The sequence below is a fragment of the Lupinus angustifolius genome, chromosome LG08 (assembly GCF_001865875.1).
Source record: "Lupinus angustifolius cultivar Tanjil chromosome LG08, LupAngTanjil_v1.0, whole genome shotgun sequence".
In the NCBI taxonomy this organism is placed as follows: Eukaryota; Viridiplantae; Streptophyta; class Magnoliopsida; order Fabales; family Fabaceae; genus Lupinus; species Lupinus angustifolius.
The window spans coordinates 10369314-10441402 of NC_032016.1; the positions used below are offsets into that span (position 1 = coordinate 10369314).

At 31.2% G+C, this 72089-nt stretch overlaps 8 protein-coding genes and 1 long non-coding RNA gene across 12 annotated transcripts in view; 5 read left to right on the forward strand and 4 right to left on the reverse strand.

Moving 5' to 3' along the window:
• LOC109354987 lies at positions 1163-4502 on the forward strand. The gene is made up of 6 exons (XM_019597855.1): positions 1163-1343; positions 2583-2886; positions 3044-3150; positions 3255-3387; positions 3489-3683; positions 4004-4502. Exons 1-6 carry the CDS (start codon positions 1195-1197, stop codon positions 4283-4285), a joined length of 1170 nt encoding a protein of 389 aa, XP_019453400.1. The 5' UTR covers positions 1163-1194; the 3' UTR covers positions 4286-4502.
• On the forward strand, positions 5827-7095 carry LOC109353575 (RING-H2 finger protein ATL74-like). The gene has a single exon (XM_019595911.1). The coding sequence runs from the start codon at positions 6348-6350 to the stop codon at positions 7011-7013; it is 666 nt and encodes a 221-aa protein (XP_019451456.1). The 5' UTR covers positions 5827-6347; the 3' UTR covers positions 7014-7095.
• On the forward strand, positions 12941-19997 carry LOC109354683 (potassium transporter 8). The gene is made up of 8 exons (XM_019597347.1): positions 12941-13393; positions 13478-13970; positions 14423-14476; positions 16528-16788; positions 16882-16934; positions 17615-17738; positions 18015-18269; positions 18666-19997. The coding sequence occupies exons 1-8, from the start codon at positions 13355-13357 to the stop codon at positions 19745-19747; spliced, it is 2361 nt and encodes a 786-aa protein (XP_019452892.1). The 5' UTR covers positions 12941-13354; the 3' UTR covers positions 19748-19997.
• LOC109353434 lies at positions 21890-26311 on the forward strand. Of its 2 annotated transcripts, XM_019595712.1 has the most exons (8): positions 21892-22208; positions 22295-22375; positions 22690-22866; positions 23963-24133; positions 24584-24799; positions 24894-24982; positions 25060-25829; positions 25864-26308. In XM_019595712.1, coding segments are annotated over exons 1-8 (1590 nt in total). In that variant the 5' UTR covers positions 21892-22123; the 3' UTR covers positions 25865-26308. The 2 variants fall into 2 exon arrangements, with proteins under 2 accessions (XP_019451258.1, XP_019451257.1); XM_019595713.1 differs by having other exon boundaries at positions 21890-22208; positions 24584-24643; positions 25060-26311.
• On the reverse strand, positions 24272-24666 carry LOC109353435. The gene is made up of 2 exons (XR_002108458.1): positions 24560-24666; positions 24272-24303 (listed from the first exon to the last, which is right to left on the reverse strand). It is a non-coding gene; the product is annotated as an uncharacterized LOC109353435 (long non-coding RNA).
• Positions 32866-34872, reverse strand: LOC109354946 (RING-H2 finger protein ATL46-like). 2 transcript variants are annotated; one of them, XM_019597788.1, is made up of 2 exons: positions 33102-34872; positions 32866-32985 (listed from the first exon to the last, which is right to left on the reverse strand). In XM_019597788.1, the coding sequence occupies exons 1-2, from the start codon at positions 34206-34208 to the stop codon at positions 32977-32979; spliced, it is 1116 nt and encodes a 371-aa protein (XP_019453333.1). In that variant the 5' UTR covers positions 34209-34872; the 3' UTR covers positions 32866-32976. The 2 variants fall into 2 exon arrangements, with proteins under 2 accessions (XP_019453333.1, XP_019453332.1); XM_019597787.1 differs by having other exon boundaries at positions 32866-32979; positions 33072-34872.
• Positions 37723-41766, reverse strand: LOC109353740 (protein ALTERED XYLOGLUCAN 4-like). The gene is made up of 3 exons (XM_019596104.1): positions 41432-41766; positions 40951-41240; positions 37723-38518 (listed from the first exon to the last, which is right to left on the reverse strand). Exons 1-3 carry the CDS (start codon positions 41703-41705, stop codon positions 37736-37738), a joined length of 1347 nt encoding a protein of 448 aa, XP_019451649.1. The 5' UTR covers positions 41706-41766; the 3' UTR covers positions 37723-37735.
• On the reverse strand, positions 47032-53511 carry LOC109354685. 2 transcript variants are annotated; one of them, XM_019597349.1, is made up of 3 exons: positions 53123-53511; positions 51692-52063; positions 47032-51599 (listed from the first exon to the last, which is right to left on the reverse strand). In XM_019597349.1, the coding sequence occupies exons 1-3, from the start codon at positions 53222-53224 to the stop codon at positions 47244-47246; spliced, it is 4830 nt and encodes a 1609-aa protein (XP_019452894.1). In that variant the 5' UTR covers positions 53225-53511; the 3' UTR covers positions 47032-47243. The 2 variants fall into 2 exon arrangements, with proteins under 2 accessions (XP_019452894.1, XP_019452893.1); XM_019597348.1 differs by having other exon boundaries at positions 47032-51608.
• LOC109354686 (xyloglucan glycosyltransferase 4-like) overlaps positions 70847-72089 on the forward strand; it is a 3722-nt gene continuing 2479 nt past the window's right edge. Inside the window, exon 1 of the mRNA XM_019597350.1 lies at positions 70847-71805. Coding sequence (XP_019452895.1) covers positions 71152-71805 — 654 coding nt within the window. The 5' untranslated portion in view covers positions 70847-71151. The remainder of the gene's footprint in view (positions 71806-72089) is intronic.

Consider the following 72089-nt stretch of genomic DNA (forward strand, 5'->3'; position numbering starts at 1 on the left):
GTTGTTTTAATATTTTGGTATATTTATCCTTTAACTTTCATTTTTTTTATTATGTGAAAAAACGTAAGATGTATCAACTTTATATATAATATAGAAATATAGATATAGATATATATATAGTCTTGTCTTATATTTGAATTGTTACGGGTGCAACATTATATGAATGAATGGTACATGACAGTTTATAATAATTATGAACATGATAGTTTTAAACCATTAAAAATTAATTGATAGAACGAGTTCGCATTGATGGAAAAAGAGTATAAGAGAATATATTCATGTGGAACAATAGAGTATATTGTATTGGTTTGTGATTGCCTAAACTGATATATGAACATTAGGTATATGGTTTTTTTTAGTAGTAATGACAAAGTAGTAGTATTGAAATTATGCTTATTCATTAATTATCTATGTTTTGTCTTTATATAATAGTTAGTATAAATATTCATTTATATTTTTTTATGATACATGACATACATTAAAGCATTATTTCACTACTTATTAGTTGTAATTAATAAGATTTTAATTTGATTATGGCATTTCATAAAATATTAACAGAATCTTACCATTAAAAGCAAAATATGATTAGTTATTTGGGGCAAAATTATTGGGGTGAATTGGAAATGAGGAAAAAAAATAATACCATGTTACTTGAGCATGTTGATAAGGTTGGATCCACCTTTTTACAGATATTATATTACTCATGATATGCATGAAAAAAATGTAATACCATGATATGCATGAAAAAATGTTTCCTTAAGAGATATTATATTACTTTAATAATACTCTTTCAATTTCTATGCAATGAAGGTTTGTTACCTATTATTTGCATAAGAAATTATTGGAAATCTCATACAATATTATAGAACACATTATCACTAATTGATCATCCAAACAATCCAATAAAACAACACCCTTATATATACATTTTTCTAGATTTGAGAAACAACATCCAAACAATCCATTAAATGATACAATAACAATATTTAAAACTCATATATTATCCTTATATAAATAAATTTTTCTAGATTTAATTTAGTTTTTGTAATAAATAAAAAATGGATGGTTGAAATTGAAGATGTGAGTGGAATAAATAAATTAGGTTAAATTGTTGTTGAGCTGATATGATGACATGCACATGCAAATACAGTGTTGAAATGTTGTCCGTTTTTGAGATTATACGACATCGTTTTTATGTATTTAATTTGGACCCACCCTTGTCTCTTTCTCACGCCGGTTACAAATACTAACTCGCTTTCTTCTTCATCTCAACACCGAGTTGACTCACTCTACCCAACTCGCTCTCTCTTCACTCACCTACTCTTCATTTCAACCCTTACACTGTAATCTCTCTCTCTCTCTCTCTCTCTCTCTCTCTCTCTTCATTTCTCGTTTTAATCGATTACGTGCTTTCATTTATCGTGATCCATACTCGCAACGCGATTACTGTGTCGTTTTGTTTTTCCATTCTTTGAATTGAATGCGATAGAGTTAGGGTTTTCAATTGGAATGTCAATGTTTGCTTCATGAAATTTCGACATTGTAGTCTAGTATAGAGCGAGATCTTGCTATTTTTTTTTTTTATGTTTATCGATTTTTTTTAGTTTTAACTTTGATTTATTTTGTGCAGCTTCAGTTTTCATTTAGGCTTTTATTTTGGAAGGAATATGAGTTTTTGTTGGTTTTATCACTGTATATGATTCACGGTTCCATTATGATCTCACTCTCAGTGTTAGTTTTTTTACTGTGAGTAGATTTTTGCATTTCAGCAGCAAAAAAAGTCATGTGTGATGCTTGAAATTATGCTATGTTATTTTCTTGATAAAATTGTGCTTGTAGTGATTCTGTGACTGTGTGCTCATTGAAGTTGAAGTTCAATGTTAAGAGTGGAATTAGGCTTTGCAATAGTGAAATTGATTTGAAATTGATCAATCCGGATATGAAGGAACAAAGAAAGGAGAACAAGTTTGGGAGAAATAGAAATTAGAGTGAATCAAATAAAGAAAAATTAAAATCGTTCAATTCTATGGAGTGAGACTTCATTTCTGAATATAACACTGGATCATGTTTTCACAACTTTTGATAAGTTCATTCTTACAACGATCTTTGTTTTGACAAATTAAATGGTGTTTTGACTAGATCTTGGTCTTGAATTTAATTGAGACATAGGCCTCTTTGCAAAGTCTTACTTTAGTGTAAGTTTGACGTGGAAGTTCAGTGTTAAGATTGGCATTGGGCTTAGCAAGAGTGAATTTTATTTGAAATTCGATCTTTTTTGGATAAAAGAGAACAAAATAAGTAGAGAAACTTCGTCAGGATACCAAATTTAAAATAAGGAGTGAATCAAAATTAGGAAAAAATAAAAATCATTCTGTTCTATGAAGTGGGGTTTGTAAATCATGCATTTGTGGTTATGACACTGGTCCCTGTTTCCATGATTTTTTTTCTTCAGATCTCGGCTTAAAAAGTTTGGTTTGTGTTGTGAAGTTCATTCTTATATTGATCTTTGTTTTGACAAATTCAAAGGGGTTATGAATAGTTCTTAGCATTGAATTGAATGAGATGTTTACTTTTTGTTCCAGACTAACAGTGATAGGGATGTCAGAGAACTCACTTCCGGATTTCAATACAATTCCTACAACTGAAAGGAAGAGTGAGAGCTCCAGTAAGGCATGTTTAACAAAGCCTTCTGTTGACATTGCTGGTGAGAAAATTGAAGAACAGCAAAATAAAAAGAATGGTTCCTTGTTGATTTCTCCACCTGTTAATGGAAATCAAACTGTGACCATCAGTTCTGGTATAGAGACTGGAAATGGAGTTGCAGAAGTAGAATACATTGAATCTGAAAACTTAAATGATCTAGAAGATATTGATACTTGTCTTAAGGTATTATTTTACTTGTTTTTGGATTTCAGAAAGGGAATTAGGGGATTAAAGTTGATAACCACGGGCATTGTTCTGGCTTAATACCATGGGTGTATTTGCTTTTTAATTATTTTCCTTTGCTTACTAACTTTGTATAAAAATTCTACTTTTGTTACAGAACCTCTTAGCTGGACTTGACTCAAAGGATTGGATTGTTGTTTGTGATGCACTCAATAATGTACGCCGTTTATCCTTATTTCATAAGGAAGCAATGCTGGACATGTTGTAAGTATCGAAATTGTGTATATTTTATGATTGACGTGTAGTTATCATATGCTATGGTTTTTGTTTGGATTTATTAATTTATTGATATGCTATCTGGTAAATAGGGGTGATGTGATCACACTTGTTGCTAAGTCCCTGAAAAATCCTAGAAGTGCTCTTTGCAAAACTGCGATCATGACGTCTGCAGACATTTTCAGTGCATATAATGATCTTATAATAGATTCCCTGGATCCCCTGGTAAGTCAATATTCCTCATGTGTACTGGTATGTTTCCCCTTCATCCTCATGAGTCATGACAGTATTACATATTTCGTCTAAAATGTATATGGTGGATGCAGCTCGTACAGCTTCTTCTTAAGGCTTCGCAGGACAAACGCTTTGTCTGTGAGGCAGCAGAAAAAGCCTTGGTAGCAATGACTACTTTGATTTCCCCTATGGCATTATTACCAAAATTGCAACCAATCCTGAAGCACCGAAATCCTCGTATTCGTGCAAAGGCATCAATGTGTTTTTCTCGAAGTGTTCCACGACTGGTATGTGTACGATTTAAGACATGCTCATATTAATGATTTTGCTCTCAATTGTAGCTATATTTGTCTTGATATTTGTATGAATGGTATTTTTTTTATTGTTAGTGTATATAGAGAGATCAGGTCTTGAACAAAATTCTGTTTAAAGATTATGTATTTCCAATAAAGTTTAAATGACTGCTGCATTTTAAAGTTGATTGCATCCCCTTTCTTCAATGGAAATTTTTAAGGGACCCTGGTGAACTATAAGGGTAGTGAATTTGGCCTCACATAACTCTGTGACGGGATGCAGAACATTAACGACATCCTTGTAATTTAAACAGGGTGCAGAAGGCATAAAGACATATGGGATTGACAGATTGATCCAAGTTGCTGCTTCCCAGTTGAGTGACCAGCTCCCTGAGTCGAGGGAAGCAGCTCGAATCCTACTAATCGAGCTTCAAAATGTATACGAGAAAGTTTACGATCCCACACCAGCTACTACTGTCTCTGAGCACCCAGAAATTGGATCTTGGGAGAGCTTCTGTCAGTCAAAACTTTCTCCTTTAAGTGCTCAAGCTGTACTTCGTGTGACCAGTATCGCTCGAGAGGGTCTTGTTTCATGACACACACATGAACTGAGAAGTTAGTGTACTTAAATGTTTTCCTGATTTGCTTGCCATTTTCTTCTGTAAATACAGTGCGACAATTGAGATGATTTGAGTTGCTGTTGAAGCACACCTATTGAACCAAAGATTTACGATGTATTTTTTCCCTAGCTCTGGTTACCTATGTCACCTTTTCATTGATATTTGATAAATATATAAGTTGCATTTCTTCCTCCTTATCTTTGGTAACTGATTTGCTTTTCTAAAGTTCACTCCTTCAATGTGGATGTCAGGGTTTGAGGACTCAATCTGTGTTTGAGTTATATATATGTAATGGCATAGCAAAAGAAGAATTATATATAGGTCATTGTTACCTTATACCAGCATTCATATTCTGCATAGCAGTGCTTGAAGCATTTTCTTGTTAGATAATTAGGGGGCGTATATGATTCGGTTCGGTTTGGAAATGGTCGAATCAGTGGAGTGATAATCAATAATAATTGCTGGTAATATCTATGCTGCAGAAGGGAAAATCATAATGGTAGTCTTGATTCTTGACCATCTTCCCCTTTAAAACTAACTAGACAAGCCATTGGTGTTTGATTTGTGTTTATGAGTATAGTTCATTAATACAGTTATGAAATTAGTTTATAACTTTCCTTTATTCATAATTTTAAAAACTTATTTAATAAACATTTAATTAAACTGTTCTGCAGACTTACTTTTTATAGGCAGATAAAATGTAGTTTGGTGACTAACATACCTGAACTGAGTGAAAACAGCACTTTTTTTGGAAGTTACAATAGAACATCTCAAATGTACAATGCCACTAAATCTTTATTATTTACGCCCTTACTTTTCAGGGTTGTGGATGTTTGATATTAACGTTCCCTCATGAAGTAGTTCACACATTCTCTAATTAAAGTTGCTTACTCTTTTATGGTTATTATAGAAGATATAAATAGAGGTATCATTAAGTGGCCTATCAATTTGTTCTCTTTTATAGATACAGATAAAGGTATCATAAAGTGGCCTATTAATTTGTTCTCTTATTCCATTCCTTTGCAAATATAGTTGAAGCTCAATTGGTAGATGAGATTATTTTGTAAGATAGATTCTGTAAAGGGAACATGGTAACCTGCATTACATTCAATATGAGCTGTAGTTTCCTGTAATCAGATGTTATGATGTTTACATAAATAATATGCTCAAAACATTTTCTTGTCTCATACCCATGCACATGGAACTAACATTTATTTTACTTATTCATTTCTTATAAATATAATTTCATTTTCATATAATAATGAAATAAAATAAATTTCATTATTGACTAAATCAACCTAACTATCTATGTGGATGTCTTATTTTAGGTGAGTATCTGTCTTCTTTTATCTGTATTAATGGTTGTACCCTTTAAATTTTCCAAGTACACAACACTAAATAGACATATAACTGTTTCTTTATGACAGATCCCATACTGATAAGACTTTAAGGAGAGGAAACAAAACAAATATATTTTTTTTTGTACATTTTCCTGCAATGTTAGGATCAAATTTCTCCTAATTGTTAATGTGAAAATGTGGTACATAGTGCCAAAAACCAAACACAGAAAAAAAAGGAAAAGTAAAGAGAAAAGGGAAAGAAGATAAAGAGAAAAAGGTTCAAATTGCAAGCTAACCGTGATTTTTATATCCACTTGTAAAAACTGCTTACTTTCCCCACCCACTCCATCTCATTCAATACCCACCTAATACACAAATGACCAAAAAAATATAAAATTTATTGAACTATCTGATTTATCATGTAATTATATGTTCTTATAAATCAACTTCTCAGGCTCATCAGTGTCTCTCATCTCTAAGAATCACACAAGAAAAACAGATTTTTGTACTTTTTCTTATTATTATATCTGTTTCTTGTGTTGCAATCCTACTTTGCACTTTCTGTCTAAGGAGCAGATTTTAGAACTTTCTTCTGGAGGTGCAAAAAAAGCTCAACAAGATGAAGCTTCACAAATGCATTATATAGAGAGGGGTTACCAGAATTTTCCAATGTTGTTTAACAACAAAAATATAACACCATGTTAACAAATGTTGTGATTTTTTCAGCACAGGTTTTGACAATGACACTTATTATATCTATGGTACTACTATTTGGAGGAGTTGTGCTCATGGTCCTACTTCATGTTTGCATCACTGGTAGAGCCTCTAGAAGAGAAAGCACAGGTTCAGTGGTTGAGAATGGAGCAAATGGAAGCAGAAGCATGTCCAAAGATGACTTGGAGAAGCTTCCATGCTATGATTACATTGCCAAAGACAATACAAGTAGTCCTGTGGATTGTGCAGTTTGCTTGGAGAACCTTATTGTTGGGGACAAGTGCAGGTTGTTGCCTATATGCAAACACAGTTTTCATGCTCAGTGTGTAGACACATGGCTTCTAAAGACACCTTTATGTCCAATCTGTAGATCCAGTGCTGATTCTTCACACAATGGAAACCAATTTGTAAGTAACAATGGATACTTTGTTGAACAAAACAGTGAGTCTAGGGAAATCCAAAGTAGCACAGAAAGTGGTACATCTCTTAATGTTTATGTTGGTATAGAATTGAGAGAAAATGTAATAATAGGAAGCACCAACTCTGGTCATAGAGTAGTTGAATCAAGAACACATCAAATAGGTACAACTGAAAATCACATGATATCTGCTACCACTTTGTCTCATGCTGTACAAGTTGCAGTTCTGTGAGAAATAACTGAAGATGTGTATCAATGACATATTTGAGTGATCAACAATGGGGTCTTTTAGCTTTCTTTTCATTGTCTGTTTTTAATCCTTGTAGCACAAAGCAACTCTTTGATTGTTGAGTAGATTAATGAGTTTGTTGTAGGATAGATCTAAATGGTGATGGCTAAGGTGATACATAATATAACATGGAAGATGTAATTGTTTTTCTTCCTTTGGTAGTAGTACAGTAATTTGAGACAAGTTACATGTCTATTTTTATAGAAAATGATAATCATGTTCATGATACTAAATTTCTACTCTTGGTTCATGCTGATACTGCATGTCTATTTTTATAGACAACAATCTGGGCCAGCTGGAATAAACCACATTGGCCCACTCTAAAATGGCCCAAACCCACATGGTTGCACACAAAAGCCCAAGCCCAAGCCCAAAATTACATGACTGAGCCCAATTAGGCAACCCATTTTGACAACTCTTCCATATTCTTTTTCCTTTATTTTTTGTTCCTCTTACAGTAGATAAAATGAAAAGGCATAACTTTCTCCAATGCATTGAAAGCATATGGTAAAGTGGAAATGAAAAACTTTGTAACAACATTAAGTATTTCCAAATAGGACATAATACTGAATGAAACTGCAATGTGTAAAATCAACTACAGTTAAAGACATGTGTGATACATGTAACTCCACTGCAATTATTGTGTTAAAAACTATACCAAACTTACCTTCCTACATACTATAGCCTATTGATGCAACTATGAAAAATTGAAAATTATGGTTTTCTTGTAAGCTTATTTTTATAAATTGTTCTCATAATCCAAACAAAAACTTGCCAAAATAAATGTGATTTACCCATAAAAGTTTTTATTAAACATTTAAATGCATGCTAGAAACCTTTCACAAATTCTTCACATGCATGCAGTTGACTATAATTTGTATAGTAATTTAGTTTTGCAGAATTGTTAATATTTTCTCTCTTGTGCACCAAAAATATGATGACAAATGTTTACTTTTATTACTTTATATATGATAATTAAAACTCTAGAGAAGTAAAAGGACATGGAACATTAAAGTAAAGAGATCACTATCTTCCTTTGATGTATACATAATAAGCACAATAGTTGCATGTTTAGTGCATTTTATAAATTAGTGGAGTCTGACTTTGAATATGTACATATACGTTAATTGAAATGACAAAATAAAAACGGATTTTAAGGGTTCTTCAATCTCAATGGGATCTTATAACATGAACAAAGTGATTTTCTTAGTCACCTTATCTCTGCTGATTGTATTTTCATATTATAACAGCATCTTATTTGCACCATTTCAAGATTCTCAATCAAGATTCTTAGTGTCATAATGACCAAATGCCCTCTCCAACTCTAATTTAGTGCCACCATGTACCCTTCTTGGGGGCTCTGTAGGACCCACACTTCTTACCAAAATAATCTCATTTAACTGCCTTTGGTTAATATTGTATACACCGACCGACTGTATAAGTGTTTTTACACTGTTAGCAACTCATTTATCGTTCATATATTAATCATTATTGACTCTCAAATAAAAGTATTATAAACAAATCAATGGCGTGTAATGTGCTGACAATGTAAAACACTTTACATTAACTGCGCATAAATTTTAAACTTTCTCATCAATTGATTTTTCTTTTAATTTCCTTCACCAATTCCTAACATTTCCATACATATAACTACTATGCTTGCATGAAAGGAATTCAAAAGATGAAAATGTTGGATCTATCAATTTTAGTTACGTACCAAAGTAACCAATGTCTAAACTTTTTTTGCACGTTTAGCTTTTTCCTCTTTTTTGCTTTTTTGTGCAAGACAAAATACACCATATAGCTTGCTCTACTTTTCTTCTTTATAATATAAATAATAATAAAAGTTAAAAAGATGTGGAAGAAAAAGTGATTATATTTTTTTGATAGAAAAAGCCAAATAATTTTCTTCTTTTTAAAGTTTGATTATAATTGGGATTTGATAGGAGATGGTAAGTGAGCCAAGTTGAGCACATATATTCCAAAAACTATAGTGGTCATAGCCATTCACAACATTAAAGGGGAAGTGGTCACCTACCTATAAAAGCAAGTCATGGAGGCCCCTTTTAATTACATATTGTACAAACCTCCTTCCCATTTTTCTAACTATTACCGAAAAAGAATCTTCTCCGATACTAGAGAGAAAAGTTTTTGTTTATACTTTTGGTTTTCTTTTTATGAGTAAAAATGTTATCTAATTATATTTAAAGTGTAAAATTTTTACATTATACTATTTTTTTCTTTTCCTTTTGATAAATTTTCCTCTAGGATCCTCACCCAACAATTAGCCCACATGTCCTTATTATTTCCCACACTCAAGAGTACACGTCCTTTTAATTTTCCGTAGGGTCACTTTCACTTATCTCGCACTTTATAATGCAACTCACAACCCCAACTTTTCTTATCTCATGTCTAAAGTCTCTTATAAATTATAATGGTCTTCCTTTCATTATGTAAATGTTTTTATTAGAGATCCTTAAGATCTTGATTAACTCGATTCAAATTGAAGGTCAATTAAGAAAATAAAATTATCTAATATAAAAGTTTTAATATTGTCACTCCAGTATTCATATTTTAATCATCATTAAATATTGAATAAAAGTAATACAATGATAAATAATAAGCTGATGATAATATCAAAACTTGTACATTATCGATGCATAAATATAAATAAATAAATAGTTGAAGCAAGAATTTGAGCATTTACAGTGTGAATGTCGGAAAGATATGAACAAAACATAGGAAGCAGTAAAGGAATGGTGGGAAGATATTTAATTGAAGTTGGTGGAAGAGTAGTGGTGGGGTTTTTCATTTCTTAATGCTTTTATAAATGTCATGATAGGTTCAGTGACGTGTTCAAAATACACAACAAAAATGTATTTATATAATTATATATATAAAGAGGATTCTATGGGACCTTGGAGTCAAGTATACATCAAAATTAATAATGAGGCAGTAGCTACTATAGCTAGCATAAGATAGAGACAAACAAATTAAAACCATAATTAATTATATAAGGGCTTCTAGCTTTTGTGGTTATATCACATCCACTCATAGCTTTTTTTTTTGTGGGATTTTGGGTGAAAGTGTGAAACATCTCGAAGCTACTTATAAATCAATGTGAAAAGTAGTTAGTGATATGTAATCACTTTTTACGTGTACAATTTAAATACTTTTTAGTTTTTTTGTACTACTAATTATATCTTTCTTTTTTGGGAAAGAATTAGTATGTAGTTGTCCTTTCAATATGTGTTATTCTCAAAAATCAAATCTTTGACCTTTTGGAATTTTAGAAATATAGTAAAACCTTACATTATTAGACAAATATCTTCCACAAACTTATTGTAAAAAAAAATCGAATCTAAGAAAGTTTAAAGTTGGAACACACCTTGGATGTTTGGCATATAAAAATCATATATGAATTCTTAACATCTTGATTTTAGTTCACGGGTTTATGCTTTCATATTGCAATATTATCAAATTTACCCACAAAAATAAAAACATTTGTAAAATATGTTGTTTCTTAAAACGGTTGTCTTCACATCGTTTCTTTTAATTTTATTCCAATTACTATTTGTTAAACTTTTTATTCTAAATGTTTAATTCACTTAAGTTTATTCTTTGATTGCAAAAAAGTGCTTTGTGTTAGTAAAATGTTGAAAATTCAACGACCTTATAAAGTTTGTGGTATTCCATAATTACGTAACTTAATGAAATGAAAAGTGCAACAAATTGTAGATGCAAATCTTGATGTTCTCCCTTTTGCTTAATTCCACTTCAAGATAAAAGAAACTAATCTGAGTTGAAAATTACATGTAGTTAAAAGCGGCAAGAATATTTTATGAAATTTGTGTCAGATATTGAGGAATATATGAGGTTAAAGGTATATTATATTATCTACTTTATACCACAATAATACATTCCATAGAGGAATGAGGTGCAATCTAACTTTTTTTTATCATTATAGTATAAGTGATTGTGTGAAATATAAATATTAATAGCTAGTTTGTGCGAGTTAAACACAAATGAATCCGATTCTGATTTTGCATATATCTTTTAAGATTATAATATATTATCAAGTTTTTGTTTGGAATAATACTAGAGAAAAAATACATGCATCAATATTATATGAGTTTTCACATTATTATTGAATAATGTTTAAATATATATTTTTTACTTTTAAATATTAGTAATACAATATTACACTCATAATATTATAAATAAATTTATTTACAATGTCTGGTTTAAATTTTGGAACCTGTGACTTACCCAAAGATTCTACTTAACCAGCTGCACAAAATTGTGAGATCGATCTTTTGAAAACAATAGTAACTAAGTAAAGTCAACAAATTATTTTACTTTAATAGGTTTGCCTTTATATTATTTTCTAAATACAAAATCAATCGACCAATTCTCCTATATATTGTAATAATGATGAGTCCCTTATAAATCTATCATTAATAACCTTTAAGTACAATTTTTTGATATATATCATATGAACTTATGTCCTATATATTATAAGAATTTGAACTTATATCCTTATGGTGTGATATAAGCTAAAGCTATTGAATAAGTTATTATAAGACTTAATTGGCTAAATATGATTAGTATACATACATCATGAATGAATGGAGGAAGATTTTTGGGATTGCAAATGTTCATCATAGAAATATTATGAGAAATGAATTGATAGAAATACTTTATTTGTTATATTATTATTCTCCATATAGATGATAAATAAATAAAATCCAGTGTAGGATCACAGTTCCAATAAATAGAGAGGAGAATCCAAATTGGGCCATTTACTGTTCATCTTTCTCTTTCTCTTTCTCTCACACATCTACTTCAACACATTATTCATATCTTCTGCCTCTACACATTTTTAGGTATACATTCTTTTCCATATTTTTTATTTTTTATAAATTAAACTTGTTAGGAAAACAACAAAATTCCACTTCTTCAAAATACAATTCATATTAACCCATGTTAGATCTCTATTGCTAGTTGAGTCAAATTGGTTGTTTAAAGTAATTAATCTGCTCTTTATTATAAGACATCAAATAGATAAATGTTTTTGGAAAAAAAATGTATCCATTCATAATATATGATATTCTATAATTATCATTGCATTATCCACTATTTATATTTAATCATCATTAATTTTTTAAAATAAAATAATTTAAATAAATAATATAATAATTATGCATATATATTTAAACTAACCATACATATACATGTCATTCCAATTGTTTTTGGTGATTCTTATACAATACTTATATTTTCCATGCATGATTTATTACCTTTTCCTTTCTTGACACGCCCTATAGACACGAGTGCATAGGTCAAAGATTTCAATTCCTATTCAACAGAGTCTATTACTTAAATCTGAAAAATACTTTATTTTTTGCTTTTTTATTAAAAAATAATATAAAATCATATCTTTAAATGATTTTTTAACATGATATCAGGTATAATTGGAAACCAATCATCAACAAATAAGATATTACCTTGGATATGAGAATTAATATGAGGATTTAGTAGGAGAATATATCATTTTCCTAAAAGATAATGATAAATATAAATGATAGATAATATACTATATTATAAAAATGGGTATGAATATAGATTTAATATGTGTATACTTATAATGTAAATATTTTTTACACTGTTAATAAATTATTTATCATTTATATTTTAACTATTATTGACTCTCAAATAAAAATAATACGGAGATTTACGATAAATGCGCTAATAATGTAATTTTTTTTAAACTCCACAAATATATATATTTTTGTATAATTAAATGAGCATGCAAGAAGTATTACTATAAGAATATTTTATTTAGAACACAGAACATAAAACTCACCCCCACCATAATCTTCTCTCTCTTTCTATCTCTCACAAACACAAACACACACACAGAAAAAGAAAGACACTGAGTCTATAACTCACTCATTATTCTAATCTCAACTTCCAAACTCCAACAACACCCCTTTCCTTTGTTTTCTTCCTCTTCTTTTCTCTTTCTTCTTCTTTTCTCTCCATTTCTCTCACCACTACACTTCCCACAAAGCTATCATAATTACATAAGATTAAACAACACCAACAAAAACTTATGTTACAACAACTTGGACTTCACCAAAGCCACTTTTTTCTTCCTTAAAAACTCTTTTTTTTCTTGTTTAAAAAGAAAATTTAGTTACTTGTTCTCTATATCTTCATTCCTTTATCATCTCAACAAAAATGGGTTGTGTGTATTTCTAAGATTCAGAATTCTCATCATCATGGATCTTGAGTCTGTGATCTACAAGAACCCAATCAAGGTAAGTGTTGTACCATGTGTTTTGTGATATGATATAATTATATTATATTATATGATATATTCATAATGATGCTCTTTTATTTAGGAGGAATCATGGAAAACAGTGTTAACTTTGGCATATCAAAGCTTAGGAGTAGTATATGGAGATTTAAGCACTTCACCTCTTTATGTCTACAAAAGCACTTTTGCTGAGGACATACAACATTCTGAGACAAATGAAGAGATCTATGGTGTCTTATCATTTGTGTTCTGGACATTAACACTGATTCCACTTCTCAAGTATGTGTTCATTGTTCTAAGAGCTGGTGATAATGGAGAAGGAGGAACTTTTGCACTCTATTCATTGATATGTCGGCATGCCCGGGTTAGCTTGTTGCCTAATAATCAGCTTGCAGATGAGGATTTGACTCAGTACACCATTGATGGGAGTACTGTGCCAATTAATAAGAAGAATGTTGGGTCTTGCTTGAAAACTTTGTTGGAGAAACATAGAATCCTGCAGAGAGTGTTGCTTGTTCTGGCTTTGATTGGGACTTGCATGGTTATTGGGGATGGGGTACTTACTCCTGCAATTTCTGGTATGAATAATTTCGAGACTTGAGATATTTTGAGATATTTTGAGATTTGTTTGGGCTAGATTTTTTTCAGTGATCAGAATCTCTGATTGAAATGAGTAGTTTTTCAAGTAAAAAATCACACATGCAATTTCTGCTGTTTGGGATTTGTTTATTTGTCAATAAAATCACTTTCTTTTTTGACATATGTTTGGGTAAGATTTTTTAGCGTCTGTGTAAATGTGTAGCTTTTCAAGTTGAAAAACATTTTTTTTAAATCTTAGCCATGCACAAATAGCCTCTACTTTACACTAGAATAATTCTATAAAAAAGTAAATCACCTTTTTAAACAATCTAAAAATTACTTTTTTTTAAAGCTTATACAATCAACCTTTGATGTAATATTGTGTATTGTTTATGAATTTGAAGATGGGATCTTGGTAACTGATTCATGTTGGTTTTTGGTCATTTTGCAGTTTTTTCTGCCGTGTCTGGTTTGGAGCTTTCCATGTCTAAAGAGCAGCACAAATGTAAGTACTAAGTTCTTCAGTACAATTAGTTATTCTGCAAATAATTTCTTCTTATTCTTCTTCTGTGTAAACTTTTAATACAGTACTAATAAGTTATCTAGTGCGTGTTATAGCGGATTAATTCATCTTTTAACTGCTATGAGAGAAAAAGATATTGCAGCTAATCAATAAGTCTGGATTATAGGATTAAAATGGAAAATTTTGTTGTATTTTTTAGCACACAAGATGTCTTATTCAGTCATCAATTTTTTGTTGTTTGATATTATATCTAGCTTGTGGTGCACATAAAACTACAATACATTTTGGATTTATTTTCCGGAATTCAACTTTGATTATTTAGATTTCAACAACATAGCTAGGCATCTGGAATCATTATTGGGAATGTGATTTCAATAATTTAAGTAAGGATTCCTATGACACTATTGAACCTTTGGATGCTAGATAGTTTTAGCCGTTAGATTAGACCACATGTTTTCTTGAGATTAACATAACTTCTGTTACTAAAATTGTTAAATTGCTTGAGACTCACACAATACTCAAGCATTTAGAATAGTTCTCATTGTTAGGAAAATATGATACTGCAATTGTCTTAGCTGGCTGTGCATTTTCCCATAGGACTTTTGCCCCCTCAATGGTATATATGCTGTAAAGATATAATACTAATATATTCTAATTGGGTATCCCAATATTTTTGTTTAATGCATGAATGATATATTATAAGCATTTCCTTTTCATGCTTCCTATTGCAAATCCTATGATTTAGTGGTAAAAAAGGGTGAACAAAATACTGCACCAGCATGTACATGCACAATTGTGGGTCCTATAATATAATCAGGGGCTTATGATATAAAAGCACCGTGGTTCGGATAAGACTATAATAATCCCTGCGGAACAATCTAGAATAGTCATATGAATATTTGATTGGATATAAATATTAGGTATGGCCACTACCAAACTAGTCATGAGCAGTGTATGCAATTCCACTATGATCATAAAAAAATGATTATCTATGGTCCATGTCAACTACATCAAGACCTAATTCTATCCAATTTCATAGCATTCCACTATACTCTTTTGTTTAATAGAAAAAGTAATGTGGATTATTATTCATAGCAACTTTAAAAACAAATTATTTTTATGCTCCTGGTCCTGCATATGTTGATTTATATTCTTGTCCTTCCATTTGTGATTCTCTTCAAATGTTTATTAATTTCTCTTGCAATTGTCCTTTTGTTAGAGGGCTATAACACATGTCTATTTTAATAATAAGATTTGTATTAACTTCAGATTTTGCAAATTGGTGCTCTCAAATTTCCACTTGATAATTTATGGACCACTAAAGCTACCAATTGCAAGTAAAAATGCTTTCATGTAATTAACAGTCTTTGATAGTTTCATAGTTAATGTTCCTGTTCTATACAGTACATGTTTTCAGCAAACACTAAAATTAGAAGAAAAAAAGGTATTAACCAATGACATGGATGATAACAATCGTGTTCTTATTCAACTTTTTTGTTAGTTTAATTTGCATTGGTACATCCCAAACTAAATATAGCTTGATAATGAGTTTTAATAGTTTCTGATTGACTAACCGACGATACAAAGTAACTTTGTAATTGACTTTTCCACTTTGTAAATGACTCCATTCTTATTGAGTGTTGTATGTCTAGCTTCAAACATTACAATTACGATTTATTAAGTGTAACTATTTAAATAGCTCAATTAGTTCAGGTACTCGCAGTTAGTTAGTTAGTTCAATTAGTTGAAGCCGTCATTTTCTATTGCGCAGTCAGTTGTGACCGGAACAGTTGCTATAAATTTACTGTATCACTTTCTCACTTCTTCAGAATTGTTCAACTTCGTATGGTTCAGTTGCTATGATAAACATTAAGCTTTTCTTCGAGAAATATAATAGCAGGAAGAAAATGGAGCGAATGAAAATTAGCGATGTACTTATTTACATATCACATGTATCTTCATTGCGAATTTTCATTTCATTCTTCTCTTCTTGTTTACTAATATTTCATAGTTGGATCTAATTGGTTTTGCAGATGTTGAGGTTCCAGTCGCTTGCATAATACTGCTGTTTTTGTTTGCCCTTCAACATTATGGCACACACCGTGTTGGATTTCTATTCGCGCCGATTGTGTTGACCTGGCTGCTATGCATCAGTGCTATTGGTGTTTATAACATCTTCCATTGGAATCCGCATGTTTATGAAGCTCTCTCCCCATACTACATGTTCAAATTTCTGAAGAAGACTCAAGAGGCCGGGTGGATGTCTTTGGGTGGGATTCTACTGTGTATTACCGGTATGGTTCAAATATAGCAAGTTGTGTTATAAACTTCTTTTTTGCTTCACATATGCTTTATCTTTATCGGATATTATCATTTCTCTGTTCCAGGTTCAGAAGCTATGTTTGCTGATCTAGGACACTTTTCACAGTTGTCAATTAAGGTACACAAATGAATTCTTTTATTATTTGGAACTTTGAATTTAAATATTGGGAGAGTATATTGTATGAAAAATGATGAATTGTTCCAAAGCATAAGAAATTGGTAGAATAACTTTTCATATGAATAAATTCAAGCACAAGAATATCTTGTGCATTCATTAGTTACTACTGAAGAAATACCATTATGTCAATGATCTTTACTTGTACAGAGTTACTCTTTTATTAGATAAGTTAACTCATATGATCTACCAGGACCAGTATTTTTTACTTCTTGAGTTAATTGTATCTTCTGCAAAATGTAACCATAGCTTGAGAAACGTAAACTAAACCATATACGAAAAATGAGAAGTTACGTTGAATGGTGGATTTTTTTAGATCTAAATGGCCTCTTAAAAGATTTGGTAGTATATAATAGAATACATTGTTGTCCACGTAGCTGACAAACCTAGTCAGAAAAGACTGGCTTTTGTTTGACATAGAATGATGGATTTCATTGCTACACATCTTTGTTGTGTGCTTGAACCTTATAGTAACCTTTCTAGTAATGTTCAAAATCTTCAATTTTGAAATAGAAGGATGTTCAATTAGCACTTTTTCTATCATTGATAGCTGAGTATATTAATTCATCATTCATGGATATCAAGCCAAGAGAGAATAATCATCTAAATCACTTACTTTGCAGATTGCTTTCACCTTATTGGTATATCCTTCTTTAATCCTAGCATATATGGGACAAGCTGCCTATCTTTCTAAGCATCATTACATTGAAAATGACTATCAAATCGGCTTCTATGTATCTGTGCCTGGTAGGTTCCTTGTCATCTTCTCTGCTGGTACATATTTCATATGATGATTAGGGCCTCTTTGGTTTACGAAAATACTTTCTATTTTGAGCAATAATCACAAGTATGCCACCTTTTAAGTAAAAAAATTTAATTTCAGGAAACAGAATGAAAACAAGATATCATACTTGTAACTGTTAATGAAAATAGAAAACGAAAACTGCAAAGTTTTCTTAAATCTAACAGGCACCTAGTATTTGCTTGGCGGTTTGGCTTACTTTTCGTTTTCCTCCTTTTCAGTACAACTTAGATGGCCAGTTCTTGTAATCGCAATACTCCAAGCTGTTGTTGGAAGTCAAGCTATCATCACGGGAACTTTCTCAATAATTAAACAGTGTTCGTCTTTAGGATGCTTCCCGAAAGTGAAAATTGTCCATACATCATCTAAGATACATGGCCAGATTTACATTCCAGAGATCAACTGGAGTTTGATGCTACTTTGCCTGGCTATAACAATTGGATTCAGAGATACTAAACGCATGGGAAATGCAGCAGGTACTCTATTATCTCCACGAAATACATATTCTTGATGCAAACGAAAGTTGAAGAGCGATTGAATAACATACAATCATCCATTAAAACTTTGATTTACTATTTGAAAGAAGGAACTAGTAGATATAGTTTGATTTTGACTCTGATATCTTTGGTAAACACGACACCATGTTAGAGGCCCAATATGAGTAGTAATCCATTGCCATCTTATGACAGTTACTATATTGTATTGAGATGATATGGTATTATTCTTCCTTTTTGTGTGACCAAGTATCTTAAGCATTCTTATGGATATAATTATATCGAGTAAACCTTCAATTTACTTAGTTGTATTAATCCTGATCATGATTAAATTTGAAATTTGTTATTAATGAACTTTTCTTTTTTTTCGATTTATAGGCTTGGCTGTCATAACTGTGATGTTGGTGACCACTTGCCTAATGTCTCTAGTTATAGTCTTATGCTGGCACAAAAGTGTTCTGTTAGCCATTTGCTTCATAGTGTTCTTCGGCTCCATTGAAGCACTCTACTTCTCTGCGTCCCTCATCAAGTTCCTTGAGGGGGCTTGGGTCCCCATTGCCCTCTCACTCATCTTCCTTGTTGCCATGTATGTGTGGCACTACGGCACACTTAAGAAGTATGAGTTCGATGTTCAAAACAAGGTCCCTATCAACTGGCTCCTCACCTTAGGCCCCACTCTAGGAATTGTGCGAGTTAAGGGAATTGGCCTTATACACACCGAGCTTGTCTCTGGTATCCCGGCTATTTTCTCTCACTTTGTCACCAATCTGCCAGCTTTCCATCAAGTTCTAATCTTTCTCTGCGTCAAATCTGTCCCGGTGCCACATGTTAGACCGGAAGAAAGGTTCTTAGTTGGTAGAGTTGGCCCAAAGGAATACAGGCTTTATAGATGCATAGCGCGATATGGTTATCGCGATTTTCACAAGGATGATGTTGAGTTTGAGAGAGATCTTATTTGCAGCATAGCAGAATTTATCCGATCGGATACTTCCGAATACGGGTTAGGATTTGATCATTTCGAAGAGGATACAAAGATGACAGTTGTTGGAACATCATCGTCAACCATAGAAGGTGTGAGGATGTCTGAAGATGATGAAGATTGTGGTCATGATCATGATGATGGTGATCATCAAACAGAAGGGTCTTCAGAGTTGATGGAGGTGGTTAAGAAGTCTCCGGAAAAAGTGAAGAAGCGAGTGAGGTTTGTCGTGCCGGATAGTCCACAGATTAATTTAGATGCAAGGGAGGAGTTGCATGAGTTAATGGAAGCAAGGGAGGCAGGGATGGCATTTATAATGGGACACTGCTATGTGAGAGCAAAAAGTGGATCAAGTTGGATAAAGAAAGTTGTGATAAATTATGGTTATGATTTCTTAAGGAGAAACTCTAGAGGACCAACTTATGCTTTAAGTATACCTCATGCATCTACCTTAGAGGTAGGTATGATATATCATGTATGAGTTTTTGGTTAAGTATTTAACTTAGTAGTTTTGTAACTAGTGATCTTCTATTCATCATAAATGGTTGTGCCATTTTGTATAGTGACCCTCCAACCTTTTCTTTAACCTTTTTTCTTTCTTCTTAATTTGTATTATCTTGGTATATAAATAATAAATAAGCTGTTTGGAGGGAATACTTGGACCATTATATAAGCATTTAATGGTCCTAGCATTAGTACTATGAAATGAAGATCAAGTTCTAATTGTAAAATGATATAGCAGTGAATCTTTTGAATGAAAAGGACAAAACTTTGTAACATATCCCTTAAATTAGTCCTTGGTTATATTCTATATTATTCAGAAAATGCATATAACAATGTCAAGCTATGAAGTATTAAGTATGAACACGATCATAGTAAAATGTCAGTGTTCATGTACCACACTCCTGCATCTTAGGAAATACAAAGTAAAATACAACAATTAAATAGAATGTGATCATACCAATACTACCGCGCCGGATCACACCACCACAACTACGCAGTTAAGCATGTCTGAGCAAAAGTAATACACTGGTCTAGTCATGTAAAGCCTGTTAGATCCTTAGGATTACCAAAGGGTTCAATTCCTGGGAGTGACATTTGTTGGAAGAGACACTCACACACTCCAGAATGGATTAGTTCTTTATCCATAAGGCAAGGGAATCCTCTTTATGATATCAAAAAAAAATTCAAGTGGGTTCATAGGGAACTAATTTGAAAATCAGTAACCGGTCAAAGATTGGAATGGATATGAAATGAAGAGCACTAAGAAATATGTGAAAATCAATTTCCATATGTTTAGTACGTTAATGAATACATTCTATAATTCCAATAGAGCATTTCTTTGTCACAATGAAAGATTATTCCAAAGTATCTCAGAAGCAGTATTAGTCAGTATTATAGCTTGATCATGCGTTATTTTATCTTTGATTCTTCTTTTAAGAAAATTATTCTACTGAGAAGAATGTAATCTTTCACTCATAACAAATCCAAATATATTTTATAGCCCTTTAACTTTTATGTCAAAAAAGAAAAGGGGGCTTAGATTCCTAGAGAAACTTGCAATTGTAGAGACAAAACTCAAGAACAATGGAATTTCCCTTTTATAATTGAATCATAATTTTATAGAAACAAAAATTAAATATTAGAAGAAAATTTGTAAGAGACAAAGTAAAATTTTAATAGCCACCAATAAGAAATTGGTCTAGCATTTGGATAAAACTAAATTTCCGATTATCATACAAAACCAAAAAAATAATATTCGAATCCTAAATGTGACACCTGTTATAAACACAATACTCGAAAGGAGATTAGCCCATCATCATCTAGCAGGTTCATAGAATCACCCAATCTTTGATTCCAAACTAATTATTAAAAACATAAAATAGAACAAATTGAAAAGTTGTGTTAGAACATTTTTGGATATGTGAGCACACAAAAATTATTCAAAGTTATGATATCTAAGAAAAAGCCTCACTACTATGGTTGATAATGGTTAAGGTAGCGTAACATAAACGTTTATTTGCTTGACTAAAAGAGGAGGCAAGTTTGTTTTTTGACCACAATAGAAGCAAAAAGGAATGAAAATTAGATTCTAAGAGCTTAAATTCCTAGTGACAAAGATGCATTGCACATGATAAGTAATAAAAGGTGAATAAGAACATATATTAGAAGAATATAAATAAGGTGAATGCTTTTAACACTTTCTTCTTTTACTAATTTTATCCTCTTTTCTTTATGGAAGTGTATTTTCATAGTTTATATTATAGAAACAAACTTCCATACTTTAACAGAATACTAAAATAATAATAAATTAAAAGGAGTATCAAAACCATTCACCTATAAATAATTTTATTGAAACTCTTTTATAAACTATCAGTTTTTTATTCATTATTCATTTTTAATCATTATTTACTTTCCAGAATAAGTAATACAAATGAATAACAGATTATGTAAAGATTGTGTATAAATATTTATACTAAGAGTGCATAAATATTACCCTCCTTAAATAAACCTAAAGTTTATAAGGACATAATAACAATCAGAAACACAAATCTTAAATGTATTTTATCTCATCTCACTATCACTTCTATGTTCATATCATCACTAACTCTTTTTTCTTTCTCTATCTATCTGCTTTCTTTTTCTGAAAAAGGAGGTGCTGATTTAATTTAAAGATGAATAGCACTTTGCCACGTGGCTTTTTTCTCTTAGTTATGTGTCCCTTCTGAAAATGCATATTATATGATATGATATCATAGCTTATATTATATTAGACATAACATCCATGTAACTATAATGTATGAGCATTTCACACATTGAGTGTTGTTAAGTCTCTCTTATATGAGGAAAACAGATAATGGGTAAGAGTTGTTTTGTGATGCTTTTTGGTTTTGCAATTCTACTTAGTCTCTTCTCTACAACTTCAGCTACACCACATGCAAGTAAGTGCAACAACAAACTATGAACTCTAAACTGTTTATTTAATTCATTAACAAATTTCTTATTAATATTTCATGTGATTATGCAGAAATTGTTACTGGTGTTGTCTCCAACTTGGTTTCTGCTCTTCTTAAAAGGCTATGGTCACTAAAATCACCAGCCAAACCTGGTAAAAATCTTCCATTCACTTCTCATTTTCATGTTACTATGTTTGTCTCTCAGGGAAAGTTTGTGTAAACAGCTTAGTTAAACTCTTTTAAATAAGTTTTCTTCTACAAATAAGCTAAAAAAAAGTTTTTTTAATAAACTTTTCTGCTAAGCTTATTGAAATAAGCTAAAAAATGTATTGGAACAGTATAAGTTTTCTTTGTTTTTTTTAATAAGCTATTTGTATAAGTTTATTTTCATAAGGTCTCTATCTCTATGATCTCTTCCAAAGCATTTTCATATTGATCTTTTGTGTGGAATAATTAATTTTCATAGTGCAACATACTCGTTCCATGATGAAATTTGAGAGTGGCTACAATGTGGACACAATATTTGATGGAAGCAAGCTTGGAATTGAGCCACACTCAATTGAAATATCTCCAAATGGTGAATATCTTCTTCTTGATTCTGAGAACAGTAACATCTATGAGATTTCAACCCCAATGACTCGTTGTAAGATTTCTTTACTGAATATTTGTCTATGCTTCATTATTTCTTCTATTTAAATTCTCATTTGTTTGTGTTTCAACATTCTTGTTTTCCTTTGCTTCATTGTGCCAAATACTATATTAAACAAATTCATGTGTGTCCTTTAAGAATGTGTGTTGTTTGAGTTTTGCTTTATACTAGAAGGACTTAGCTTCTTTCCTAGAATATCTTTTGGTTGTGATAAGCTTTTGCTAAGTGTAAGAATCTACTTTTTAAAGTACAACATACCTTGGTAACCAAAAAAGAAAAAGTGCATCATAACTTTGGCTCTTCTACCTACAGAATAAAACCTGCATTTTGCAATCTTTAACTTTTCAAATGTTTTAATATAAAGAACAAAGTAGAGAATGAAATACAGAACCTAAAACATTGAATCACAATGTGAATTCTTATTCACCCCACTATAGTCCTTTACCTTTATTGTTAGTTCTTCTTTATTCTTTCTGTATAAGGTAAATGTCATATCCAATGTATATAATTTAATTTTCATCTTTCTAAATATATGGTTTTGCCAACATAATCTAGTTGGTTCATGTAATCGACCTCACATAGTGAAAAAAGACTTTAATGTTCTTTTAAAAAAGATATGCGTTGCATATTATCTTCCGTGTTAGATTTTTGTAGCTTGTTGAAATGATTAAACTTAAATGTTAGGTTCTGTTTGCGAGTTGAATTTTGGAGGGAAATGGAAGACTTTAGAGTTATGAAATACACTTGTGAGATGACTCTAAAGCTTTCTCTTTCCATTCCTTCACCTCCAAAACTCAACTCGTAGACGGACCCTTTGAGTTTCTGACAAATTTTCTGATGCAAAAGTCCTTTGGAATGTTTACAGTGAATAAAAAAGGCTTATGGAAAACTTTGCAAAATTTTGGCCTCATTGACATTTTACTAGTGACTTATGCTTCTTTCAACATAGAGCCACATTCTGGCTTGTTAAAAGTAGTCTAATTGATTGAATTCCAAGTAATAGTCTTTTCTGAGTGCCATGAAATATTCTTTCCATTTTTAAAAGAGAAATAATTGTTTGGTTTTGATTAAATGAATGGTTGAACCACAGATAGTAGACCTAAACTACTAGCTGGATCAGGTGAAGGGTATATTGGACACATAGATGGAAGGCCTAGAGAGGCTAGAATGAACCATCCTAAAGGGCTTACAGTGGATGATAGAGGGAATATTTACATTGCTGACACTATGAATATGGCCATCAGAAAGATCAGTGATGAAGGTAACAATGAACCAAATATGTTGTAATTCAAAAAATACAAGAGGGTCTTTATTTTCTCCATTTTCATGATCAGAAGAATATCATAAAATTCAATACTTCCCTCTCATTTCTACACTATTTGGTTGCACAAGAAATTTGATTAATACCCTTTTTACCAAACTAATCTAACTCTAACACAATGATTAAAATTGCGGACCGCAACGGCCGCAATATTGCGGTTATGGTGACAGCCGCAACCGCATCACATGACAATTGTGGTGTAATACTAAATCACAATAACATGGCCGCAATGCAACCACATATGCAACCATATCAATTTCAAAAGTATTTTTAAATTACAAAATAATTCACATCGCAATGACTGCAATCACAATAAACGCAAGCAACTGTGAAGGTAATCCCGATCGCGATAGCAATTTAAAACACTGATATAACATGCTTTTTGTTCAGGGGTGACCACCATTGCAGGAGGGAAATGGGGCCAAGTAGGAGGCCATGTTGATGGAGCAGGTGAGGATGCAAAGTTTTCAAATGATTTTGATGTAATATATGTTTCTAGTAGCTGCTCTCTTTTGGTGGTTGATAGAGGAAATCAAGCAATTAGAGAGATCCAACTCCATCAAGATGATTGTACTACTTATGAGTATGACAGTAACATGCCCTTAGGTATCACTAAGATATCTACCTTAACCTAATCTCATCTTTATTTTTAATACTTTGTGGCATGTTCATCTAAAAGATATTGAATTCAACATTTTAGGAATAGCAGTGCTTCTTGCTGCTGGATTCTTTGGTTATATGTTGGCATTACTGCAGTGGAGAGTGAGGGCATTGTTTTCTTCTCCTGATGTAAGTTATACACACATGCATGCTAATCATTTGTTAAACATGAACTTAGAATTTCATACCCTTGCTTCATTTTTCAGGATCCAAGACCTCCTCCACTAAGGAAAGGTACACAATATGCAGCACAACAAAGACCAACTAAATCAGTGAGGCCTCCTTTGATCCCAACTGAAGATGAAGAATATGATAAATCAGATGAGAGTTTCTTTGTTTCTCTTGGAAGGCTTTTTGTGAACTCTGGATCTTCAATGGCTGAAATTTTAGGAGGCTTGTTCTCAGGAGGATCCAAAAGGAAACCACTCCAATATCAATACCATCATCAACAACAGTACCAGAATCAGTTTTCAAATAGACAGCAGCATCATCATCATCCTAATGCATTGCCCATGCAAGAGAGTTTTGTTATTCCAGATGAAGATGAACCTCCTCCTCCTTTAGAAACTAGAAAAGCTTATCCTTTTATGAGTAATGAGATTGAAAAGCCGCAACAGTTTAAGCGAACTCGAGCTTATTTGAATGGGTGGGATGGTGATTATAATGAACAGCAACAACAACATCAACAACAACAACATCAACAACATCGTCCTAAGGTGCAACAACATCAGCAGCAGGTGCAACAACACCAACACCAACAACAATTGCACCAGCTTCACACACGTTATTCATCAACACCACAAAGTTACTATGAGGAGAGTCGTGAGACAAATGAGATAGTGTTTGGTGCAGTTCAAGAACATGATGGAAGAAGGGAAGCCATGGTGATAAAAGCTGTAGATTATGGGGATCCAAAATATAGTAACAACAATATTCGCCCTCGATTAAATTATGTTGGTTATTCCAATGGTTATTGATGATTACTGATTTCATAGCAACAAAAAATCAAGATTTCATAGTCATCGAATCAAAGTGACAGAAAATATGGTGACAAATCAAAAGGAAATGAAGAATGTTCAGGATTAGTCATGCTACTGTATAGGAGATACTATAAGTAGATGTTTTTTTCTTTAACCTAACAGTGAAACGAAACAAGAACTTTTAAGAATGCAGTATTCCATGAACCACTTCCATGCATTGTCTTCCATAAGGGAAAAAACATGGTTATATTGGAGCAACAGCTTGGAGACAATGAAACCGAAAGCCAAGCATTGATCACCATAATCTTGTGCACTATACTGTTCTATATCTTGTTAAGTGTTGTCAAGAGTATGTGCTTGTCTTTCACACATTTGCATTATTTTCTTTTCAGAACTTTTAAGTTTTTGTAGCTATGCAAGAGAGGAACATTTTCAGTATTTGCTGATTCCAAGTTCCCAGCATAAATATCTGCCTCTTCTTTAACTTTGCCCCACAATATAGTATGAAAGTCCAATTGATAGTATGGTAGCTCCAACTATAGTGTAAAAATGAAGAAAGAATGTACACAACCAAATAGTTCATAGTATATCAGTAGTATAGTTTTCTCAGGATCAAATAAAACAAAACAAGAATACATAAGTACAAAAATGAGTGGATTGCATCAATAGAATTGAATGGATCCATAATTAGAATCTACTCTACAACCAAATGAAGATGTAGTGTGTTTATAAAACTTGGACTTAGACTCATTTATTAGAAATCAATATTCTTTAATTTGAGGTTAAAATCTAGTTGTTGAATTTAGAAATGGAAACATCCGGTAGAGATTAATTATTTGTCTTTAAAAATTGATACACTAATGGGAAACAAGAAACAAACCTTTGTGGTAGACTATATATTCCTTTCACACCAACTAATCAACATTTAGTTAGGTTGGATTAATATTTCTAATAACACCTAACACTATTCTTATAATGGAGTCATACTTTTTCAGTAACATAATGAATAATGGACACGTTTGAATTTTGTACGCCAATTCACATTCATTGGTGTTCTTCAATCATAACTCTGAAACTAAAATATGCAGAAATCGAAGCCTTACCCCATGATTAATCAACAATTTATATTTGGTTAATGATTAAAGAATGATGAATAATACATTAGAACATGATTAAAGAATGATGGTTTTTTCTGAATTCCGTTTCACACACCAAAGTCCAAACCCTTATACTATTTATTTGTATGACTCTAAGAGCATACATTTTTATGACGAAAGAATAATAAAAATGTGGCTTTTTCTGAAATGTCAATGGAATCTTTGGCTGTTGGCAACTTGTATCATGTTCTAATAATATTCGTTAGTGATGCGAATTAGTAGTATTTTTTTATCATGTTATGTTTCTAATCTTTCCTTGATGTCTAATTGTGGTTCCAGTTACGCAATTGTGATCATTATGGTTTGTTGCCACCCAACCCTATTACTACTCTTGTCAACACTATTGTTGTCATTAACATCACTATGCCACCTCCATACTGGCACATAAGTTATTATTGTTACTATCATCTCCTTATTTCATTATAGCTACCACCACCATTATTGAAATTTAGGTGCTCTAGTGTGTTCTTATAAAAGGGCACCAATTTTCCAAGTTGAGACATTATTAATAGAATAGCCATCAATTTTTCAAGTTGCCACCATTCCGACAACACCAAAATGGCGAGCAACCAGAGCCCATTGATTTATGGATGGTGTTTGATGCTCACCTTACAAATGAAGTATTTTTTTAGCTTATCTCCAACCATTTTAGTGATGCATGGTTTAGTGTGATTAACTTGTGTTCCACCCCGGATAAACCGAGTAGATATCTGATCAAAAGTCACGACATCGTTATTAACCAAGACCGAACAATGTTGAACGCAAGGTCATTGATGCATTTCTGATTCGCCATTAATACACCTTTGGCACGCCATTAACGCGTCTCTGACTTGTCATCAATGCGCCACTGACATTTCACCTGTTACGTCGCCTATAACCTTTATCTACCCCCAACAGGTCGACAATAGCAGATCTGAAGTGTGGTGAAGGACAACATGCCTGAATCACAACCAGCCAAAGGCAGATATCACGTCCACCATCCCAAAACTCTATAAATAGAGAACTCACACAGGAACTATCAATTAATATCTCATTCTCTCATTTATTACTTGCATTCAATACCTCATGCTCTCACTTTTCTCTTATTTACTCTCACTCACTCTCTAAAACCACATACTGACTTGATAGTCACAGAACTTTTTCAAATACCTCCCTCGACAGGTCCAGACAATATTCCGATCAAGACTCTTGACTTTTATACTCAACCGGACATCTAATTCCGACCATATCCGATCAACATAAAAGAACAACTTGAATTACAACTGAAAATTCAGATTATCTGGTTGAGTTCAAGTCAATAAAACAATCTTCAGATTGATAGTGTTCCAACTTGTTAACCTAATTGGATGGGTTTGTTTTGTATGACATTTTCAACAAATCTTGTTCTCATCAACGAAACATTGTTATTTAAATTTGTATATTACCCCAATATTTAACTAAACTATATACTATTGGATTAGCTCCTTATTAATTAATAATCTGTGATATATTTATTTAAAAAGATATTTATTCGTTTAAATGGATGGACGTAGACTATTAGTTTTATCAACATACACTACTTCTACTTGGAATAAGGAAAGCAAAAAACACCTTTTATCTATGGTGTACTGCTCAAATTTTATGACAAAAAAATCATTTTGGGGTCTAACATCTTTATGTCAAGTTTTTTTTATTCTATCTATCTGCTTTTAGTTAATGCTCAAGCATTTCCCTCTTGGAATGTTTGAAACCTTTTATTGTTCATAAAGGACCATTTATTCATATAATAATGTTATATTCTCGTAATATTCATCATAATTTCTTAGAATAGATAAAAAAATTAGTATAAAGATATATCATTTTTCTTACTCATATCATGCAAGGAAAAGAGGATGGTGCAACAAACGTGGAGCCTTGTCTCAAAAAAATATTATTAGTAATATCTAACCTAAAGTTGTGGAAAAAATATTATGCAAATTTATATATTGTGAATTTTATATATTATCAATCATTTATTCATTATTTTATTTTTTAATTATCATTGACTCTTAAAAATATAATATAAATGAATGATTGATAATGCAGTAAGTGTACATAAAAATTTTACACTGATATTGTACAAATATTATACATCAATATAAAAAATTAAATGAGCTATTTCATTGTTAGACCTAGGCCTATGACTAGCAGACCAATCTAACAAAGAAGTGAAAGAACCAAAGAACTATTAATTTCAAGGATTATTCAAAGAGTCTCCTCGGTGTCCAAAAACATTAATTGAGGAATATAAATATGATAAATTTGTATTGAAAAACAAAATTCATATTTATTAATGTATTAAACGTGATAGTTTTCCATACAAAGTAGGAGTAACAAATTTTTTATGAGTGTAAAATGTGTGCATACACAATCAGTGCATCATCTATATTTATTTGCAATACTTTTATTTGAAAGTTAATAATAACAAAAAATCAATGATAGATAATGTGGTGAAGTAAAAAACCTTTACAGGTCAGTGTATATATCTTTTTCCCATCTTTTATTCCTTAACAATATGATTGCCAATTTTAAACATAGACAGTTGCAGTGTTGCATAGAGTGAATCTAGCTTTGTCTGCTTAGCTTGTTGACAATATATATATATATAGCAGCAGCAGCATGCACAGTTGTACTAATTCACTATCACTGCAGAAATTTGGAACCAAGTAACATATGTTAGCCCACCACTCACAGGTATTAAATTACATTTTGGCTCTATTTAGCAAATCATTTTTTATGCATAGGGTAGGAATTATATCCCTCATATAATACCAAAAAATCAAATAATTCACTAATTGATTTTACATTTATTTTATGATTGTAAACTGGGTCAGTTTTCTTCAAAATTTTCATATAAGTCAATGAAGAAAAATTGACTTAACTTGAGAATAAGTTTTTTAAACTTATTTTAAGAGTAAGTTTTTTTAAATTGACTTATTATTCTGGCCATCAATTCTAGATAAATACAACAGTTTCAATTAATAAATAGATCTAAATTATTAAATATTAATAAAATTGGTAAAACTTATGTGAGTAAATGGATCCTCCCTTTAGGTAGATTTGATTTCGAAATGAAATTGATACATATGAGAATTAAAATAATTGAGTTATTTAATACATGGAGATTGAGGATATGATGATTCCACATATTGGAAGTTGGAGTTGGTTGGTAACATGCTATCCACCGACTAACCTCTTCACAAAGCTAGTCAAATTTTAAAATACAATATCCAACAAAGAAGATACCAACATAAGCAATTAAAACAAAATGATATTATTAATTAAATTATAATTCATGTGCAACTCACTCTCCCTTAAATTCCTCCATTTTGCTTTTCTGCCTCCTCCTTTACCAATCAACTTTGTGTGTCACTCTTTCCTTTTTTTAACTATTTTTTCCCATTTCTTTTAAAAGTTTAATAAGATACCATTCTGGATTATTTTCCATTATATTCATCTTTACTAATATAATTTACATGATGATGACTAGATTGTTAGTGATTATTACTATATCAAGCCAAAGTATTGCTTAACTTAGGCTTGGTTTATATTTGCAGAAATAAACAAAGATAACGAATTTCATTATGAGAAAAAGATGTATGCATTGATAGTGTATAAGTTTTATACACTGTCATTGTATCATCATCATTGATTTTTTATTATTGTTGACTTTTCAGAAAAAGTAATCCAAATGAACAGTGAATGATAAAGTGCATGTGTATAAATTTTTACACATTTTACACTCTTTTCATTATATAAGGACAAGTAAGATATTATTATGTATCACATTTTAATTATGGATTTAATATGTATACAATGACAGTGTAAATATTTTTTACACTGTCACCCACCATTCACATATTAATTATTATTAACTCTTAAATAAAAATAAAAGTAATATAAATCAACAATAGATACTAACAGTGTATAAAACTTTACACTAACAACGATGTAATTCTAGAGTGTAGATCCACCTCATCTTTCATCCTTTAAATTTAATCTGTTTTAAACGTAGCTTAGTATATGCAATTCTAGGGTTTAGATCCAGACACGTATTAAGGTTCTTAGAACAATTCTCTTATCAGCATTAGTATAGTATAAAATCCTGCTAGATCTATAGAATAACAAAAAAGGTTAAATGATTGATTCATGTGAACGATACTTATTGGAAATGGCAACCACGAACTATGAAATGGATTAATTTCTTACCCATAAGGTGATAAAATATCCTTCATAATACCACCCAAAAAAACACAATTGTCTTGCTCTTACACAATATTGGATGGTTGATAGTCTTTCAAACCAATGGTTCACAAGGTCAGGGTTTTTGTGTCATTTTAATTTTTCATTATAATTTTCTGATGATATATTTTCATTAATGAAGGTACTAGAGTATAAGGCTCTCATCTTATACAATTTGAAAAGGTGGATATGTACAAGTACATAATCTATTCCCAAGGAGTCTATTCTTAAGATTTGAACATATGTCCTCTAGTGATACAAGATAGCAACTTCACTATTATACTAAGACTTTCACAAATATTATAATGTTTATTTTATTTTATTTCACATTTTTAAAATTTTGTAAAGAAAATGATAAGTTGTTTTACCATTTCCTTTTAAAAAATAAGTTCAAACCCAAAAACAAAATGAAAATAGAAATCAAAGCAAACACTGCTTATTTTTTAGTGTAAGCAAGGATATTTCCTTATATATTTTAAGTGTGTGACTGCCCTTCCCAACAAGTATCACTCATAAAAATTAAATCATTGACATTTTAATTTATATGAGAATCTAATAAAGTCTTATACCAGTTCACCAACGCCCGTGTTGGTCACCTTAGCCATGGTTAAAAGAATGCAATTCTAATCTACTTTTGGGACTAATTGATTATAATTGACATGATAAATGACTTTTTCAGCAATGTGAGGTGGAAAGTGAAGCACCACTAAAACTATAGCCAAATTTTTGAATCAAAACTTATCACAAGTATAAAGCTTTCAAGGATCCCACCATCACAATTCATAACCCAACTTCCCAGCCTAAAAGAAACATTATCAAACCATAAAAGGTTTGTTGTGTTCACACTCTCCCAAAAAGTATGAGCCTTAATAAAGAAAAAGAGATTTTAAAACAAAATTTAAAAGCTTAATAAAGAAAAAGAGATTTTAAAACAAAATTTAAAAGCTTAAAAGCTAAGAAAGCAAATGCACTGGCCATTAGTCATGATCAATAATGATAAATAAACAATGGTTGTAATATAGTTGTAAAAGGATGGATTAGAAAAAAAAGTTTATTTATGTATTATTTGTTGAAAAAAATAATATCACAGAGTCAATATAATATTTTTATTTAAAAAATAAAAATAATTAACATATGAATTATGGATATAAAATGACAATGTGAAAACTCTTTTACATTCTATAAATAACTATTAAACTCTTTCTAAAAAGTGGTACAAAAAAATCAATATGTATAAGAAAACATTGACACAGAAAGAGACAACTCTGGCTACCAAATTCAATAAAAAGTCATATCTCTCTACAGTAATTTTTGACAAGTAAATGGTACAAATTTGTTGGGTAATGATGGAGTTGAAAAATCTAGCAAGCATAATTTATTGCACTATGCATAACCAATCAATAAGAAAAGATCAACATTTTCTATCATGAATCTAATTTCAACACAACATGGAGTCATAATTACCTGTTTGAAAAAAGAAAGACAAATATTTTCTTATATCTTCTAAACTTAGGACCATACACAATTCAACATTAGCTTAGCAATATTTCATATGAATTCTAAGGCAAGGAAAGCTATAATCAATGGATTGAAATGAACTCAAATGAAAGAAAAAAAAGAGATGCAATTGTTATATCTTCTTAATTTGGAATCATAATACAGTAACATCATTCCACAATCAGTCATCACAGTTTCAAAATTAGCACACCAAAATTTTCTAGGAATTTCACTCCAAAGGGGAAGCTATAATCAATGGATTGAAATGAACTCAAGAAGAAAAAATAATGATGAATGAAGATAAGTTTGAAGCTAGTTTCATACCCCTTCTGTTTCCCTCATCCTAGGTAACTCTGTGTTAAGAAAAGATGGCATGCTGATTTGAGGAGTCTCATTAGAGCTAGAAAACTTTCCCTTCTTTGGCCACAGCCAGATTTTGGAGACAGAAAAGCTTTCACCTTTACTCACACTTGTAATCTTCTTTGCTTCTTCCATATCCTCCTCCACTGAAAGCTTCTCATTCTCACCTTGTTGTTCATTTCCTTTGGATGTGAACTTAAAATTTCGACATTTTCGGTCATGGTTCAAGGCGACCCTGAGTTCGGAATTTCCAACCACATATTGGTAAGATCCCATAGAGTAACATCTTCTTGCATCCAAATTACTACTACTTGTTTCTCCTACACCACTCTCCCCATCTTCCTCTAAACTCATCTTCCTGAATTTACCAAGCCTTATAGGGAAAACCCCTTTATCAACCACTACACTTTCTTCAACCACAACTTTCTTCTCCTTATTAAATCCACTTTCCACATTACAAGGACACCCTTCATCTTCTTCCCTCAAATCATCAAAATCAAACATTGGATTCTCAATTGAAAACCCTTGTGTAAGGAGTGTCCCTCTACAAAGAGGGCATGTTGAGTTTGACAAAAGCCAAGTATCTATACAACTTATATGAAAAGCATGGCTGCACATAGGTAACAACCTTAGCTTATCCTTTTCAGAAAACTCACATAAACAAACAGCACAATCAAATGGCTCTTTTGGACCCACAATCTCTTTGTAATGGAAAACAGGAAGTGCATCAATGAAAGCCTGATCTAAACCTGAGTCATGAAGATGAAAAAGCTGCTGAAGCTGTCTTTGGAGAGCATCAGAGGCTGAAATTTCATGCCTGTTGTTAGATCTAGGAGATGAAGATGAAGATGGATGCTTTATGAGAAATCTAACAAGCAGGTGGAGGATACCAGAAATGAAAAAGAGAACAGCTAGAATCACTATAATGAAAAGAATTGCTGGACTTATTCTAGTACCAGAAGATGGTGTTGAAGTTGAAGAAGACATTGGTTCTTGTATTGGTGGAGGATAGTAGTTCAAGTAACCATCTTTTTGGTGGATTTGATGATGAATCCATTGCATCTTCAAATGGGTATGCTCAAAAAACCAATTACCATACATGCCTTGTTTCTAACACAGATCAAAGTAAACTTGTCTCACATAACACAATAATCCATCCTAGTCATATTTTGACACTAAAATACAACAAAAACTTCAACAAAGCTTGCAGCTTTTAATACTCAGATTCCAACCAAAATGCATCTATTTGTTCTACAAAGAAGTTACTTTTTTTTGTGTATTTATTATGCAAATCATTTCAAATGAATATGCATAATATTGATGGAGCAATCATAGGAGAGAAACATAAATATGATAACTTTTTATCAACAAGTTGAACTAAACTCACCAAACATAATTTATGGGTATCTCACCATTTGAGTGATTTCTATCTTCAAAAAAAATAACTTTTGAACTATCATCAAGCACATAGATAAGCTAATACAGATTAGTAGATACCTAAGAAATGTATAAAAAAATAAAAAGAGAAAGTTAATGGGTTTCTTTGTTTATTTGTTTCAATGCATTGAAGGTAGGGGAAGGAGGAGACACTTTATGAGGTTGCTTAGATATGTGAGTAGTGTGAAGGAAGAGAAAAGTGAAGTGTGAAACGCATTCTCTAGGCTTGTGTTTGTTGTATATGTGTGTGGTCTAAACTTGTCTTAACTTTGGTTTTGGTTACAAAGTAAAGAATCCAAACTCCAAAGACTAAATGTGAAAAGTAGCACTACTTCCCCAAGTGTTAAGGGATTACACAAACAAAGTAACAAACAAACATATCCAACTTTAATCTCACTATCCATATGAGCAATGTGGGCCCACAAGCCTACTATGTAAAATGGTAAACTTTAAATAAAATGTGATGTAGTATGTTTTTTTTATGATGTAGTATGATTTGTTGAATTTAATAAAATATATCATTTTTTGTTTGTATTTTCTTTTAAACTTTTTTATTTAATTTTATAAATTTGTTTACTTTTTTATTATTTATTAATGTTACTAGGTGCCCATTAATCCATTTTAAAATTGATAAGGAATGATATATTCATATTGCATACTTTCATGATAAGAGCACAATAGATTGGAATTGAAACTTGTAATATATCTTTCTTCTTTTTTTGTTTCCCACGGAAATTCTCGCACTAGAGGCAATCCTATCCAAGTCAGAAACATCCACATGTATATGGGCTAACTCTCCCAGTGGACATTTTCTCCATGGATAGGACTCGAACCCAATACCTTACTTAAAGAGAATCAAACATGTACCACTTGAAATAACGTCCATTTAAAAGGTTGCTTCTTTAATGATACAGTTTATATGAGTAACTACTCAAATCAAGATATTACCTATTTTTTGAAATGATTAAGTTCTCATAGTCTTGGGCATTGTGAAGTAAACACTTTTGAATATTTTGAATGATAAAATTATCTTTAGTTGAAAGGCAATATGATATCAATTAAGCTTAACCTAATTGGTAAGATTAAATAATATTGAGTTCAAGTCAAGACCATGAAGATTTTTAGGTGAAAAGTTTAGGTGTATAGAAGTATCTACTTGTTAAGGATAGAGATAGACGAAATTCCTTATGCAACTCTCTCTTCTCCCAATTTTTTATATTTGATTGTTTGTTTGTTACTAACAGTGCCTCTACAAAGGTATATGTGTGTTGGATATAACATAAGATAAGATGAAATGGTTCTAGGATTTATTAGATAGAAAGAAAAAAATATGTGAGATGGGTCCACAAACTGGTGGATGGTCCGAGTGAACAATTGGGTTATTAGAAGATACTTTGAGAGCTTTTGTCTTGAAACAAGGAAGTGAGAACCAATTTTTGCCAGTCATGAGTTTACTTAAGACAACAATTTTCATGTTAGTATTGAGATGGTACCCTATGAAGCATTTTATGGAAGGTGTAGCACACACCTATGTGTTGGCTTAAGACCGGAGAGAATGTATGTACTTCTAGGACTAGAAGTCATCCAACAAAGAACATAGACGATCAAGATAATCGAAGAAAATATAAGTATGACACAAAATCGGCATAAGAGCTACTATGATAAGAGAGAAAGAAATCTTTAAAATTCACTTCAAGAATGAGGTCATGTATTCATGAGAAAAGTTACATTATTGGAATAGGAAGAGATGAAATTTAGAAAGCTTACATCTCTATTGATTGGACTATATCAAGTTTTGAAGAAGGTTTGACCAAATAGTGCATCATATCGCTTTACCTCATTTTCTGTCATACAAATAGCGTATCAAATGTTTAATGTGAATGTTTTTGGCTGTAAGGTTTTGCCCTAGTGTCTCATGAAAAGTAAAACAAGGGAAAAAAAAGAAAAAAAAAGGTAGGTAAAAGAAATAAATGACATATATGATAAGCTAGATTTTTAAGCAAGATCCTTGAGTGTATCAAAGAGACATATAATAATGAATTAAATATTAGGTAAGAGTATCTTTCTACTCAAGAAATCCTACAGAAACTCCTCGGTTTATGTTAGCAGAACATGGCTTTTCTTTGTACTATAAAGTGACCAAACAATTAATTAATGGTTACATGCAAATGAAGAAAAACATGGCTAACATTCTCAAGTGTTTTTATGGTGTGATCCTCTTTTTTTCCTTCTTTCTTTTTGTTACAAGCCGTGAGTTATACCTCTTCTTTTCCTTCTTAATTTTATTTTTTTTCTCTCATTTATGAAATTTTTCTTTATTTTGAATTGCATCACAGAAGTAATTTCTTGTGAGGAAGATAGTGACTGTCACAAGTTGTTCCATGATGCACTTTGCATTGGTGGTTGGTGTCATTACCCTTTCTTTGTATACAGTTAAGTCAAATAATATTTTTTTCATTTCTTTCAAGGTTGTAAATACATATGCATGTTTTAAGGTTTTATTCTTATGATTTCTCTCATTGTTTGTGTTATAATTCTTTGATCTTTTGATTTCTTTAACAGATCCAGAAGGGCATTAAATTATAAAATACACAAGTGCTTTCAACTTTCTTTGCCTTTTGGATATATGAAGAAAAATAATCTTACTCAAATTTATAGAAGACAATATACATGATTATGTAATAGTTTGTAATGTAATAATTGTTTGTTCTCCTTATATATTTAGTGTAATAACTTTACAAATACTAATACATATTTTAAGAGTCAATGGAAGGAATTATGGTGAATGAGCTAGTGATTTTTTTTGCTTTGTTACCAAAGGCTTATAAAAGCAATTACTATCACATTGACTCATCCCTATTGGGCATTTGCTTTATGAAATAATCAATAATTTAACCAAAACATGGTGTAGTGGACATAAGTGAATGGGAAATAATGACTTAAACATGATTCAGAAAATGATGAAAAGTTATCTAACAAGAAAAGTTAGGTTACCTTTGGAGACAAAGTTCCATTCTTCATTAGTTCATTCTCTTCTACAACTTTTTTATAAAAACAAAGAATTAAGATAAATAAAACACATGATTATATATTATCATTACTATATTCTGATATAGTAACAAAAAAGAATGTATATATGGTGTAGGAATTTGTTATTTTCCTCTAATGATACATATGAATAATGAATGAAATCAAAAACTCATGATCTTATTAGCCTCTTCTCTTTTGAGAACAGCAAGCAATAACTCACTCCACATATCAACAGGACCTGGCATACACCAATGAGTACAATCATTATAACCCTTCATCCATTGGTTACCCCAATACTCACTAGGGTGTCCATCTGGTCTCATAAGCATGGCCCTAGACACATCCACTACTTCAAATCTCTGACCCTTTTTCTTCCCTCTATTCCTTGCTCTCTCAAACTCTTCCATTTGAATATTCCTTAGTTGCCAATCAAATAACCCATAATTTACCTCCCCTTCATTTATAGGACTTGTCCTATTACAATTCCCTCCATTGTTCCATGCACCATTCTCAAAATGTGCTGGTGCAAATGTCCTAAACAATGTAAGTGTCTTTCTACATTTGTTGCATCTATTGATGTGTTTGAATGCAGCACGAAATGCCATTCTGAGAATGTAGTCTGAGTTGTAGTGTGTGACATTTTGTTCTGGACAAAAGAGACAACCAACTAATTTACCAGCTTCATGAAGGTACATTATTCTGAAAAACCAATGTCCATCTGATATTATTGCATAATCTAAGTCAGGAAATGGTTTAGACCAATCATCATCTATTTTGTCTAATTGAATGTCAAAAATGCTGCTTCCTGAACCATTTACCATTCTTTCTTCACCTACTATTAGGAACCTGCTCCATATCATCATTAGAGTGAAGTCATAGTTAGGGAAATACCATTTCCTGTATCTATCCTCTGAGTCCTTGTATATAACCTTTGGAATTTCTTCCTGCAAAATTTCAATGAAAAGTGTGTCACTCCAATAATATTGTACTACGTAAAATTTTGTATTGTTAAGGATATGCTCTAAGTGGCTTTATTATGGCCAATGACTAAGCTTTTATTAACATATCAATCAAAAGCATGCATGCATTCAAATGATTCGTCAAATATCCTCACGTATCGATGTCTGACACGTATCCGACATGGATACACTCGGATTCGCGAATGATATGTATTCATAAAGTATCCAAAAATTAAAATAAAATAAATAAATATTAAGATATGTATCCGATTCGTTTTCACAATATAGGGTATATGGATTCGTTTTCAGTAAAGCATAGAATATATAGATTCGTTTCCAATAAAACAGGATAAGATAGATTCGTTTCCAATAAAACATGATAAGATAGATTTGTTTTCATTAATATATGATAAGATAGATTTGTTATGGAGGACAATGATTTTAGGATAGATTTGTTTTCATTAAAATAAGATAAAATAGATTTGTTATGGAGGACAATGATTTTAAATTTCCATTATGTTTTTTACTTTGGATATTTTGATTTACACTTATAATTTTATCATATTTTATGTGTTTTTATTATTTTATACTCGTATCCCTGAACGTATCGTATCCTGTATTTTAAAAAAAATGTGTATCGACGTATCGGATACGTATCGTATCCGACACATGTATCAGTATTCGTGCTTCATATCATTCACGTACTCTTTCATTAGTTTCATATATTCTCTTTGATACACTCTTTTTTATTGGATGAACTTGATGAATCCAAAATTCCAAACCTTCTCCATCCATATTGTATATGAATGAATGTTTGATTTGGCAAGACCCGATTAAAACAAAGGGATCGAGATAAGAATCCATGCATTTCAATGATTACTATCATTAAAATTATATACAGATTATATGATATATAATTTTGGTATGTTGTGATCTCTTAATGTTGAATATGTGTATGATCTCTTAATAATAAATTGCTATTTTTTTCTCAACCCATGTTAGTTCTTTTAGAGGAGATATTGATTAGTCAAACTCTTAAACAATTATTTATCATAAAACACATAAAGATATGAGTTGTTGTTTAGCATTTGTTGACCACATATGATTGTTCAAATCTTCCAGCTGTACATTGAATTAAGGGCGTTCCATAGAAAAAATCCATTTTTAAAATTATTTTATTATTAAATAATTTCAGAAGTTACAAATCCTCATTTTTTTTTCACAATTCCAGTTCAACTCCAATACACCATCCAACTCAATTAATAAATTACTTTTGTTCCTCATATTTTTATATTTCCATCCTTTTCTTTTCTTTTAAGGATACATAAATAAATGTATAATTTAATGTTGAGTTTCTAAAAATATAAGGAAGGAAAGGAGTAAATCATCTTCTTTATATCTTAATTTTTTCTCTCAATTATGAGGAGTGGAGGATGATTAAACAATAATATTTTATTAAAGATAAACCAAATTTTTAGACTGGTTTCCTAATCTATTTGTAAGCTCAAATATCAAAACATAAGGAAAAAAATAGTAATCAATATCCATTTAGCCAACAACTCACCAAAAGAAATTGCTTCTGGATACTTATCATATCACACATTCAAATAAATTGCCCATACTAATAAAATTAGTTATTTTTCTTGATTTTTAAAGAATAATATATAATCATACTCTCAGTTTATGTATTGATAATCAAATTTTTAAGTATGTATTATTAGTGTTTTCCAATATTCATTTGTATTATTAGTGTTTTCCAATATTCATTTGTATTATTTTTATTTAAGAAGAATAGAGTTAACATATTAGATGAGCTGCACATTAAAAAAACATAGTGCATGCATATTAAACCCAACTTTTGATATGTGAAAAGTGAGAAAAAATAACAAAGGTTATATAGAAAGTGTAAATTATTTTATATAAAGTTGTAACAAATTTTGTAAAAAAATATATTATAATAAGGAAGAGATAGAATATTTCAATTTCTACAAAGTCTCATTTGACGAGAATATTTTCAAAGTTATTTATTTATTAATTTTCCATATAAATAAATTGCATTAAATATTTTACAAGCCTTTCTCTCCCTTCTGTTTCCAGTTGCAAGAATCACATTCCCGTTTGGTATTTGGGTGCATGCAAAACATTTTTCAATTCAAGTTAAGCCAAAACTTTATGCTATATTTGTGTGTATGCAAAAAAATATGTACTTCAACTGATTTTCTTAAAATTTCAAATGGCTCCCTAACTAATTAAAATATTTTGTAATTGGGTCCATAAACGCATAGAAAAATATAAGACCAAATTATAAAGTTTTTTAATATTTGAATTTACCAAAAAAAGGTTTTGTTAGAATAGCTTAAAATGGAGTAATTTAAGTTAAAAAGTGAAATTGAGTTTGTATAGTCTTTGACATTAACCTGTGACAAAATGCAGACGAGAGAATCCATGTGGTTCCTAGCCACAGAGTCACCAATGAATGCCATTTTTTTGCCACGAACCATGTTGAGGAAAATTCTTGAATCAAACCTTGGAAGGTCACATTCATAAGGCTTCCATTTCCAATTGAGAAAATCTCTGTCCTTTCTTCCATGCTTGAAACAGTTCTTGCTATCAGATATTGTGGTGCAACTTGAATTTGTGTAATAGGATGATAACCCTTCTAATGATGGAACCCAATGACCCTTAAATAAATCACATGTTTTCTGTTCTGAAAAAATAATTCATATATACAATTATGTTTATTAATTTTTGTAGATGGGAAATCAAATACAAAAATATTCTATGTGAAATAGATAAATGTATATATTATCAAATATGACTAATAGAAAATTTGACTAATAGAAATTCAATAAAATAAGCATATTGAAGGATTATAAATATGATAATTTTGAAACTTACCCTTATATGGTTTAGATGAAGAAACATTTGTTGTTTGTGTTGCATGCTCTTGATCTTGCTTTTGTGACCGGTATTGAATGATGTCAGGACCTTGATTATGCAATAGAGAGAAAGGGTTTGTAGAATTGAGAAAGTAGAAGATAAAAGTGGAGGTCAACAACAAAGATATTAGAACAAAGAGTACCACACTTGTCCCTATATTCATGCATTTCTCCCTTTTGCCACTGCTATGAGTATGGAACTTGTCATGAAAAAGGGTATTAGAATACTTCATTGTGAAAGAGAAAGAGAGAAACAAGGGTGTGAGAGAGAGAGAAGAATAGTGTGTAAAAGGAGAGAACCATAAGAATCAGAATAATAAATGAAAGAATAATAAACCTAACTTCCTATATCTATAACTTCCATTTTCGGCTCATGTCTCTCAACTTGATTTCCTATTATTTGTAACATAGAATTTATATGTTATAAATGTCAAATGTAATTTTTTGTACTAAATATTGTAATTTGTAGTTGAGTTTATTCGATTGATGTAATTGGTAATTTTTTAAATTAAACATTCATATAATTGAGTTACTCACAATTATTTTTGTATCTAAAGTTTATGATTTGAGCTAAATCAGTCAAATAAATTTATCAAGTTTAGAACGTAATATGTAAGATTGTCATGAAATGTTTTTCAACTATTACTTTCTATAAAAATGATTGCACAAATTATGTATTTATCTAACGTATTAATAGACACTCTCATGCATATCAATTAACATTCTCATTGCTTGGTACTAAGTTCTCAATATTGACATGTTATAACACTACTTGAATTGTAGGGGGAAAAGTTTGATTATAATTTATATTTGAAGAATTTATTCATAACACTACAATAAAGTCACAAAATCACCTTGTGAACTATAAATATTTGACTTTCATGAGCTTGGAATTGGAAGTAAAAGAAATAGGAAAATATTTACTAGATTAGTTTTGATACAGTAAAACTTTCAAATCATGACAAAAATAAAAAAATTTAAATCCTTAAAATATAAATAACCCCACCTATTAGTTATTTAGAAAATAATGATAATTAGAAGAATTCTTATATGCAATGACAAATATTAATTATCATTGACTCTGCTCTAACTTTAATATTTATTAACCATAGATTACACTACTTAGGAGGAGGGGGAAAGAAAATTTATCATTTTTCTGATGATTTGGAGTCATCATCATGTTTTTGTAAACAAAACATAGAAAAATCTCTTTATGCCTAATTTTAGGTGATATGGTTGTCGAATTAAAGTTCTGAGTTCAGGAGTCGAATACGAATCAGAGAATATATTATAAAAAGGAAAGATATAATACTAATTGATATTGTTCTCAATTTTATTTTATAAAAAAAAATATTTATATTTATTATTTAAAGGAAATACTTTAATTAATCAACAAGTGAAAGATAGACATCCGTGGTGACACGCCTCCATCAATGGATGGTAGAGGTAATATTAATGATTATGATTATTTCTCAACTAGAAGCAAAAACACACTCCTTTTAAATTCTCAAATTAAATTTTACAATTAATTGTGTAATTTAATGATAATTTTAGATTTATATATTATTTTTTAAATGATAATTAATTAGTCATTTTTGAAAAAACTATACTATTTTTTTTATTAAATAGGTTAAAGAAAAAGGTGTAATGGGAGTCATGAATCGTCCCCCTATTCTAGAAGATGATAATTTCAATAGTAATTATTGCAACTATTTCTTAATCTAGGATGGAAGGAAAGATATGACACAAGTAACAACCTATATCTTAAAAGTTAAAATAATATTTTTATAAATATTTTTTTAGTTTTTAAAGATTATTATATAATTTGTTACTATTAGCATTTAATTATTTAACCATTATTATATTTTATTTATTAATATAAAATTATTTTTATATTATTAAAATAAAAGGAGTATTTATTATTATAGAATCGTAGGAAATAAACAAAAATATGTTGAAACAAAAGATAATAGATATTACATATGTGTGCCTTGTGTCAAAGTTTTGAAACTCTCATTCGAAATTAAACCATCAAAGACAATAAAATGATATTAAGATATCTAATTAGTTACAGATCCACGTGTGTTTTTTTATGAAAATATTTTATTAGTTTTATAAAGCCAAGAAGAATAGTTATAATATCTCATGTTAGGTAAGAATATTTTATTTAACATTATAAAACCCAAAGAATTATCAAAATGCCTTTTTTGGACAAAAAAACATTAATGTGTTTTTATAAAATCACAAAAATATTGTAATACACATAAACAGGTATATTTAACATTATAAAATCATAAAAATTAGCAAAATGCCCTTTTTGAATAAGAATTTATTAATAATTTTATAAAATCAAAAAATTATTGTATCACTTATAAATATGTATAAATAATTATTAAACATAATTCCATTTAAATTGTCTTTTTCGTTTATTTTTTATATGTAAAAATAGGTCACATTAAGTATTCATACACTATTAAAAAAGTAATATATATTATGATGGATGACATATTAATAATGTAAAAAAAATTACACTAAAAGTACATATATATTAAACTTTTAACTAATTTTTGTTACTAAAAGAATGTATATTTATACACGTTAGTGTAAATATTTATATAAGTCACAACATCATCCAATGTTTATTTGTATTATTTTTTTTTTAAAATAATAATAAAAAAACATAAATAATAGATAATATAGTGACAGTATATAAAATTTTCATACATAGTCCGTACATATATTTTTTCCCTCATTCAAATTATTTAATATTTAATATATGACATTAAACCTTCCTTAATAGTTGAAAATTTGATGAATATTTCCACTAATTTTATGATATGAGTTTTGATGATATTTCACAACTTTAAAAGGTAAAATAGACAAAGAATGGTACTAAGTGGCATAATGCAATCAAAGAACACAAGTCAGATGACTTAGCCACATTGAGCACGGAAGGTGGGTCTAGCTAGAGAAGAATAAATGGAATATTGATGCTTCGTTGAGAAATTTGGAGACTCAAATAGTTGCAATAACCATACTCTTGAGTAATCTCCAAGTTTCTCAACCGAAGAGCACTGAGTATCAACCTTCTACCCCGAAGGTTGGGGAATCAATTGATAAGGTTGTGGAGGTAAGACTAGTAGACACTTGCCAAGTTAGTCCATGTATAGTGCCAACAATCACATCATTGGGATAGATCCTCTTTTACAAAAGTTAGTAAGTACATAAATGAGTCCCAGGAAGAACACAAAAATGCTAGCATCGGTTAAGCCTAATGACTCATGCTGGAAACGATTAAATATAGTTAAACAATAGTATCAACCTATCTATGTTATATTGTTTTGACTGATCCCGCTCTATGATCCCATAAGATTATGAAGTAACGTCAAGCTAATGATATTAAAGAAACGTGTAGTAGGAAGTGGTAGGAGGCAACTCATTGTTTAAATTTCTGCACTTTAAATTTTAGCATTTTTATGTTATTTTCGTGCTGATTAATTTTATGCAAGAACGGGTGCTATGGAGCTACACTAAATCCATTGAGGTAAGAAAAAATTGCACAGAGAACACTTGCTGTGAGCACCAAATCACTAGGCAGAGTAAGCCGCGCTCAGCGCCTGGTCGGGCACGCTTAGCACAAGCAATGCGCAAAGCGCGTGGAAGGGAAAATTCAATAAATTGGTGTGTGCAACTCGTACATTGAGTGCAGCTTTCTGGCCTTGGAGAAAATCCCTCCTGCATTCAGCGGTTCTAGTTCTCCATGTTGATCATATTCAGGGGGTTTGTCACTTAATTAGTCTGTATAACTCACATCTAAGGTAGCATAATACGTTATTTTTATACCTTTGCATCTTTCCTCAAAATTAAGATCGCGTATTATGTCATAAGCATGGCATCAACAAGATGCCAAGAAAAAAATATTAAAAAAAGACACCATGTCTCTCAATACAAGTTCAAATTAACATCAGATGTATAGATTTTATAGAAATTGATGCAGACAACGTGGGGAACGGTTTGCACTTTGCATGGCCTTTTGTTTTGTTTTACATATAAAATGGGGCCACGAAGCAATCTTATTCAATATTTTATTTAATCTAACTGAGTCATAGCCGACATTCTTTACGTTTAAAATGGTAGTGGTGAAGAATGTGGAGGGCAGAGATGTAGTCAGAATTCAAAAGGTGTCCTAATACAACAATCACCTTTTTATAATGCTTCATGTGAATCATTCAAACACCACCTATTCTTCCCCTAAAGTCATTAAATATTCCCACCTTACAATATTAAAAACAGAGTACCAGTAGTAGATCAAACTGGACCCCTAACTGGATCGTTTCAGCATCAAGCATATGAATTGAATGCTTTTCCAAAATAATAAAGTGGGTCATTATTACCTATGACTTGTGAATGACACTGGTTCAAAAGGGCAACCACACAACCCGATGGTATTAGTTCCCAAATATATATTACTTATAAAACTTCAGTTTATAAATCATAAGCTTCTGCCATATCAAGACTTATAAGCCTGAACTTAGCAAAACCGTTCGAAACAGCCTCATAACACACTACACATAAATCACTAAGAACAAGAACCGCTATAGAGATACACCAAGTTATTGCATGGAGATATCTTTCCAAAGTAAGTGGCTGGAAATGTTTAGTTAATCCATTATAACAAAAGGAATTCAAGGGATTCTATACACAAATTCCAGTGTATAATAATTATAAATAGAAAACGATGAGCAGAAGCAAGTGCAAGTCAAAAAAGCAAGAGGGGACACAATGGCCATTGTGGCTGGCTAACCTGTCTGTGCAATAGATAAACAAGTCAAGACTACAACAATAACTATACATGTAACCAAGAGTTGAAAAAATGATTTAAAGAAGACAAACTGGCTTCAAAGCCTAAGTCAGTTCATACATCCAATCTTTCTCCTTCCAAACGTTCGAGAATGGATTGGGCAGCTATTTCAGAACGGTCACAGTTAAAAACACATGATGCCAAATTCTCTAGATTCTAAGTGGCCACTGCTGTTTTCAGTTAGATATGAACATAAAAAAACTATTATATTTGTAAGGGACTATCTGCGGGAGCAGATACAGACACAAAAAAACAACTGCAACAACAGCCCTGACCGTTTTATGAAGTCAGAAATGAAAAGGGTACAGCAGCAGCAGCAAAACAAACCCTAAACCCAGTATTTCTGACATTTTGCAGAAAAAACGTCGCTGCAGTGACAACATGTACAGCTTCAATACTATACTAGGCTTTAAACTTCAGATGATTAAAAGGAAAGTTCAAGGCGCAGACATAGAAGAGTGACAAGAAAATTCCTACATACAAGGTGATTTCCCATTACATATACTCAAGCAAGAGAAATAGTTGGGTTCACGCAGAACATGGAATAAGTACCACATTTCCTTATAAGATTTAAATAAACCTGAACTTAAAAGTAATAAAATGATCAGCATTGGCATGGCATTAGGGAGTATGTGGAAGAGGTTATCAAGAGAGCTTATAATGAAAACAAGTTATGAAAATAGCTCATACAGAGAAAGTAATAAAAATAAACTCTTTTTAGTTTATTTCGACAACAAAAAAACTAATAAGCACTTAATTAAGTTGTTTATCCAAACATGAGGCAAAGCTGTCAACAAATTAATATTTCGAATAGACAAGCGATCTAAATATTTTTTGGAATCAAGCTGTTCAAAAATACATTAAGGCGGGTCAGACCTCTTAATATGTTTGCTTTGAAGAGCCATGGTTCCTACTGCCATGAGGGTTGTTTGTAGCTAAATCTATCAGTTCCATCCCAACCACCATCAGGTTCCTTTCTTTTCAATACACCTGCCGCCTGAAACATCTTCATGTGTTCCTCTGTCAAAGCCTGTGAACTGGGGGCAGGCATTTGCCTCAATCCAGAAGGCAATCTATCATCTCTCCCCTCTGCATCCGCACCACTGCCAGGGCCTGAATTAAGATCCAGACTTTGACTTCCCCATTTTCTGTTGTCAGGAATCACATTACTTGTACCACCTGGGAGACTCATCACGTACGGACGGGGATATGTGGATGAGACAACACCACCCGGCCCAATAGGCTGCGAAGGCATGGTAGGGAAGCAAAGTCCACCCATCGTTGATGAATCCATGAATGCTGTTGAACAACCAGAAAAGGAGTTGGAAGATAATGGGAAATTGGTTTCAAATGGAAATCCTGGATACGGAAAGGGCGTATTAGGTGGATAAGCAACAGCAGGCGAGGATGAAAGCACTGGCCCTCTGTAGAATTCATTACCAAATGGTGTGCTACCTGTAGGAACCATGATCCGCTGTGCACCAGCACTGGCAACATAACTCTGTTCCCCTCTGCCAGGCAGAAGGGGCGGGACAGTAATTGCAGAATAAGAATTGCATGGAGGAAACCAAGAATAATTACCGAATTCAGGATTATTTGTTCTTGCGCCATGAACAGCAGAAGGAAATGGTATGGTACTTTTCATATGCTGACTACGAGCTGTGACTTCTGTGCCCACTTCATCAAGGCCCGGTCCATTATTTAAATCAAAGTCTCTTGAGACACTTCCACCATTAGATATCCCACTTGACAATGAAAGCTTACTTGGTAAAGAAGGAATGTCCACTTTGCTCATAGAGTAAGACCCAGCTTCTGGGGTCTCATCAACTCTGTTTAAATCAAGATCAAAACCCACTGTGCTATGGTCATGTGGCCTAAATTCTAAAGAACCATGAGAAGTTAAATCGTCAAAACTGAGTTCATCTGCCACATTTAAATCAAAATCTAAAAGAGGGCGAGCTTGTTTGACTGGAGTAGCATCAACAGAAGGAATATCAGTGGTATTTGATGGCACTTCTGCATTTTTCCTAGGTTCAGCAGGTCGAAATGCACTTGTAGCTGCCGATCCCTTCCATCCAAGTTCCCCCTTATTCCGCATTGGGCTTTCTGGTGGAACAACAGGTCCCTTGGCAGCAGATGTCGCTGTAATTGAAGCATACAAGCTCCCAGACATGGAAGACATAGGAAAGGGCAATGCACAAGGAACATGAACAGCAGATGAAGTAGTAGGTTCTTCCTGTTTAACAATCTCCCCCTGGCTTACATCATCTACAGGAATCCCCTCGTTTAAATCAAAGTCCAGTTTAACTGCAGTATCAGACCCAGAATCTGTACGGGGTGGATTAATACTGAATGCATGCCGTTCTAGCACAGCCTCAGATTCAATTCCATCTAAGTTACACTCTGATGTTTTGCAGACTTCATTCTCTTTTCCATGAATTGTTGGCAATTCAGGATGACCTGATAACTCAGAACAGTGACCAAGAACCTCATTTGTACCCAGATTCTCTTCAACATGTCCATTAATACCAGCTGAAACTGCTGGGTCCAGATCCATTGGTTTAGTGTCAGGCTCAACCTCACCTGACCTCACATCATCGGCATTTTCATCCCTGCATACAATTGAGGCATTACCAGCAGGAGTAGGAAGCATACCATCCTCCTTCAAATCATTGGGATCACAGTTTTGTGCAACAGGAGAGGGCTTTTGCACTGATATGCCAGTACCTGACACTTTCTCTGCAATAATCCGGTTCTCATTGCCAACATCTGATGATAACTCAGACAATTTTTCCTCTATTTTCTTGTCGACATTTACACTTGCTAGGACTTCCTTTGAAACTGACATTTTCTCATTCTCTGTAACTCTCTCATCCAGATGATCAACCTTGACATCTTCACCAAAAGAGGAACTTCTTGATTTTAATTTAGAGTCTGAACTACTGCCTGTAGCGCATTGACATCCCAATTCCCTCTGGTCATTTAAATGGTTTGTTCCTCCAGGCTCCACATCAGTCTCCTCTATTGCTGGCAATGTAGTTTCAGAAGCACCCTCTTTGGTTTCAGGCAGTAAGCAAGGGTCTTCAGCATTCTGCAAGCAATCTGTAGTGGAGAAATTCATTTTAGTTCTGCCATCACCAGTTTTTTCAACACAACTGGATGACATGGCTTCACCATCTTCAGAACCATTGTGTAACACCATTATATCAGAATGCCTTGAATCAAGCTTGACTTGCAATGGGTCAACAGACTCCAAATGATGCTCTTCAATAGCCCCCACATCAGACTGTGCAAGAGTATGAACAACTCCTCCACCAGAATGTTTTGACTTGCAATCATTGACAGAGCTAGACCCTCCAGCTTCAGGAGACTTCCTTGCAGGTGAAGCTAGTGGTGAAACATTTTTGGATCTAGATATTTCCCCTGCAGCTACAGTAGCAAGTAGGTTCATCCCATCATCGCCAGGGGAAGTAGAAGCACTTGCTTCCGAAATTTTCACACAGCTTTCAACTAATGCATCCATGGGACTTACGGATGCATCATAAATCTGCCCTGATCTAGAAACAAATCCCGATGAAAGACCAGTTGGTTTTGATGTTTCAGTTGGTTTATCACCCTCTTCACTGGCAATGCACTGCTGATCACCAATCGGAGACCCCTTACCTTCCTCAAAACAAGTCAAAGATCCATTAGCATCAGATGCATCATTTCTGAAATTTGATGCAACATTGGTCGGCGAACAATCAGTTTTAGCTTTCGCTCTTCTATCCGGACTCTGATTCTTTTCAGCAGGTGGTGAAGCTTTGCCACATGAAACAGTAGGTTCTTCAAAAGTGCCCCCACTAGCTCCCCTTGAAGGACTTCGACCAGTGTTTGGCAACCTGAGAATCAGTGGCTGACTATTCCGTTGATCAGCAAGGGGCCGATCAGGTGATTTTTCGTGGGACATTTGAGTTGGTGAGACTTTTTCAACCAGAGTATTTCTAGTTAAAGTTTTTGCAGACCTGGACTCCTTCTGAAGTACAGCAAGACCAACTCCATGTAGACCATTGCTTGACTTCCGATTTCGAGATGCACCACCATGTATTTTACCAGCACTCATTGACGCAGCAGTGGAACTCCTTGCATCTTCCATACAAGAACCAACAGTTTTTGCATGTTCGCTAGAACAAGATAAGCTGTTGGTTTGAGACTGACTAGAACCACTACTCCTTTCCTCCTTGATAGGTGTCATTGGTAGATCTGACGTGACAGCTCCAACCAACACTTTCATGTTTCGATCTTTTGAGTTACTGCCTACTGAGGTACTCATGCCTTTAACAGAGCCAGGAGTCGAAGAGGACTTGGACAATAGTTCTCCAGAATTAGGCTTTGCCTGGGGAGTTTTAGATACTGAGGGTTGAATTGCAGAGCTCTTTGCAACATTCTCGGAAGATCCTCCAATTTTTCGATTTCCAACCTGAGAAACCTCAGAAGATGCTTGCTTTGCTGGCCAAGAAACACGGTGGGTTGAACCAGATTGTGAATCAGTCATCTTCATTTCAGCCTCCACGCGTTTCTTCCATGTGTCAACTAAACTCCTAGCTTTCCTCTGAATTTCAGCATTTTTGTGAGAGCGTAAATGATTAACAGACTTTCCAACATTACAGGTCTGTAGTGCATTAAGATTCACAGGAAGCTTATCCAATGCACGAAGTAGTGCCAACAAAAAATCCTCAACAGACTTGTCAGTTTCTTTAGGCATATTACCATCACCAATTTTGCCCTTATGAACCTCCTGGAGCCATTCATCCAACACAGGCAAACCCTTGAGCTGTACAAACCAGCTAAGACAGTCATACCGGTCGGTAACTGCTATTACATTGGCCAGCATTATTCTCCCAGACAAATCTATTTTTTTATCACCACTTTCAGGTTGCATGAGCTGTACCAGTTTTTCAACTCCTTCAAAGTCCACTAGCCCACCTTTATCAGTAAATTTAGAAACCTCAGATTTTAACATGCTCTCCGGTCTAGATTGACCAGAATCTCCCTCTTCTGCTTTAACTAATCGCTCCCTTTTAGATGAATCAGATCCCTGGTCACCCCGTTCTCTCTTTTTCCCCTTACTCTGTACACCAAAAGAGCTATTTTTAATGCTATCAGAACCAGACTTCAATGATTGCGTTGATGTTGGACCATTCAACTGTTTGGGCGAACGGCCTCCAGACTGTACTGCACCATGCATATCTAGTTTTGTCTTCTCTAATAGCTGGTTAATTTCTTCCTGTAGTTCCTAAATCCATTGAAAGATCAGAATCTTATCAATAAAATACACAAAATTAAATGGCATAAAATTAATCACATCGGAAGACTGACATTAAGGTAGTTCTGATCAGTTAGCCACCATAGACAGTTGTGCTCAATGTCGTACACCCGTCTACAGACAAATGCAGATATCCTTGAAGGAAGTTCAACACCTTTACGAAGGAATGCAACTTTACACGGATGGAGTAATGATGCAGCAGATATTTCATCCTTGTGAAAGGAGTAGAAGACCTCGTTTGGAGCAGCTTCCAGGAAAATCCCTTTAGCAAGCTTCAAATCAGCAGGTCGGTAAAGCCAACTCACTTCTAAACTTGGATTTTCTTCTTTATCAAACGTTAACCTACGAATTATTCCAATAAAAGGAGGGGAATCATGGGGTGGCTTGAAAAGTGCACAATCACCAACTCGAATCTTACGTCCATCCTACAGTGAGCATAAAAGCAAAAGACAAGTTAAGTAAGTATACACATAATTGGACATAACCTAAGGATATAAAAGCAATTTTTATTGTAGTTGAAAGCAAATTAAATTAAGTGTGAAAAATTAACTTATGAAAAATGATCTAGCAAACCAATAATAATCAAGTCCCGAGAGAAGATGCCAAATGCAGATATCAACCATTAACAAACAGCAAGTGCATTAAAAGGGAAATAAGGCAATCGTTAAAACAAAAACCAATCAACACAATTACCTCGTTTCAATGCTTATAAATTCGTTCAGTAATAAAGCAATAATTAAAACAAAAACAGAGTTATAACTGAAACCATACCCCAGCCATCACCCAAAAACTGGGGTTAACCCCAACAATCACAACACAGTCACAATCTCAAAACATATTGCAAACAATAAATTCAACAATTAAAACACTACAGTTCTAAAAAAGCAACAAATCCATGAGAACAGTTTCTCTCTCATATTAACAATAACAAATCTCATATCAATATCAGCACGACAATCTATTCTAGCTGTCTTAAATTTTATTATGCATTTTATATTTTTATTATACAAAACCAATAAAACACAAACAACATCTAAAGAAGAGACATCACAGGAACGAAAATCCCTAAACATTGAGAGAGATATATAATGCCAACCCTCAAATTTCATACACACCCAAATCAGTATTTCAAAATATAAAAAAATCAAATAAAGTAGCACGCTTCACATCTAGATTAAGATCAAGGAAAACATACATTAAAATAAAACCAATACCAAGACACAATAAATTACCTCATGTTGAAAGAAAAAAATAGGCGAAAATTAAAAGAAAACATTACAAAAGGCTAAATTTTCTAGTTCCAATTAAATTTTAGCTTTCCTTATTAAAAAAGGTGAATTAAATAAAAACCGAAACCTCAAAAATTAAAGAATTAAATAAAAAAGCGATCATTACAAACAAGGAAAACGATGAAAAAAGCGGTTAGAAAAGGAATCGAAAGATAGGGTGAAAATTGAAAAGATTGCTTAATCGATGATATATACTTTGCATAAAAATTGAGAATCGGTGACTACAGTGGTCGCGTTAGAAGGTAGAGGCCACATGTGCCGCCTCTGTTTGCTGTGTTCACGAGCGAACCCATGCATAATCCTCCATCATAGTTCCTCAAAAGAAACATCAATTCCCAATCGAAAACCCTAACAATCGGGGGTCAAAACCCTAACAAAAAATAAATCAGATCGAAACAAATCACAGGGGTGGGTTTTAGGAGTTAGATCGATTATTTGGTGCTGGAAATAGAGAGAAATCCAGAGATTTTGTGCGAGAAAAACGCGATGATGAGAGAGAAATGGAAAGAGAAAATAAAAAAGAGAGAGAAAGAGCGATGCGCTTGACTCACGAGAAACGCCGAGATTTTGTGAGAAATTTTTGGTATTTTGTTTGAGGCTAAGAATGACAAATTTTTTGATTGATTGTCATGATTCCACCTCAAACGCTGACGTTTCGACGTGTAAGACATTACGATGCCGTTTTATTACAAGCTTTCCGGTTATGCTTCACTTTTTGGTAAAGAACTAATATCTTTCAGAATTCGTGGTTGCCCTTTTCAATAATCGCTCGCTCCCATGAATCAAACATTCGACATTGGGAATCTAGTCAGACATTATACTACTAGATTAATGTCTTCTCGAGAACTACTAGGACCATTTTTTTTCCTCCTCTTTTATGGTTGTTACATAGTATTCAGATGCAATAAATATGTATTATGATTATTAAATTATTAAATGGTATTAAAGTTAGTATAATTTGATTAAAATATATCTATTTAATTAATCGTTAACCGTGAGGTATATATAGTAATAAATTTGTGGAAATTATATTGAACAGAAAGATTGATGTGAGCTGAAAAGGATGAGGGATAAATTGATAATTATTGAAAAAAATTATAAGTTTCAAAATATTAAAAGATATGAAATAAACTGGGAAAAATTCAAAACCAATGTATGGAGAAATTATTATATTTGAGTATGTCTAATTTTGCTAATCATTAATTTTCTGCACATCCTGTCACAATGTATATATTCATAAAAGATAATGATAATTATCATAGAAATAATGATAATGATAGAATTTTAAAAAATATAAATTAATAGTGTCTTAATTTTGTATAAAAACAAATAAATATGAGCCAACTATTTTTCCTAAAGAGTTAAGTAGAAAGAATGGAAGAATAATAAGACTATGAAAATTAGATAATAAGTGTCGAATTTTTGTACCCCGGCAAGGTTTATAAACTTCATACAAGCTATTTGCCATGCAAGTAAATAGAGATAAAGCTCTAATATGTATTGGAAGGTTTATAAAGTTCTTACAAAAGTGATAATTTGTAAAAATATCCCAATAAGTTGTATATTCGAGTAGATGATTCTGACAACTAATTGAATTGAAGAAAATGGTTCTAGATTCATGTGGATCCTTGTGTCTTCCTAACGAGATGTTCATAGGACATAATTTATGGATAACAAATCAAGCCATCAACCATGCAAGTAAATACAGAGTTGAACTATAATATATACTCAATGAAAAGTAACTCATACTTGAGAGTCAAATATTGGATATTCCAAATATGAAATAAATGAATAACTTAAAGAGCATATATATGGATTGATCTATAGACCTAATACACTAAAGTTCTGAGTTAAAACATGATATCAAACACATTTATAATATTCTTTCACTTAATGAGTGAATAAAGATATCCCAAAACTTTCCTTCTTCAATTACAATTTCCTTGTCTTGCCTCTACCTTACTCATTATAGGCAAAGACAGCCTACAAAAGTGATTATATGAGTTTGCTTTTATCAACTTAAGACGCATATTTACTAATTGTTATCACTTCTTTATTTTTGTTGTTTGTATTAAAATTAAATCAAAGTAATTATACATTTTAAATATAATTAATTTGACTAGTATTTAAGATACTTAAATCAAAATTAAAATATTTAAAATTACAAAATATGTATATACATTATTAATTAAAAGTTAAAAAAATAAAGTAATGTGTGTAATTCTTAGGGCATCTTTATGGATGTGGGTGGTTTGTAAGACTTTGGATGAGTTTTGAGTTTTGCAAGGCTTCAGGCTTGAAGGTCAACGTCCACAAGTCTAAGTATATATGCTCGAATAATGTGTCGGTTAGAAGGAGGGTTAGTATGATGAGCATTTATTTTATGGGAGTTGTTGGCAATCTTGTAATTACATTGGAATCCACTTGTTCCAGGAAGAGTATCAAGAGATGTGTTTAACCCTGTTATCGAAAAGATTCATCGTCGTTTGGCCACATGGAAATCAAATCTTTTAAATAAGGCGGATAGGCTTTATCTTGCACTCTTGTTAAGTCAGTCATTAGTTCCATCCCTACTTACTCCATGCAGACCATGTGGTTTCCGCAGACTATTTGCAATGAGATTGATAGAATGGCATGAAACTTTGTTTGGGGAGGAGATGCACAGAAGCGGAGTCTCAATCTGGTTAAATATGATATTGTTACTAAGCATAAAAGTCATGGAGGCCTGCGTATTAGAAATTTGTGTTCAACTAATGTTTCTCTTCTTGGTAAGCTTTGTTGGAGGGATAAATATATTGGCGTATGAGTAGCAGGGAGGTTTCCTTTTGGTATACTAATTGATTTGGGTTGGGTGATCTTTGCAACTTGGTGGACTATGTGCATATCTCTAATACCATGCTTTGTGTGATGGATCTTTGCAATCGGGATAAGTGGGATCTCAACATGATGGCTACCCCCTCTCCGCACAGATAAAACTTTCTATTTCTACATTTGTTCTTCATATTGGTACTACCTCTGAGAATGGTTGGGTTTGGAGGTATCATGCTTTTGGTAGTTACACAACTAGCTCGGGTTATAAGTGGCTTAAATCTGATTGTGGAGATGTTCCTCTTGCACCCATGTGGAAATGGTTGTGGCAGTTGGATGTTCCAGAAAAGGTGAAATTCATGTCTTAGCTTGTTGTTCATGATTCCCTCCCGACTAGCGAGTTTTTCTTTAAATGTAAGTTGTCTTTGAGCCATGTTTGTTCTCGTTGTAATATGTATGTTGAGGACCTCATTCATTTGCTTTGAGACTGTTTGAATTCGACTCTTCTTTGATGTCGTCTAGGATTTATTAATGTTATTTTATGGCATAATTAGTCTTTCCATAGTTGGTTGGTGAATAACTCGAAAAGGCCTAATGGAGGTTTGTTCTTGGTCGGCATTTGGTGGGCTTGGAGGTGAACAATACTATTTTGGATTCCTCGATCTAGAATATTAACCTTGTGGCTATGCGAGCACACCAAGATTTTAGCGACTGGTTCAGTAGAGCAAGCCAAATTATTGTAAATAATGTTACCCGTTGCTGCAAATGGGCCCTTCTAGCATTTGGGCAAGTGAAGCTGAATGTGGATGGTTGTTGCTCGGTGAGTTCGAGGACTATGGGTGTTGGTGGTGTGATTCACAATCATGAGAGGTTGTGGCAAGCTGACTTTTCTTCTACGCTAGGAGTGGGTTCTCCAATTGAGGTTGAGGTTATGACGATGGAAATTGGGCACCTCTTAGCTTAGTAGAGGGGTTTTCGGTCTATCATCCTTGAAACTGATTGTTTAGAGGCAATTCAAATCATTATCGGTGGCCTAGAAGTTTTGTTTTGAAACCTTTCCATTGTGGTTGATATGGTTCGCTACTTAATTGCTCGTAGATGGGTGGTTCAGGTCAAGTTTGTTCTGAGGGAGGCTAACTCTTTAGCAGATTTCTTAACTAAATTTGGGGATTTTACGACTACTTTTACCCAACATTGGAATCTTCCTCCTACTGGCGTTTTGGAGCACTTAGATCTAAACTTTTCTTCACTATGTTGTTCTTTTATTTTCAATGTACCAAAAAATTATTGAATTAAGCATTGTCGGTGTAATTATATAGTATTGTATATGTTTAATTTACTTGTTTTAAGTGAATAATATCTATATATCTACGTAAATGGAATAAATTTAGTTGGGTTAATTTAGCTTTTCTAATTTAACCTTCCTAAATCCTAATAGTCTATACTTAGAACATATATATTTTATATCTACTTTTTTAAAATTTCTATAAACTAAGGAACTAATCTCTTTTGGGATGTATGATTGTTCTTCCCAACAAATATCATTCTCAAGAATTGAACATGTAATCTTTTAGTAATTTTGGGATCCAGCAAAAACTTTCACCATTAGGCTATCATTTTGTTGATATATATTTTTAAATTGTCTATATAACTTTTAAATAATATAAGTGCATGGAAATGCCTCTTAATAAACACTAGTAATACTTTAACTTCTGAATGTAAATTATCATACTATAGTCATGCATTATATCTATAAGGTCTACCAATCCTGACATTTTGTAGGTCTGATGTGATATAAAAAATGTTGGATCAAAATTGAGAATTTAAAATAAACTATGATGATAAAATAAAAATGATTAATCATTGTATATCAAACAATTTAATTTGTAATATTTTACAATAAATTTGAATAAAATATGTCTCATACAAACTGTGAGAACACAAAATATACTTTCTTTTTGAGCTTGATTATTGATACTTATTGTAAACTTGAGTCCAATATATTTTATGAAGACATCTTCTTAATCTATATTAAACAATTTCATACTTTTCATAATCTATGTCAACTCTTATTTCAAGTATACATTAATTAATTATATGATAATATAAAACAATAGTAATTATAACTATTGAATAAATTTGTATATACAATAGTAATTATTGACAATACAACAAACTTACACCGATTTCCACTAGAAATTTTAATGGAGGACTTTGATTGATATCTATGAGAATACATAATTTATTAACTTGTGTACAACCATTTATATAATCAACGGTTCAAATTGAGTCAAAATGTATTTTTAAAGAAGTCATTAATTAAAAATTAATAGTTGCATAAATTATATATTTAATAATTATAACATACTTCAGTAAAGTATATATGAGAGTAAATATATATATATATAGTGGTACATAAATACATGATAATGAATAATAAAAAATAGGAACATGGTGATAGTTAATGCACCGGCATATATAAGGTATGTTATTATTATTCTATCCTATTTAGAGATAACAATCATAATAAATACTCAATCTCTTCTCTCCTTTCCCTTAGGAAGTACGCAACTTTATTTGTCTTTTTTACATTAACTATTTTCTTGCACGTTTTCTTCTATTTACTACAAGTATTTCCTCGTGTCAAGAGATAACTTATCTCATCTATTCAGTAAAAATATGACATGTGTACTATTTTGTTTAGTTTTAAAAATATTTTTATAAAAAATGATTAAACAAGACATATATCATGATTTTAATAGTAAAATGACATAATTTATCAGATTCTACTATGAAATACTTTATTCTCTTACTACATTCACTGCTTTCTTCTACATTTTCTTTTCTTTAAAATAAAGGTGAAACAAGTTAACTTGTGCTCTCTACATAGCCTTATATAGTTGAACTCAAGATTAACTTGACTTTCACAATTTTGAAAATGTAGTGTTAATCCACCTTGGTATTACACCAACTCACCTACACCCAAACCAGTAGAAAAGGATTCCTGGTGTTGTTGAGTTTAGTTGTAGATTGGTGCTCCAATTCATTTCTTTCGATTCCTAATTTAGCATAAAGATCTGTTTGCGAATCAGATTTTGGAAAAGACGAAATAAAATATTTCAGAGACATATCATAAATAGATATCATACTTCCTTAGGCTTGAGTCTTCCAATTGTCCATCTTCTAATAATTAACTCGCAAAAGGATCGTGAAAACACTTAGATCGAGTGGGCAAGTCTCTTAGAACACATGACATATAGGACTGAGACACCAATCTGAAAAAAGAAACAGGTTTGTGCCTTATTATAATAAACCATATGCATGAACAAACCTTAATCAAATTCATTAAACAAACAAAGTCAAAATTATCATTATTTATTGATGTCTAATGATAACAAACCTTATTACATCATATTTACATTGGCATTAGAAGATAATACACATAGCTAGTCTAATATCACATCCCCTTCTGAATAAATTCACATCTGATGTAAATCTCTCCAAAAGAATTTGCCAAGACAATGCCAAAACTTATGAGGGGAAGGACATTTTTCCAAAACTTTTTTTAAAATAAAAATTTACATTTTTTTTGTCCAAACAGACAAATATTGAAATTGTTGGCCCAATTTACATTGTGTTTACTTTTTTCAAAAAAAAGAGTGAAGAAAATCGTCTGAAACAAACATTAAGAGGAAGAGCCCATTGAGAAGGAGATAATCAAATTGCAAGTACCTAGAGATCAACAAGATCTATATTGTAAATGAACCGGTTAAACTCTTGAAATTGAATTAGATTTTTATCAAGTATTAGACCCTCTAGGACTAGATTTATATGAGAAAAGATAAAATTTTAATTTATTTTATTATTTAATTTAAATATTAATAACAATTTTGACGTTTAGATTATTTTGTGTGTCACATGTCAAGAGATTTACTCGATACTAGAAGTTCTAGTAACCTGTTAAACTCACCATATTTAACCAATTCTCACAACCCTCTCACATTGAATGTTCCTATCTTCATATCAACCCAAGTTTTGCTTCCTCCCTCTCTAGCTATTTTATATATATTTTTCCATATCTAGCAACTTTAAGAACAACATTTTCTGCACCACTAGAAATACCAAGCTTTTTTGCCAATATGAAGAATAGTATCTGACTTTTTTCATGAAAAATCTCATTACAATTAGCATTCTCATTAAAAAAATTATTCTTCTCTCTTCATATATCAAATGGCTAAAACTGGGTGGAGTAGTGTTGCTCTCTAACATTAGGCAGATTTATAAACAACCCTCTAAGATTAGGATAAAGATCGGTTGTCCCAAATCTTAAATCGTATACTGGACCAACCACATTGAAGTAAAACAAAAAAAAAATAATAAATTTTTAATTGACATGATATGTTTTTATTTATCCAGAACATTATTTGAAACATCAAATCTTTGTCCTAAGATTATGTCATACGCCTTCTACGGTAAAAAATCCACAAAAAATAATGTACTAGACCTGCAATTCACTTTTGACCAAACAAATAGAGTTGAAGAGGGCAGTGAAAATATGTGTACTGTGTACTTATTCTGCAATTCCAGGCTAGTACATGGCTAATAACATGTCTTTTAACATAGAAACCAAAACAACCATGCATGTTGTAGTACAATGAAATTCCAATATATATATGTCACCACTAATAGGTCCACATTAGCATTTGTCATAACCTATATCATGCATTGTGATAGTGAAAACACATCCACACAAATAATCATGTAATGTAATTTCACTTTTCTAATGTACGTTGGTCATTTAAGTCCATTTGGTACCATTCACCACCCTACATATGTATGGTTTGTGACTTGTGGTTTATTATCAAAACTCTTTTGGGATATGACACCTACTTTATTCTACTAAATTCAAATGATTGTCTTATACAAGGCTAAAAGTGAAAATAATTGTTACTTCAAATATATATAAGTTTGATTGTCAAATGTGACATCATTTTAATTTAATTTGGTCTTTATAATTTAATTCTAACATACAATAAAATAACAATAAGAAATTGAAAGGACTAAACCAAATAAAAAATAATTGTACATATATTAACCTCAATATTTTTTTACATATAAAAAGACATTATAAAAGGTATAAGAATCTAAAGTTTACTTTACAACAACAATTAATACTAATTTTTATTAAAGTTTAAAATCTATGCACTGACAATGTAAAGTTTTTTATACTATCAGCGCATCATCCACAATTGATTTGTATTACTTTTGTTTGAAAATCAACAGTAATTAACAAATCAATGGTGAATGATTTGCTGATAATATAAAAACACGTATACGATATATATATTAAATTATTTTCATTAAGTGTGATCATCCACATGGAGCAAATGACCAAAAAATTATATCTTATTCATTAATAAATCATTAGTCTTTAAATATATTTTTAATAGTTTCACCTATATGTTTTTTTTATTGACCCCCTTTTACCTCTAATAATCCTAGTACACTCCATTAGGTTTACCTTTTTTATTGGAGTTTCTATAAATCCATTTAGCACATTCTCAAACCAACTAAAACAAGATTATGTAACATTTTCTATAATAGATTTTACTCCTAATATACTTTGACCTTTCAATCTACAAATGTTTGTTATTTAAGCTTAATTGACACCATCACCATCCTACAAGGATGAGCAAGATTAAAATGGGTTGGATAAGATTTATTCCTTACTCGATTCTAAAGGTTGGTTGAGTAAATTTTGAACCTAAACTCGACCCTAAATCCGGAGACTTAATGATCCGAAATGTCACCCAGACCAATTTTTGAAGGTGTAAAGTGTTTTCTCTCATTTTAGTCAAAGTCTTATAAATATTAGTTATTCCTATAGATATTTAATCTAACATATGAATTATTATACATGCAAATATTTTATGAATTATATGCGATGTAAAGATTAGATAATCAATAATATATATAAAATCATATACGAAGTTGTAACAATACTTCATTGGCAAAACAATATCTTAAATAGCTAGCAAAAACACTTAAAAAAACAGTTACAAAAATGAAATTATATTATTAAATAGGTCACTACAACCAAATGCGTTACTTGTTTTGGGTCAAAGAGATATCATTATTTTACACAATTAAACAAATATTTAAGAACAAAAGTTAAATATGATCATGAACCACCGAAAAAGACATGTCTTTTACCTAATCATAAATATTGACTCGTTGCCGAAAACTAACTCAACTCTAAATCTAATCTAATTGGACCATAGATATGATTGGATATGATACTCTCCCGGTATTGCATATATAGATGGAGTCAAGATCCTCATATGGCTTGTCTTTTCCTTGTTTAGTGTATATGATATGTTTGACAAACTTGTTGATGTAATTGAGCTTTTGAGAAACCCCATAAGGAATACATAACCCTCCAAACCCCACGGGTCTTCTATGTTGATGTTGATGCTAGAAAGTGATTGATTATTATATATGTTGTTTTCTATGAGGTGTTTAATTATGTTTTCTTTATTTATAAAAAATGACTCTGAAAGCAACGTATTAAAACTATTGCTCTCTATTTTCTTCTTTGTTTTGATTAGGAATAAATTGTTTTGCTAAGACCAATCCATATCCATAAATTATTAAATAATTATATAATTATATAATTATTATATTATTATATGGAGAAATGAAAATTGTGGGATGGTAGTTAGAAAGAGGAGTGGAGAAGCAATACAAGCTTTTTGTGAGGGAAGTGATGATAGCCACATCCACATGTTCATTACCTGTTCTGATTGTGACTCATGTAAATGCTACTCCATTCATTTTAAACTACAAAATATTCATAATTTTGATTTTCAAATTTTAATCTCAATGTTTCTTTATGGTTTTAGTTTTAGTCCTAATTGATATTCATATTATAATTGATCACATTATAATTAATATGACACATCTCTCTCACACACACTATATATCTATTTTATAGTCACATATCATCACTAGAATTAAAAACAAAATTTTGACTTATATGAAGACCAAATAAAAAATAATAATTACAATGTCTAAAACCTAAATTTGGTAAATTTTCAGAAACCCAAAATATATTTAATTCTAAGAAATTATATTTAATTCTACTTGTCCCTTACTAAGTTTTATTTTTTATTTTTATTTTTTGGTTTCCCACAAGTATCCTCGCACTGGAGGCAATCTTATCCGAGTCGGGCACATCTACAGGTAAGTGGGGCTAACTCTCCCAACAGACATTTTTTCCATCTACTTGTCCCTTACTAAGTTTTATTTGAGACAGAATCATGTATGTCTTTATTTTTTTAAATCTAACTTGGTTGATTATTTAATGTTACTAACTTTGGGTTTGTGTGGCTTCTTCATGTGAATATAGTGTTTGTACATGAAGGCCTCTTTGTTGTATCATCCTTTGGTGGCCCATTCTCTTTTCATTTTTCTTGTTTGGGCTTACTTCTCTTGATTTCCACTTAAGGGCTCTTTAGTTTTCAACCTATATTTTTAACCATTATTCAATCATTTACAAATTACTCTATAATAAGAGCATTTAATATTTTTAGTATATAAGAGTGGGCTTATTGTATAAAAAGATCTAAGAATTAAAATGTTTGAGGTATTTTCATTCATGTCATCCTTTCAACAACTTTGAGTTCGATGTATAATTTTGAGCTCCATTGAACGATTTACGTTAGACGCATAATTCTGAGTGCATTGAATGATTTTATGTTGGACGCGTAATTCTAAATGCACTAAAACGACTTTGTGTTAGGCGCACAAGTCTAAGATTTTGGGTAACTTTGTGTTTTGACACAAGTCTAAGTTTCTAGATACATTTATCCCTTTAAACTTATTCACGACATATTTAGCTTTAGGAAGTGTCCAAGATCTATTCATTTTCACTTAGTAATTTCTATAGATATAAAAGGTTAAGCTTAAACACAATGACATAGATTCGTATGAAAGACATGTTACTATCAAAATATTTATCATATGAATCACATAGTCATATCATATGATCACCAATCATACCCTTAAGAGTGAATTATATCATAATTCATCTAAATTTAATCCTTTGTTTATGATCAAAGCACAAAAGTGATATATTTATAGTTTCATACATAGCACATTTACTCTCCCATAATAAGTGTCATTACATGTGCCATGAGATACAAATGGTCATAAAAACACTTAAAAAATAAATTTTAACTTAAATATTTTTTCAACCAATCACAAGATTATAACCGATGAAATGACACTCATTAAGAAATAATAGATGTTCACCTTTTATCTTATATCATTTTCGCACTAATACCTATACTTAATAAATTAAAAGTGGTTCAAAGTGCACAATGTTACATAAGTTGTTTTTAATTAAAAGAGTGTTAAGCGTGTTAAAATATATTCTTAAATGATCCAAACTTTTGACCAAACATGATAAATCTTTTTGTGATGTTGAACATCGCGTATAGACTAATCCCACCGACACAACCTGTGATGCCAAACCAAAGCCAGAAGATATCTCATTGGCAATGTATTATAAAGTTGCAAACAAAAAAGTAATATTTGTTTCCAAAAGGTTGTTTTCTAATTGTAAATATATTAAACTATACAACATTGGAATATGCTATGTTCCTTCCTCAATGTAATCACTAATGAGATTCCAAAACTAGAAGCATCAAAGCTGGTGCTGCCACATTCACACAAAAGTCAAAGATTTATACACATATATTATTATATATATAGTAATATACATGGTTTAATGCGTTAATTATGTGTGCCAGTTTTATATGTTTATCTCTTCAGATCCATATTTGTCTCTTAGTGTCAAATTTTGCATGAAAAGTAATTAAACAAAGTCAAGGACGTTTCCTTTTGTTAGAAAAAAAATGATTATATAACATGTATAGATTAGGCCTGTCTACTAATTAAGATAGTGGTGTAAATTCTCATGAACTATTATTAGTATGATATATAATTAAAATATGAGTTGAATTTAACACCCAAAATATGAAATCGATGAATGTACAAATTTCCCTTTTTCATTTCTCATCTGTGGCTATAATTAGAATCTTTGGCCTGACTTTTATAAGTTAAAAATTGAAAATTATAATTGGTATGATATACATGCAAGAGATACCAACTAACAAATACTTAATTGTACATGTATTTTCAATAGTAAAAGTGTTATTTCATTGTATAAAAAATAATAAAAATATTTTATCATATTATTAGAAATGATCTTTACTCATTTTCAACACCCTAATTTAATAGCGTTTAGAATACAATAACAACTAATGAGAAAATGAATTGAACACACTCGGATTATTAAGATCTATGCATCTTTCATAGGCTTAAAGGTAATGATCTCTATCTTTGATATCCAAAATTGAAATGAATTAAAGGAATATAACGAGTACGAGGATATAGTAAATTTAAACAAATGATAAATTATAGATTTACATAACCAATACACTTAAAGTTTTAAGTGTCTTTTATCTTTTTACTCCATGAAGTTTCTCTTATGGATAATGAATACTAGGAGTTATTCCAAAATGTTCTTGTTGTCTGTTTCACAAAGCAATAATCAAACCCATAAAAACATTCTTAATGATTTTTCTTTTGAAGATGTCAACAATCCTTGTCATATCATACCTTCATATAAAATTGTAGGGATATTCTCTTAGGCTTTGCAAACTTATCATATATGTTGAGTAACTTGAATTAATCCATTAATTAAATTCATACTCTCCAAACATGCAAAATAGTATCCGATCATAATTAATTTTTTACCACCTCCTACTTAAGGCTCTCCTAAGATTAATTGTATTTATTAATCCAAAATTCACATTTGTATAGTGTAGCATACAATATTTCGTCCTAAAGCACTTCTAAGACTATCCTAAGATGTTCTTCATGTTCTTCCTTAGTTTTTGAATATATTTAGAATATCATTTATAAAAATTACGACAAATTTATTTAGATAAGATCTAAAAATTCTAATCCATAAATATTGTGGGAGCATTTATAAGACCAAATGATATTACTAGATATTCATGTCAACTCCTAAAGGTAGTTTTAGGAATGTCTTCTTATTTTATACATATTTTATAATATCATGACTAAGATCGATCTTGGAAAACACATACTCCCCTTTATTCTTTGATGTTTCAACGTGTAAATGGTTAGTTTTTTGATTAATTTTTACTCATTTGAAGTGATACAACTTACTAACATGACAAGTGGACTCACAATTGACATTCAACCTAAGCTTTCATAAAATATGTGTAAAGACTAACATTAACATTAAATGTTAACTTGTGTCATATCACTCATATCATTTAGGATTTAATGTATATATTCATAATGTAAGTATTTTTATACTGTTAGTGAAATATCTATCATTTATATGTTAATCGTTATTGACTCTCGAACAAATGTAATACAAATCAATGATAGATGATGTATCGATAATGTAAAAAACTTTATACTGACAGTCCATAGATTTTAAACTCTATCATTTCATCATTTTTTCAAGATACTTATTAACATCTTATTACACTAATATTATCCCCATTTCATTATTTTAATAATTAACAAATAACATTGCCTCAAGATTTGTACACTAAATGATAGTTTATTACGTACATTTAAAATTTCTGACTTAAAAGATAGATGAAACGAATCTTTAAAATAAAAAATAATAATGAAAGAATTAAATGCCAATAAATTGAAAAGCTTAGGAATTAAAAGTCATCAATATAAAATAGAATAACTAAAGTTGCATACTCTTATATAAATAAAAGAGACTAAAACAACAATTAAGTTTAACCAATTGGATTTGGATTTTATAATTTGCATTTCAAAAAATAGGTAATTAAACGAGAGGAAAGTAATATATTTTTAGAATTAAATCTGATAAGAAATTTAATAAATTTATAAACCTGGAAAGTAAATTATTTTTAGTTTTAATGTTTCAAGATTTCTTAAAAAGTGAAAACACTTTTTAAGTAGATCAATTAATTATATAAAAGAATAGCAACATGCATATTATCTGAGTGGACATAGGTGAAAAATAATTAAATACAACTTAAGTATATCAGAGTATAGTGATGGCAAAATGGGTGACATCCTCCCATATATCTTATAATTGTTTGCAAACAACATATACAAGTGACATGCATACTTAATTATAAAAAAAAAATTCAAATTCAAATAAATTGTGATGTCATGTGATTTAATATATAAAAAATTTTACCCCACTTATATGAATACTCGTTGTGGATTTCAGCGGGTACCCATCAATAGAATGCGTAATAATGATTATATGTTATATGCTTTAAAATTTGATTTTTTTTTATGAAAGTTACTTTTTGGATATTTTGTATGTCAATAGCCGAAAAAAGATAAATAAAAAAATTTATTTGGATATTTTGTATGTAAAGTACTTTTTACAATCCCTAGTCTTCTCCAACTCCATTTCTCATTTCCAGTATTAGAAAAAAAGATACTAGTAACAAATTTATTAAGGTGGCATACTCTTGAAATTAAGAGACTAAAGCTACCGGCTAAAAATTTATTTGGATTTTATAACTTTTCATTATTACAAAAGTAGGTAGTTAAATGTAGGAATGCAACAGGGTATATCAGGAGTTCGGGATAGAGTTTTTCATTACTCAAGCTTGAACCCAAAATTCAAAAAGAATTTAGCTGGATTGAAAATAAACTATCATTCTTAATCCATTCGAGGTTCGGATAATCTGAACCCAACGAGAATATGATCAAAACATGTATTATTCATGAATGTTCTTTATGAAATCATAGTCTATCTCATTCAATTCCTTTAATTGTTAAACAAACTATCTTCGTTCTGAAAATGGAACTTTTACAATTATAAAATATAAAAACAAAAAAACAAAACATGTGGCTAGCTTTGCATTACTTTGATTTTATGTCTGTATGCCCTATTATTTCTTAATTTACTATATGTCAAGTGCGATCAGGGCAGGATCAGGATATGGTATTAATTATATCAAACCCGAACCCTAAAATCAAACTCGGATAAAATTCAAATCTAATCACAATGGATTTTCCTCGTTAAGTTCTGGTTGGATTCAGATGAGTACTTATGAGTTCAATTTTCACTATCATACCTAGTTAAATGATAATAAAGTAATCTATTTTGCAGAATTAAATCCTAACAAATAATATGAAATTTAATAAATTTATAAATGTGAAAAGTAAATTAATTTTAATTTTTAAAACACCATAAGTAATTTAACAAGAAAACCACTTTATATATTTCTTTTTATCTTCTAAAAACAATTGCAATTCAATAACATCAATTTATCAAAATAATCATCATCAAATTTTACCTTTTAAAATTAGTTAAAAAATAAAAAAAATTTATTTTCCCCCATTAAAATTATGACATATTTCTTATTTAATATCTTTCTATAAAAAATATTTTTAAAAATTAAAAAAATAAGAAGAAAGGAAAACTATAATTAATAAAATTATATCAACTATCCTCTCTTTTTCTATAACCACTTTCTAGTTTTAATAAAATATCCTTGTTTAATTTTTTTGGTACTTCCAATGATATCCCTTCACCTTTTTTGGTAAGAAACTAATTACTTTCGGGGTTCATGGTTGTACTTCTCAAGAAGTATCACTCACAGGAATAGAACTCTCGATCTTTGAGATCGAGTGATGTCTTACATAAATAGATCCAATGTTACTAAACTCGAACTGGTCAATGACTCGATCAAGACACTAAGTCAATGAGTCATTGGTTGAACTAGTGAATCAATTGTTGAACTGATTAACTAGGTTTACATTAAATTTTAAAAAAAAAATCATAATATTAGCTAGCATTATTTAATAACTCTATGTTTTAAATTTAAAAATATTAGTTTAACTAATTAAATAACCAACAAAATATATTTTACTACTATAAAATGTCATGCACATTGAAAACATCGTCAAGCAACTGAAGTATTATACTTTAATTGCAAGAAAAATGTATATAAGTTTAAAATTTAATTAAACAATGAAAATTTAGTTATAATATAAATTAACAAATTACAAATAAGTTAAAAGTATTTTTCATCTTAAAACCACATTGTTTTAAAAAAAAAATTTCATTGACTCGGGCAATCCAACCGGTCTGACCATCCGAGTGATTTTAATCTTAAATCGATCAAGTTGAACCGAATCAATCCAATTTTAATGTAAAACTAGTTAGATCAGAGACTCAAATCGGTCACATGTCCGGTTCATGGTTCAACCGATCGGGCCAATCGATCCGAGCTAAATTTTACTCATTAATTTACTAATATACTATTTATCCCAACTTCCTATGAAATTTATAATTTTGTACTAGTATATGGAATAAGAGTAATGAATATGGAGACTAATGAGTTGAAAAATGAAGGAATGAAAAGGGACAAAAGAAACGGGAAGAAAATTAATGTATTTTATTGTTTAATTTGCATTCAATAGAGGGAAGAATAGAAATTTTTTTACGGGATCATGCTTTTACATGGGAGTGTAAAAATTCAGTTTGGTTTGATATTTTGTGCATGTGACTGAATCGAACAAAAAACATATGGTTCGATTTCATTCAATTAACCGCAAATTTAATTATAAGAACTGAACCAAATCGCTCTTGAATGATTCAGTTCTGTTCGGTTCCACATTTTTTCCAATTAATTTTTTATAAAAAATCTTGCATAAATTGAAAGTTCAAAATATATTACAAGAGATATTGTTTATCCATAAAAGGATAAACATTACTAATATTATTATCAAAAATTATGAATCTTATGTAAATGTGTAAAAAATTGAAACTCATAATTGTTTGTTAGTAACATATATAACAATTATGTAATTGATGGAGAAAAAAAGAATTAGTAACATATATATCTATTTGATATATATCTATTTGTAACATATATAACAATATAATTCATGATTAGTAACATATATATCAATAAATAAAATATATAATAGTTACATTTATACCCTTACATTTCACAATTAGTAATACATGTATAACAATATATATATCATATATGTAGTTTCAAACTCAATATCACAAAAGTTGAAAATTATATTCCAAATTATCAAGACACTAGGAACAATTTAGTAACTAATAAACTAACTTAATAACAATTTAGTAAAAATATTTAAACTTCTTCACTTTTTTTATGTTTTCTATAATTCCGAACAACTAAAAAATCATCACATTTTCTATTCAATTTCGTCTCAACTTTTCTCTTTCCTCTTTATAAACCAATCTGGTGTAAATCTAAAAGAGGGTAAATTAGAGGTAAAAAACAAAGACATGATAAAACAAAAGGAGAAAGCAAAAACATCAAACATTAACAGATGAAAATGTTTATGTACTCAGGTGAGTATAAAATATCTTCTCATATACGGAATTAAGTTATTTAATATATTCTTTTATTTAATATTTTTTTACAAAAATATTTCTAAAAACTAAAAAAAATAAAACATATATAATAATTTTAATGACCAAAGAATATAACTTATTTCCTGATATGAAATGATATTTTATTGTCCAGCCCTAAAATATAAAATTAACTTTTCTGTAGACAGTCAAATATTATGGAGAAACATATAAGATAATGAAACTTGTATATGGTGATTCATTTACACACAGCAAACAAAGGGAATTTTCCTTTGTGGGTTGATCTGTGAACTGTACTATAGCTGTATCAACTTGTCACACTGAGAAACGTTACTCTAGAGTGCAGGTGTAACATTTTATGGTGGTATTGCTAATGTGTCTTGTAAACATTGGTCAATATTGCAGGCTGTTCTTTTAGTTGATATGAACCAATATGTTATTAATTTAATAATATCTAAAACAATGGTTATATATCTTAAAATAAATAGGGCCTAATGTAGTTAATTATATTTTTCACCCATGTAAAAAAATAATATATTTTTATGCCTGTTCATACCATTAAGCACTATTAGTACATTGCATTAAGCTGGTCAAAGTGGTTCTCTCTCTCTCTCTCTATATCTATATATATATATATATATCTATCTATATATATATATATATATATATGAAACTAGTGTGTTAAACTCATCCTCAGAATTCCATCTGAATTTCTGGGTTCTGATTTGATTCAGATCTGAAACTCTTCAACACTGAAAAATTCTGAAATGGGAATGACCCTTTTGAGTTTGTGTTTCTTTTCATTTATACATTTATGATATTGAGCAAAAATCTATAATAAGTTGCTTCCACTTTCATTGGTGAGAGTGAGACCAACCCATTTTCCAAAAAAATCTTCTCTTTTCTTCCTTGTCAACTTGAATTGTATTACTAGAGAGAGAGAAAAATAGTGATGGCATCACCCAATTCAGTTCTTGTAACAACTGAGAAGAGTACTAATGAGTTCACTTTGTTACAAGTTCATGATTCAGATTCTCAAATGTTTCTAGAGAAGAAACAAAAAGCTGCAAGTCTCAAACAGTTTAGTTGGTTCCTTCTCCTTAAACTCCACAAAGTTTTGACATGCTTGTCATGGTTGAACACAGGGTTCAAGTCAACCTTTGCATTGGTCAAGAAAAGAATCTCATTGTCTGGTATTAGTGATGAGGATCCTAAGTATAGAGGGAGATTGTATAGAATCATCATGGTTTTCCTTGCTCTTTCAATTGGTGCCTTGGTTATTGAAATCATTGCTCATTTCAATAAATGGAATTTGCATAGCATGATGGTTAAACCATTTGAGGTTCAGAATCTTCTTCATTGGTCCTATATGGCATGGCTTTCTTTCAGGGAAGATTATGTTGCTCCTTTTGTGTTGTTGGTTTCAAAGTTCTGCATTGTGCTTTTCATGATTCAATCATTGGATCGGCTTGTGCTTTGTCTTGGTTGTTTCTGGATCAAGTTTAAGAAGTTGAAGCCAACCATTGAAGAAGATGCTCATGATGTTGAGGATCCTTCAAATTTTCCTATGGTCCTTGTTCAGATTCCAATGTGCAATGAAAGAGAGGTAACATAAATAGTACTACAATATGTGATCTAGTGAGAATTTTGTTCAGTTCTTCTTAGATTTTTTATGGGTAAAATCTTGCTAACAACTTTTGTGTATTGATTATTTGGTTTCAATTTCTATAACTTCGCTAATGACTCTCGTATATATTGTAGCCTAATTTATAAATTGAATCAGTCTTATGTTTGGTAGTTTATAGGAGATACGATAAAGAAAGATTTAGACGTAAATGGTTTGTCTGTATGCATGATTTGAGATAGGGCCTTATGACATTGTTTGATCCA

What these genes read in the sequence shown, in the direction of transcription:
- LOC109354946 (XM_019597787.1), bottom strand. Translation starts at nt 34,208, where the DNA reads ATGTATGGTAATTGGTTTTTTGAGCATACCCATTTGAAGATGCAATGG.
- LOC109353740 (XM_019596104.1), bottom strand. Translation starts at nt 41,705, where the DNA reads ATGAAGTATTCTAATACCCTTTTTCATGACAAGTTCCATACTCATAGC. An exon ending in TTCATCTAAACCATATAAGG is followed by an intron (nt 41,241 to 41,431) that starts GTAAGTTTCAAA and finishes TTATTTTTTCAG; the next exon opens with AACAGAAAACATGTGATTTA. An exon ending in TCGTCTGCATTTTGTCACAG is followed by an intron (nt 38,519 to 40,950) that starts GTTAATGTCAAA and finishes GAAATTTTGCAG; the next exon opens with GAAGAAATTCCAAAGGTTAT.
- LOC109354683 (XM_019597347.1), top strand. Translation starts at nt 13,355, where the DNA reads ATGGATCTTGAGTCTGTGATCTACAAGAACCCAATCAAG. An exon ending in GTCTAAAGAGCAGCACAAAT is followed by an intron (nt 14,477 to 16,527) that starts GTAAGTACTAAG and finishes TTGGTTTTGCAG; the next exon opens with ATGTTGAGGTTCCAGTCGCT. An exon ending in GATTCTACTGTGTATTACCG is followed by an intron (nt 16,789 to 16,881) that starts GTATGGTTCAAA and finishes TCTCTGTTCCAG; the next exon opens with GTTCAGAAGCTATGTTTGCT.
- LOC109354685 (XM_019597348.1), bottom strand. Translation starts at nt 53,224, where the DNA reads ATGCATGGGTTCGCTCGTGAACACAGCAAACAGAGGCGGCACATGTGG. An exon ending in ATTCTCAATTTTTATGCAAA is followed by an intron (nt 52,064 to 53,122) that starts GTATATATCATC and finishes TGCTCACTGTAG; the next exon opens with GATGGACGTAAGATTCGAGT. An exon ending in CTGATCAGAACTACCTTAAT is followed by an intron (nt 51,609 to 51,691) that starts GTCAGTCTTCCG and finishes CAATGGATTTAG; the next exon opens with GAACTACAGGAAGAAATTAA.
- LOC109354987 (XM_019597855.1), top strand. Translation starts at nt 1,195, where the DNA reads ATGTATTTAATTTGGACCCACCCTTGTCTCTTTCTCACGCCGGTTACA. An exon ending in ATATTGATACTTGTCTTAAG is followed by an intron (nt 2,887 to 3,043) that starts GTATTATTTTAC and finishes CTTTTGTTACAG; the next exon opens with AACCTCTTAGCTGGACTTGA. An exon ending in TAGATTCCCTGGATCCCCTG is followed by an intron (nt 3,388 to 3,488) that starts GTAAGTCAATAT and finishes TGGTGGATGCAG; the next exon opens with CTCGTACAGCTTCTTCTTAA.
- LOC109353575 (XM_019595911.1), top strand. Translation starts at nt 6,348, where the DNA reads ATGTTAACAAATGTTGTGATTTTTTCAGCACAGGTTTTGACAATGACA.
- LOC109353434 (XM_019595712.1), top strand. Translation starts at nt 22,124, where the DNA reads ATGGGTAAGAGTTGTTTTGTGATGCTTTTTGGTTTTGCAATTCTACTT. An exon ending in AAAATCACCAGCCAAACCTG is followed by an intron (nt 22,376 to 22,689) that starts GTAAAAATCTTC and finishes TAATTTTCATAG; the next exon opens with TGCAACATACTCGTTCCATG. An exon ending in TTCAACCCCAATGACTCGTT is followed by an intron (nt 22,867 to 23,962) that starts GTAAGATTTCTT and finishes GTTGAACCACAG; the next exon opens with ATAGTAGACCTAAACTACTA.